The 72,089-nt window shown below is 36.0% G+C and overlaps 3 protein-coding genes across 4 annotated transcripts; all 3 read left to right on the top strand.

Moving 5' to 3' along the window:
* Positions 1 to 8,270: 8,270 nt before the first annotated feature.
* LOC105421333 (defensin Ec-AMP-D1) lies at positions 8,271 to 8,901 on the top strand. Its single transcript, XM_011628369.3, has 2 exons — positions 8,271 to 8,374; positions 8,534 to 8,901. Exons 1-2 carry the CDS (start codon positions 8,308 to 8,310, stop codon positions 8,692 to 8,694), a joined length of 228 nt encoding a protein of 75 aa, XP_011626671.1. The 5' UTR covers positions 8,271 to 8,307; the 3' UTR covers positions 8,695 to 8,901.
* A 6,672-nt stretch (positions 8,902 to 15,573) lies between these two features.
* On the top strand, positions 15,574 to 20,733 carry VIP5 (plus-3 domain-containing protein). Its single transcript, XM_006853505.4, has 2 exons — positions 15,574 to 16,321; positions 18,613 to 20,733. Exon 2 carries the CDS (start codon positions 18,649 to 18,651, stop codon positions 20,521 to 20,523), a length of 1,875 nt encoding a protein of 624 aa, XP_006853567.1. The 5' UTR covers positions 15,574 to 16,321; positions 18,613 to 18,648; the 3' UTR covers positions 20,524 to 20,733.
* Positions 20,734 to 38,412: 17,679 nt separating this feature from the next.
* On the top strand, positions 38,413 to 63,267 carry RAN1 (copper-exporting ATPase / responsive-to-antagonist 1 / copper-transporting ATPase (RAN1)). Of its 2 annotated transcripts, none has more exons than XM_006853504.4 (9): positions 38,413 to 39,148; positions 53,446 to 54,060; positions 54,255 to 54,684; positions 54,875 to 55,200; positions 59,804 to 59,862; positions 60,580 to 60,922; positions 61,273 to 61,470; positions 61,615 to 61,872; positions 62,542 to 63,267. In XM_006853504.4, the coding sequence occupies exons 1-9, from the start codon at positions 38,858 to 38,860 to the stop codon at positions 63,019 to 63,021; spliced, it is 3,000 nt and encodes a 999-aa protein (XP_006853566.1). In that variant the 5' UTR covers positions 38,413 to 38,857; the 3' UTR covers positions 63,022 to 63,267. The 2 variants fall into 2 exon arrangements, with proteins under 2 accessions (XP_006853566.1, XP_088714042.1); XM_088857916.1 differs by having other exon boundaries at positions 38,413 to 39,188.
* The last annotated feature ends 8,822 nt before the right edge of the window (positions 63,268 to 72,089 follow it).

Below are 72,089 nucleotides of genomic sequence, written 5' to 3'. Positions count from 1 at the left end.
GTTATTTTATTTTTCACGAATAATTTTTTTATATATTTTTATTAGGATCGCCTTGATGAAAAGAACACATACCTAAAATTTCAAGTGATTTGGATTTGTAGAAAAAAATTAAAATTCAAACACAAAATGAGGTCGTGATCGTCAAATCGATCTAGATTCAATCTGAGCCGTTGGGCTCATTTGTTCATATGAGCTAATGGGCTAATCCTATGTTTTTTTTATATATATGAGTTTGTCTAAAGTTAACAACATCTCAAAATACAAAGGTTCAAGTTAAAAGGTTATGACGGGTGTATTTATCAAAAAAATCATTATTTTTTTATTAAAAAATTATTTAAATAGGTAACTTTATTATTAAACAGGGGCAAAAGTACAATGACATTTTGAAAGTTAGTGTTCTGAAACTTTATTTGTAGAGTGCCCTTATCTTTTAGTTAAAATTTTAATTTTACTTTTTATGGAGATGACAAAAGTATCATTTGTCTTGTAGTAATATTTACAAAATTGCCCTACAAAGTAACTTTTTTAAAAAATAGACCACAAAATGAATAAATCCACCATTCACAGCTCTCTCTATCTTGAACCTTTGTAATTTGAAGGGTTGTGAAGTTTAGAATATATATATATATATATATATATATATATATATATATATATAATTTGAGTAGTTTTATCAAAGTATTTGGAAGGTACTAGACCTTCATTGATACAATTTAAGTCAGCACCTAAGTCTATTAAGGCTGAAGTTTCAAAACTATAATCTTTTGCAACTATAATTTTGACTTGGACAAACCATTTTTGAATTACTATTTTGTCTATTAAATTGACAGAGGGAATGGTTATGATATGTGGTTTGGCTTCTGAAGATTCTGGAATATCTGATGGTGGATCCGGTTCATATGTCATAAGTTGATCGAAGTCTATTTCATCAGTATCAGTATCTTGTTGAGATACTTGTTGTAATTCTAAAGATTTAATCTTATTTTTTAATTGGAGTACTTCATTTTTTATTTTTTTAATTTCTCTTTTGAGATCTGAAATTGTAGGCTCTTTTTGAGAAGTATGTTGTTCACTTACTCTTTTCATTATTGAAGCAAAATTATATTCATCAGGAAATCTATTGATGGGAGGTGTTTTTGCTTTATTTTTTGTTATAGAAATAAATTGAGTAATGACAGATCTTTTTTCATTTGGATCAGTAATTTTGTCAATAATATCCAAAATGAAATTATCTTCTTGGGTAAGTGTATGTACATTATGTGTAGGTATAGGACAACTACAATCATTTTCATTTTCTTTTATTGAACTAGATGATTCTGTATCAGAAGAATTGGAAGAATCAGAGGATTCTGTCCATATAAGATCATCATCCTGAATTTGATCTATATGAGAATCAGTAGAAGTAGAAGAAGTTGAATCATAATTGATGATATTATATAATTTTGATTTTATTGTTTCATCTAAATGTAATGAATCTATTTTCTTTTTTAATTTACATTGATGTTTATAATGTCCTACTTTACCACACTTATAACATACTGATAGTTTTCTCTTTCCTTTTGTATTGGAAGGAAATTTATTGAGTAGTTTCCTTTTAGACTTTTTATAATATTTTTTCTCATTTTTATTTTTATATCTGGATTTATATTTTTCCTTTTTATATTTTCTCTTTTTCTTATATAACTTGTCAGGCATATTTTTCTTATCTAGATAATATCCAAATTGTTCACAAAAGTCACCAAGCTCCTTTCGCTTAGTATTCTTTTGTTTATCTAATTGCCTTTTGAGTTTCATATCTGTGCATAAGGCCAATCCCTCAGCACATATTTCTGCGGAGAGTTCTCCGAGTGTATATGATGAATATATTATGATTCCATTATGTTTCTTTCTCAGTCTTTCTTTGACTTTTTCTGCGAATAAATATGGTAGACCAGCTATAAATTTTTCTTTCCAGTGGTCTAACTGGCAATCTTCTCTGATTAATAATCTGGAGAAAAATAAATCTTTATACCATTTGTAATGAGATAGTGTAGGACAGCGTAGATTTGAAAGCAGATCTTCCGATCTTGCTGCTAGCAGTGCTGTACTTCCTATGAAGTGTAAAGTAATGGTATATATTAAGGTATTTACTGCATCACTTTCAGTATTATATAATTTCTTGGTTTTGTTCATTTCTGGCGGTCCATTGTCTAGGGACAGTGGTGATTCGTCGTTTGTGTCAGTGTTGCCCCCCTTGCAAAAATTCACGAGTTAAAAAGTCAGGAAGGGAGTTGGAAGACCCGGGAAGGTGTTCGATGGTAAAATCAAAGGCAGAGAGAATAGCCTGCCATCGAGCAAAGATTTGTTTAGAAACCAAATTTTGAATATCTTTTTGCAAAATATCTTTGGCTGCTTTGCAGTCAGTTCGTATAAGAAATTGTTGATTAAGAATATCACTTTGAAATTTGGAAACACAATGAACTATGGCTAATAATTCTTTTTTAACCATGGAATAATTTGATTGTGTAGTATTCCAAGCTTTAGATGTATATCGGAGTAATTGTTCTTGATTATCTATTTTTTGTTTGAGAATACCTCCTAATCCTTTGTTAGAAGCATCACATTCTATAATTTTGAAAGCAGTATGATGTAGAAGGGAAACACAATCAAGAGTTTTTACCTTTCGCTTGATTACCTGTATTGCTTGAGTATGGATATTGGTCCATGGTGGAGGATTCTTTTTGAGTCTATCATATAGAGGCTTGGAATCGATAGCAAGGTTAGGATAAAAATCACTAACATAGTTTAAACATCCTAAGAACCTTTGGAGTTCTGTTTTATCAAGTATCTGATCAGGGAATTTATCAGCAAATTGTATTGATCTATCTATGGGAATAATTGTTCCATGATGAATTGCGACACATATCTAATAGGATAGTATTCATTTGTATTGGTCTAGCTTTTGTAGGTATTTGTTTTTCATCAAATCCTTATTCATATGATAGACTGATATTATGCTTTTTTCTTTCCCAAAAAGCATTGGGGTGTTCGCTACATATAGAAGTTTCTATATGGTGTTGTATTGATTGGATTATATATATATATATATATATATATATATATATATATATATATATATATATGGGACTCGATGTTTGGATCCCTTGATCCTCTTCTTGTATTTTCAGTATCCTCTGAGTCCAGCTAATCCATTGGTTATAAAACACACGGGATGTGACTTATTTTCAGTGTTCGAAAAGTTGGCCGAGTTGTTTCAACACAGCGAGAGTTATTTTGGCTCAGGCCCTTGCCGAGTCCAAGTTGTCCCTAGTTGTTGAAGGTCCAACTCTAAGATCTTAAATAATAATAATAATAATAAATATATAAAGAAATTCAAAAAATAATAAATATTATTGTAATATTTTTATTTATCATTTCTAACATTTTGGCAAAGATTGCAAAAGTAATTTGGCCATGAAGACTATATTTTCCATCTTTTTAAAAATATTAAAAAATACCCCCAGTCACACCTATTTTTTTATCATTTGTTAAAGGGTGTGGTTTCTATAATGTTGCAACCTTACACAATCCAATTAGGCGCACTTTCAAATTCTATCATAACATTTGATTTTGTTGTAAATCTATTTCACATCTAATTAGAAAATTTTAAACTCCAAAAATGGTTAAAGTCAAGGAGATATATAAACATATGAAAATCTTCAAAATAGACAGTCTAGATAATGTGTTGCTAGATACACCATATTTGAGACTCAAAAACTATTTTTTTTATATATTCATATATCTCAATATTGAGATGATCAAATTGAGGTTTTTTCAACATTAAAACGACCTTTCCGATAGATTTTTGAGTTGCACATATAATTCTACATTTTAAAGTTGCAACCTTATATAAACTTTTCCCTTTTTTAAAATGTACGTTTTCACTACTTTTTTAACTACAGTTGTGTTTTGTTAAAGTTTATGTTAATGGAAGAGTTTATATAGAGCCGAGGCTCTAAACAATCAAATTTGAGCCTACCTAAAAAATTACCCTATAAGAGGTTGTTTTCATGCTCAAATATCCTCAAATTCATCATCTCGACATCAAGATGAATGGATATGAGAAAAATATGGATTTCAAGTTTTAAAAATTGTGTATTTTGTAATATATTTTTGGTCCGTCAATTTTAAGATTTTCATAGATCTATTGATCTATACTATGTTTGAAGCTTTAAACTTTATAAATAAAGATGAAAATATATTTTAAAGCTATCACAAATATTTTCAATATTGAAACTACATTTGTCGACATTATTTGAAGGTAGGCTCTAATTTGATTGTTTAGAGCCTAAGCTCTATACAAACCACACCCTTATTTTAAATATATTTTCCTATTTTTTTAAAATTTTAATATTTATATTTTTGAATAATCTTCATCACTTTTGACCTAGTTTTACTGTTACCTACCAAAAAAAGCAAGGACTGCCAGCCTTTTATTTTGAAGTCCTTAGTGCATTGGGATAAGTCTGATATTCACGTGCACACTGTACTGACACCAATAACGTACAAATTAGAATACGACAACTTCAATACTATACACGTTACTCTGACATGGTCCCCCTGCACACCACCACCCCCATGAAATTTCCCATCGCGTTGCATAAAACTAAGGGTGCGGTTTGTAAAGAGCCTAGGCCCTAAACAATCACATTAGCGCCTGCCTTATGAGAAATATGGTTTCAATATTAGAATTCTTTGTGATAGCTTTGAAATATATTTTCATATTTATTTACAAAGTTTAAAGCTTCAAAAACAGTGTAAATCTATGAAAACTTGAAAATTTTGAAATTTGAAAGTACAAAAAGGCATTATATAATACCCTATTTCCAAAACTTGAAATCCATTTTTTTTTCTCATGTCTATGTATCTTAATGTCCAGATGATCAATTTGAAAATATTTGGGCATCAAAACAACCTTTTTTAGTTAAATATTTGAGGTAGGTTCAAACTTGATTGTTTAGAGCCTCAGCTCTATATAAAATTTTCCCTAAAACTAAAAGAACACGGTTTCTATAGTCCATGTAGAAATGAGTCGACTATTAAAAATCTATTTTTGAGATGGTTTTTGGGACTCAATTTTTAAGGACATATAATCTCTAATGTGGAGATCATGAATATAAAAAAAAAAAAAGAAATAAAAAGAACGATTTTATGAAGAAATTATTTGGACAGTTAGTTTGAATTGTTTTTAAATGGACCACCTATCTGCATTTATCTTTAATATTGACACTTCATACCTTGGGACTGCATATTGTAGAAATACAGTCTAACTCACATAAAACAATTTTCCAAACTAAATAACAAACAGGCTTTAGTTAACTACCCAAAAAAGTAATATATTGTTTTGCACCCAAAAAATTACTGTGCATTATGAGACCATTATCATAAGGGCATAATTATTCGTAGCTATTAGATGTCAAAGTAGATGGTTCAAGAATTTTTTTTAAACTTTAAATTTAGTATATGATACTCCTACAATCACCCGATTTAAAATTTGATCGACAGAAATGATTGTGACATCTTTATACCAAAAATAAATAATATCAATATGTACTTTTTCGGATTAAGTACGAATCTCCCATAATAAAGAACATAAAAAGTGAATGACTGAAAAAGTGGGACTGCAGACATGAAAAAGGTGCAAATATTGCCACTAAAGATGATGGTTTACAAAAATAGTTAGTAAATATTAAATTAAAATAATGCCATACTCTTGTTTGGAAGATTTTCTAGATACGAAATTTTGGAGTCTTATGAGTATTTTTGAATAAACGGATGAAAATTTTTAAGAATGGAAGATCACGTGCGTACGATTTTATTTTACCGTTGTAACAAAAAGACTAAAAAATATGGAGGATTTATGCATAGTGACTAACCCTTGAACTTTATATTTTATCCGAATTTATCATTGGTTTGATGTTTCAAATATCGGACCTCTCGTTAATTTTTATTTTTGTTATTTCTTTATATTCATAAGGTCATTTAATATAAAAAAAAATAGAACATGACAAGTAAGGCAGTTGGGTTAAGGCCTTTTTATTTCTCCATCTCTATCCTCAATTGTTTCCTCAGTCGTCTTTCCTTCATGCGTCGTAGTTTAAGCCCTAACACAAGCAGTCCAATAATTGAAACATTGGACCGCTGCCTATTCACATTTACTTATAACAATGCACATTCTGTTGTTTGAAACATCGGATCACTTGTGTTATGGGTACTTTTAAATTTCTAATGCAGTATGATATTTGAAACATCGAACCGTTCTACAAATTGTCTCATTCTATTTTTTTTTATATTAGATGGCCTTATGAATATAAAAAATTAACAAAAATAAAATTAATAGGTGATCCGATGTTTCAATGATCAAACCAGGGGAAAAGTTGGAAAAATAAAAAAATACGAGGGGGTTAGTACTTCTATATAATTACCGCATACTTTTGGGCCTTTTTGTTATGACAGTAAAATAAATGGTTCAAACGAAATTTTTCTTTTAAGAAATAAAAAAATAGATTTTGAGTTCTAAAACACTAGGGTATGACTTTTAAAAAATTGAACAATCTTTAGTCCATCTCAAGACAATATCCTTTTAGAAGCATATACTAGGTCGTATTAAATTATTTAAATTACAGCAGTTCGCTAGGTTGAGGAGGATACATCCTTTCATCTTTAAGAGATTAAAATTTTAATTTTTGTGTTCTTAAACACTTAAATTCGACTGTTTAAAAATTGGAAAATCTTGAGTCCGGTTCAATAATAGCACTTATTCTAGTAAGTTTTATAAGTCTTGCCAGCCTAAAAGCTTTTTAAGCTCAAGTGTTTACTTCTCTGTCTTAGAGACCAATATTTTGGGGCTAACCTACGATCCGCTAAAGGACCTACCGAGGTTATAGCTAACGAGGTCCTTTTTGTAGAACACATGCATTTAAAGGATGAAAAAAAAATCATCTACTGTGCATATATATATATATATATATACGGACATTAAAGGGTTTCTATGAGTTGGCGCCGACTCATATATACATTTGCCGCCCCCCCCCCCCCCCCCCCCCTCGCCACACACACACTAAAATTCATTTTAGATGTTGTTTTTTTTTTATAGATTCATCATCTAGGCCAAGATGATCATAAATATGAAAAGAATAATAAATTATTAGAAATAAAAATATCAGTTTTTTTGATATTTTTTATGCGCCATCTATATTTTATTGGACGCAGTTAGCATGCGGCTAAGCCCGCATATTTACAAATGCAGGCTTGGCAATAAATATATTTTTTAAGATTTAATTTGATCCTAATTTTTAGAAAATATATTATCTTTAACAAATATCATAAATATGGAAAAATAAATACATTTTAAAAATTTAAAATCATAATTATATTAAAAAAATATTTAAAACGATAGTTACAATTGTTTTTAGATGAACCACCTATTTGCATCCATCTTTAAGATGGATGGTTTATACCCCTCAACGCATGAAACAAGTGTTTTATCTTATTTATCGACGATATAACGTCCTTTGTATGTGGGTTATTGTGGCCGCGGCCTCATGAAACAATTTCCTTTAATATAACTTGTGCACTAAACACGGAGGCATGAAACACTAAAAATAAAAATAAAATAAAATAAAAATAATAAACTGAGGCATGAAATAAATGACACAGTTTCAAAGAGAAGGAAAAAGTTTATATAGAGCCGAGGCTCTAAACAATCAAATTAGAATCCACCTCAAAAATTTCATTAGAAGAGGTGGTTTTGATGCTCAAACATCTTTTAATTGATCATCTCAACATCAAGATGTATGGACATGAGAAAAAAATGGATTCCAAGTTTTTAAAATAGTACATCTTATAACGCATTTTTGGAAGGTCAATGTTCAAGATTTTCAAGGTTTCATATAATGCTCGTTCTACACTATTTTTGAAGATTTAAATTTTATAATTATTGATAAAAATATATTTAAAGGTTATCTTAAAATTTTCCAGCATTGGAATCATATTTCTAAGCACTATTTGACGGTAGACTTTACTTTGATTGTTTAGAGCCTCGGCTCTATACAAACAGCACCGGAGAGAGATAGGTTTTACAGACTTAAATATTTAAATATTCTGCAAGGGCAGATGCTGTCCATTGAATACTCTGCGTTCTGCTTTTAACAATGCTCACATGCTTATAAATGGAGATGCTCTCCTTCTCATTCTCCATGCCTTTCCCCCTCTCTCTCTCTCTCATAACAAGTCTCCCCCTCTCTCTCTACTCGTGAGTTTTCAGAGATGGAGGGCAAACGGAGTGTTCTCCCTGCTTCTTTGCTGGTCTTGCTGCTGCTGGTTGCGGCCTCTGGTAAACTCCCTTTCCTTCAAAACGCACTCCTGTCTCTCTCCTCTCTATCTCTATCTTTCTAAACACACTCCTCTTTCTCTCTAAATATATATCTTTCTCTCTCTAAGGTTTAGAAGTTTTAGAGAAAAGAGGTTTATGGTTACTTACTTGTTGGTGCAGCTGTGGTGGTTGATGCAAGGACCTGTCAGTCACTGAGCCACCATTTCAAAGGGCGTTGTGTGCTTCACAACAACTGTGGCTACGTTTGCAGGACTGAGGGCTTCATTGGAGGCAAATGCAGAGGCTTCCGTGGAAGATGCTTTTGTCTCAAGCCCTGTTAGATTTTCTCTTACAAATAAAAAGCCTCCACTCAAAACCCTTCTCTCTCTCTCTCTCTCGTTATCACTTGTGGGTTCTTTTTTATTTGTTTGGTTTCCTTTTCACCTGGTTTGTAGTTTTGAACTCTGTTTTGTTATGGGTTTTGGTCACAAGGAGTGGAGCTTCTTTGTTATCCTTAGATGAATGGAAGTGCTTATGATTCTCTGTTACGAGTGTTTAGAGGATGAGAGTTCAAGGTTTGCTGGTTGCTTGTGGCTGTAGGGGTGTGAATGGGTCGGGCTGAATGACTTGGACTCGAACCCGACTTGGATTCAAGTCATTTAAACCCGGACAGGAGGCTAAAAATAAAAATAAAAAAAATATTTTTCTTACCGTATAGTATGTTTTTTACATATTTTATATCGGATCTGGTAAACCCAAACCTGGACCCAACCAGACTTTAGGGGGGGTCCAAGCTAGACCCTAACCCAGACCCACCCTAGTCGAGTCCAAGTCATTTGGATTAGGACCTGACCCACTAGGTCCAAAACTTGAACCCGAATCCCTTCCTTCCTGGTTCCGGTCGACCCACCCGACCCAATTGCTACTCCTACTTGCGGGGTATTGAGAATGAACATCAAAGAGATTGAGAAGTTTTATACTATGAAAATGTTGATTCAAATATATATTTCTAACCTCATAAAAACCGGTCACGACGTCACAGTGGCAGCACCACTTGAGTCTCAATCATCCGTTTAGGCTCCTTTTCTCAAAAAGTAATAATTATTTCCAAAAAGAAAAAGTATATAATAAGATTGTTTACATTCCCAAAAACTACTAATTATTTCCAAAAAGAAAAAGTATATAATAAAATTGTTTACCTTGGTACTAGGTGGTCCCAACTAATCTTGACCATTGGATGTGAAATTGAGTATTGGATGTGAAATTGAATGGGTGCATTTATTATATTAACCAAGGTTAAAGTTTAAAAGAAATTTTCTTGAAGTTCATGACGCATCTAAGCTATCAGATTTCACATAAGAGAGTTATAATTAATTGTAATATCTTTATACCAACAATAGAAAGAGCTATCAGATTTTACATCTGGGGGTTATAAGTGATTGTGAGATCTTTATACCAAAGATGCCACTGAGCCACCCACGAAAAAAAAAAAACAAAATCCTGACTTACATGTCATTATGTTTGCTTGTTTCGGGTATTTTCCTTGCGGTGCTTGGAATGTCTGGATATCTCATGTTGATGCCAGCGTTTGCGGGACTTTTATGTTGCGGGTGTTCAAAAGAGAGATACATGCATTTACCGCAAAATTTTATAATTTTAATTATCTTCTCAAAAGTAAAGAAAGGCATATAACTAGATCATTTCCTTTATAAGGTCATAATCATAAATTTTATCATATTTATTGAGTAGTTGTGAGTGATTCATTGACTAGACTCAAACTTAAAAAAAAAAAAAAAAAAATTGAAATTTATAACACAACCCAACCCATCCAATTTGAATCTAACTAGGAATGATTGTGAAATCCTTCTACCTAGTACACAATTCCGAAAGAAAAAAATAAAAACTTGACTAATACATACTAGAAATATGCACTATCCCGGTCTCTTCCCCAAAGGAAAAGTACTTTATGTGCCGGGGACGCATTTGCATCCCCTAAGACATCACACATCAAAGATAAAAACTATTAGTTAAAGTTTTTTTCAAAAATTCATCATTTTTTGTTTTTAAAGTTTGTTTTTCACATATTAATGTTCTTCGTGATTGAGATGATATATAACTAAAAAATGATGTCCAAAATCCATCTAAAAAATGGACATTCAGAGGGGATGCATATCCACATGAGTCCTAGCACCCATAAAAATCGTGTCCATGTCAAGTGGACTATCAAATTGCTTGGACCATTGAACCTTTTTCTATCTTATAACTAACGAGGATCTTCTAATGAAGAGTCGCTTGCTTCTGCTCCCGAATCTTGTTCCAATTCTCCAAACCACAAGATCTTGATTTCGGGCGATTTCTTGAAATTAAGGATCTCGATCCGGGAAATTAGTGATCTATATCCTATGTTAATGGGACCTAGATCCCTATATAAAATATCATCATTTCATGAGTAAGCGGAACAACAATTCCACCAACATGGAACCAGGAATCCTATACTTTGAGTGCGACTTTCTAAAGCACATTTTTGGGTTCATAAGCAATGGAGGGTGGAATCTCCATTTCTTTATGACCTACAACTTTTCTTAATGCCATGATTTCATATATATTTTACGGTTCACAACTCGATACGCATTGTAAATTATGACTTGAGTCTAGTTTCAAAGAAGGGAAACAAGAAAGGGCAACGAGAGAGAAGAAGTGGGGATTAGATATAAAGAATAGTTAAGTTGCATTTCTATAGAAGAATGAGGTCACAATACGCTAAACTTCCTTAGGGCCAGTTCATTGGTTATGGTTGGTATCATACGAATTAAGGTAGTACATTACACCAAAGACAAGATGTGTATTGAATTCAGTAGTTGAAAAAGGTTTCTTTCAGTGGATGTACACGAGTGTTTGTGACCTCTTTGTACAAAAAGTAAACGGTCCCTTTGTATACATTTCCTATATTATATATATAACCTTTATATATTATATATAACCTTAATATATATATATATATATATATATATATATATATATATATATATATATATATATATATATATATATATATAAGGGTTGGGTAAAGCTATAAAAATAAGTGCTAAAAGAAGATAAAACAGTATATATACATTAGTATATTAGCATTTATAAATTTATATCTAATATATATTATATAAAGTTTTAAAATAACCAGGTCAGGTCAGGGCAGGTCCACCTGGACCCGGACCCCAACCCGATTTACTAATCGGGTCCAAGATTTGGACTCGAACTCTATCCATCAGGTCCATATTTTGGACCTAGACCCAGACCGGGTTGGGGAGTCTGGTCTCGGGTCAGGTTTGGGTAAATTCCTAGCCCTACCGGCTATTTTGCTTGATCCATGTCAGCATGAAACCACGAGTTTGGGCAGCCTCCAAAAATTCCGACCACTTTAGGGAACAAAGGTCTAAACAACTGCTGCAATAAAGGTTGCCCTGACGCTGGGGTAACCCAATGCAACCCAAACAAACATACTACAAAGTGCCATATCCAGCCTGGAATTCCTTGCCATGCAATCTAAAAATATAGGCCAATGATTTCATGCAATTGTTGTATAGTAATATAATGCAACAATCCTAAAAAACTATCTTATGGTCATTTGTTTAATCCAATTTTTGAAATATACATTCTTTTCATTCTAGTGAACAATTACAAAAAAATAAAAATATAGGGCAATGATTTCATGCAATTGTTGTATAGTAATATAATGCAACAATCCTAAAAAACCATCTTATGGTCATTTGTTTAATCCAATTTTTGAAATATACATTCTTTTCAGTCTAGTGAACAATTACAAAAAAATAAAAAATTAAAAACACAACTTAGAAATTACTTTTTTAGCCCAATTAACATAGGCCGTTTATTTTTGTAAGATGCTTAGATCTAGGCCTTAGAAGTATTTGTTCATTTCCAATTTTTTTGAAATGGTTTATTATCATTAGATGAGCAATGTTAAAAAACAAAAAAATGATTTTTTGTTTATAAAGGCTAAGATCTTGAAATTCACATAATGAATGGTCTAGATTCGTTTTTAGAGGAGACTCATTTTGACCATATCTAAGTTCAAATATAACTTTTTTTTTGTGGGGGGGATTGATTATTGAGATGAAGAGAGTGTATGTGCAAAATTTGGAGTCATACAAATATCACAAACATAATTTTCTAGGAGTGTCGTTGCATTATACTATGATTCAACCGTGTATTGGATCATTGCTAAAAAATATATGCTTATAAATGAGTCTTTGTTTACGCATCAAGCAAATATTAAGAATAACCATGCCTCTCCTCCCGAGACTATCCCCCTTTAATACTTTATTGACACCCAAGAGAAATCCCCCATGTTATTTGGCACTAAAATCTGTTAATCCACTTTCCTTTGATTAAAAATTTTTTTTTGCAGCTCTGCTAGACAGATGTAAAGGTAGTTCCAATCTGTCCGTCATTCTGAGGCATGGACTCCATGTAGTCTGATACACAAAACCAGGTCATGCTCTTTTGCATTAGGATCTGAAGCAAACACAAATTGCTTCTTGATAGATTGTTGTCCAAGCCAGGGGTCGAACCAAAAACCTGGACCTACCTGAATTCTATTGTTTTGCACGGTTCCTGCCCCTGTTAGTCATCATTTTCATGAACTACTCTTCATCACCTTTGCCATATTTTAATCTCCACCACGTGTGGCCATTGAATGGTTTTTTTGGGTACCCATCATCCACGACCATTTGGATTGTAATACGTTGTTTGTTTCTTTAATTCTATGAACTCCATGACCCTCTTTGCCCGTTGGTAGGCAAATTTTGTCCCAACTAACAAGGTGCGTCCTTCGTTTGTCTGATGATCCACTCCACTAGAACTATCGTACCATTTTCTTTATCTTGTTGAGACCAATGAATGAAAATTGGGCTGCCCCTAGGCGGTCGGTTTAGGTGGGCGGCAAGGCGGGCCTCCTTTCGAGAAAAAAAATAAAATAAAAAATTAAGAGTAATAATAATAATAATATGGAAGAAAGATGACTCTCTCTTGACCTCTCTATTGGGTACATATCCTCTCTCTACATATGAGAATAAGAAGAAGATGGACTCCAAGTATTTGATGTGCGGTCTCTCTCACACATACACACAAATATATACATGCACCCATATGCTCCCTCTCTCAATGGAAGAAAAAGAAAAAGAAGAATATGGCCCCCAAGTGTTAGATGTGAGGTCCCTCTCTCGTATAGACTCTCTCTCTCTCTCTTTCTTTCAGTCTCGACATATCCTTCAAGTATTCGAAACCTCTTTGTCACAAATACAAATCCAAAAGAAAGAAAAAAATGAGGTCGATCTTTAAGAATTTCATATGGGACCTCACACACATACATACGTGCGCATGCACACACACTTAACGCATACACACATTCACAAAACACAAACACAAAACATGTGGCTCCCACCTCAACCCCTTCCCTAGTAACACAAACCGCCCTCCCAGGTGCCTAGGTGGCCGCCTCCTCCTTTTTTAACCTTGTTTGTGACAAAGTTGTACTATGAATAATGACACGATAAATGGGCAGCTCTCTAAAAGCATAAATTTCCATGAACGATATTTTAATTTCCATGAAGCCAATTTCTTGTTAGACTTTTCTATAACTCCACCACAACTTGGCTTGGGCAAACCATGTCTATATCTAACATATAGTTAGCAAGTCGGGGACTATCAATAAATCGGCTCACCATAAAATCGGAAACAAATTGTTTTTATTTTAAAAAGTCTGATGAAAAAATAAGGTAAAAAATACAAATTGGCAAAAATACTTCATATAAAGATATCGCTAATATATCAAATTAGGGTAAACAAATCAGAGTAAAAAAATTGGATAAATTTATAGTATTAGAAATTTTGAAATTCTAAAAAATAAAAATTATGTCAAAGCCATCAATAAGTAATTCATCTATAAAAACTTTACTAGACTAATATAATAAGTCAATTAATCTAGATGTTTTGTGGCTCTCATCCAATCATCCAATATTAAATACATAATTAACTAGTATATACCAAAAAAAACTGTACCATATAAATCTACCCATTAAATACTTGGACAAGTTTTCTATACTTCCCCTACAACATAAAACTTATATACTTCCCTTTATCCAACCGTCCATTTTGAAAGGAGGGCTAAGATTGGCCCAATCAAAATATCACGTCTCTACACTATTTTATTTTTAATGTTTTTTCTATAAACTATTTTGACACCAAAATTCGTATGTCCAATCCTCTATTAAACTTGCACTAGAGAAAAATATTAAAAAAATATTTTCAATAAAGTAAAATAACCAAAATACCCCGACAAATTAAAAAGGTATTTTGGTCATTATATTTTATCAAAAAATTATTTTAATATATGTATAGGTGCCCCCCAATGAGAAGATGGCACTTACCAAATTTCATATTCATACAATTTGTATAAAAAATACTAAAAATAAAATATTTTGAGATGTCGGATCTAAGATTAATCAGTGAGTGGTTTTCTTGATCAAAATTGGACGGTTGGATGGTAGGGGAAGCATAGATCTTCTATCATTATAGGGAAAATATAGAAACATTTCCCTAAAGATGCACCTCAAAAATCTATTAGGGAAAAGATTTTTATATTTTCCCTACAGCATAGAAGATCCATGCTTCCCCTACCATCTAGCTGTTCAATTTTGATCAAGAGAGCCACTCACCATTTGATCTTAGATCCGACGTCTCAAAGTATTTTATTGTTAGTTTTTTTTATACAAATTTTATGAATATCAAATTTGGGATGTACCATCTTCTTATTGGGCACATTTATAAAAATATTAAAAATAATATTTCGATAAAATATAATGACCAAAATACCTCTTGAAACTTTCAAAAGTATTTTGGTCATTTTATTTTATTAGAAATATTTGTTTTATATTTTTCGCTAGTACGAGTTTAATGGAGGATTGGATGTCCAAAATTTGGTGTCAAAATAATTTATAAAAAATAAAAATAAAAATAAATAATGTAGAGACGTAACATTGTGATTAAAACAATCTTGACCCTAGATAATGGAAGATTGAATAAGGAGAAGTATATAAGTTTTATGCGTTAAGGGGACTATAGAAAGCTTTTTTTTTTCCGCATCTTTAATTCGACATTCTTAATGTCGCAACCTTATACAAACTTTTTCCTTTATAAATTTCTTTACTTGAAAAGAGGCTCGTAGAATCTGGGTTTCATATCTCTGTTGTGTTTAGGGTTTAGAGAGAAAGGAGGAAGAAGGAAGAGAAGAAACTAGGGCGAGAGAAGAAGAAGAAGGAAGAGAAGAAACTAGGGCGAGAGAAGAAGAAGAAGAAGAAGGAAAAGAAGAAACTAGGGCGAGAGAAGAAGAACAAGGAAGAGAAGAACATAAAGCTGGGCTCATAGCCATTACGTTTATAGAAGAAGGAAGAGGTCATCGGCTTCACAAATCTAATGGAAGAGGCCCTAACTGATTTTAAGAGAGAAAAGGAAGATGGGATGCTGACTTGGGATAATTTGAAGAAGATTTTTCTTTCTGATGTTGTTTGAGAGAAAGCCCTAACTATACTGATTTGTGAAGAGGCCCTAATTGATTTTCAGAGAGAGAAAAGGAAGAGGGTTTTTCATTTTCTTGTGGAAACTGCTTGCCCTAACTGATTTTCGGAGAGAGATAAGGAAGAGGGTTTTTCATTTTCTTGGGGAAACTGATTGCTCTAATTGATTTTTAGAGAGAGAAAAGGAAGATGGGACGCTGATTTGGAATACTTTGAAGAGGGTTTTTCTCTCTGATTTGGGATGTTGTTTGAGAGAAAGCCCTACGTATACTACTTTGTGAAGCCCTAACTGATTTTCAGAGATTTGTGAAGCCCTAACTGATTTTCAGAGACAGAAAAGCAGAGCTGAAGGATTAAGTTTGGGGAACTAATCCTATAGGTACAATTGTTTGCTTCTGTAAGTTTGCAGTTTACATTATATTGTTTGGCTTTGAAGAAAACAATGGGGATAAAAGTTTCCATTTTAGGTTTTTTTTTTGAAATAATATTTTTTTTTTCAAAAGCTTGAAAGTAGCAATGGTTGCAATGCACAAAACAGGAAAAAAAAAACGTATCTTTCAAAAAAAATTATAGGTAATAACCATTAGTTTGTGATAGCGATGCATCACAATACAGGAGTGTATCTTCTGCATACTGCAGATGGAAAACAAGCAGTCCATTTACAGAAGATGTAAATCTTGGCAGCCTGCCAGTAGCATAGACCCCATCAACCATGCTGCCAAAAGTCTCAGCTTTGTGAACAGAAATGGGGATAGTTAATCTCTGGGCTTGGTCTCTTGGAACTTTGAATATATCCTTAGGGTGAACTGTTGATAATACCATGAATTGTGCATTTGATAGAAACCCTCACAATCCAATTTTGTCATGTTCTCCCGAACCCCATAGTATTGTCAAGGTATGACTAATGTACCCTATTATGAACCACTAGTGCTCCATCAAGAATATATTGATTTATTAGAAAGGCTTCTTGTGGAGGTGATATAGGTTCACTCAAAACCTCCAAGATCCTTTCACTTTATCTTATAGGCACTGCATAACAAACTGATGCCCTCAGCTTCTTATTTCTCCCACACCATCTTTTTTTGGGCTAGAGCATTATGAATGAGGAATTCCTTGCACTTGCACTTTAATCCTCCCCTATCAAAAAAGGGGGAAAAAATCCCCATGTTTATTTTATTTGAAGGCCTGAATTTTCCTCCTCGATGGATCCTTCTCCATCTTATATTGTATGCAAGCCTTTATATGTGAAAATGGCTTGATTGATTGTTGAGAGTGCATGATAAAAGACAAAACGCTCAATTTTAATGAAATTGTCACATATTTCCTTTTTTCTCAAAGTAGTAGGCCTGTGGGAGGGGATAGAGTTGGAGAAGAAACTTATTGGTCCATGGAACCATCTTGGTTCTCAAGTATATGCCTTACGACTTGTGTCTTATTGCATTTTTTGGGGGCTCTTCTCGAGTGAATAAAAACTTCTTGACCAATTGTACTAGTGTCATCTGATTCTCTCTCATGTTATTCAATGCTAGGATGAGAAAACGTAAACGTTTGCAACCATAAGAGGGAATGTATCATTTGGAGACAAGCTTGATCGAGCTACTACTGTGGCAGTATTCATCAGAAAAAATGCAGTATTTTAGAAAAATAAGCAACTCCCTGTGTTATAGAAGGATGATTTTTCTCAAAGAAAGTGATGTTATGTGAAACATGATACTTTCTCCTAGTGGGCTCATTGCGCTTGTAACCCTTTCATGAAATTGAATAATGAAGAAGTAATAGACTTGATGGATCAAAGTGAGTGTCTCATCAGGAAATGGATTTAAGTTATGCGTGTTGGATTTCTTTGATGCTTATGGGCCGGCATTCCGTCTATGTAACAAATAAAATTTGGTTATTCGAAGGTTTCCTGGTCTCCTTTGTCTATTCTTTGGAATTTTACAAAATGGTTTCATCCTTGAAAGTCTAGCTATGCCCTTTGCCAGAATTATTTATTTGATTTTGAAATGCTAAAATGGGTTTGGCGGGATAATCGATTGTGACCTATATTATTCTGACTGGGGGATCTGGAAACTGTTTTTCTTTCTGTGGATTATGTTCTTTTTATGTTTCTTGTGTTTTTGTTAAGTCCAACAAGATTACAAAGGGCAAACATGACAAATGTTGTAATGGTACAAGAAAATAATTTTAAACTTGGGGTCTTATTGTACTTCTGGCTTTTGAATGCTCAACTGTGAATGAACCCTGGTGTGCTTCATCTTGTGTGGACTATATGTTTTTATGTTTCGTTTTTTTTTTTTAGAGAAACGGTTTACTCTATATGTTTCTGTGGTTGGTTTCTTGTTTTTCAATTTGAAGTTATACATCCATATTTATTGGAAAATATCTGTGACTAGATCGGTATGTTGCCTCATAAGTTGGTTCTCTTGTACTGCTTTCTGTTCGATATCGTTCTTTTTTGTTTGAAATTGAGGAAGATGTTTTTCTATTGCTGGTTCTGTTCTTACTGAGCAGATGATGCATTACATGGATGGCTTTGCTGAAATGATTCCTTCAATGCTGATTGGACTGTCATTTCTGCTTTATACTTGAAAATCATTGTTTGTTTCCTTTCTATTATCTGTTCTGTTACTTTACCCCATGTCTAATTACTTTTTGGTACTGTTTCAACAGTTTGGTTGAGATTGACAGCACCGGCATCAGTGAAGGATGTCTGCAGACGACCTTGAGCACCTACTTCTTGAGGCAGCAGGGAGGACATCCACATCCGGAAGGAAGAAGCCTTCACAAACTCAGCCGAAGAGGAGACATGAGGGTTCCTATTCTGATGACGGAAGCGACCCCAAATACGAAAGTGAGGATGATGACGATTCCGATGGCCCTGGTTACCCGAGCCGAAAGCCCTCAGGATCTCAAGTGCCTCTCAAAAAGAGATTTGAAACTGCTGACAAGGACGACATGAGGGGAAAAGGTGACCGTGATGGTGGCAGTGATGACTCTGACAGTGGGCTTTCGGTGGGCAGCGACCTCTACAAGGATGAGAATGATAGAGAAGAGCTCTCGAGGATGACGGAGCTCGAACGGGAGATGATATTGACTGACAGAGCCGATAGACGAGATAATTTAATGAGGATGAAGAAGGCAGAGCGACAGGGTGACAAGTCTCGGTCTACTGGGAAGGAATTGATGGCTCCCCCACAAGCTCGAGGGCGCTCCTCGGCGAAGTCAGACCGTATGGCAAACAAGGATGCTTTGACTGAACTGCTTGCTAAAATGCAACGGAAGTCAAGGAATAGGAGTGAGAGGCAAGATTTGATGGTTGTGAGGAACAAGGCGGCGGCAGCAGCAAGCCCTGTGAGCGACTCGCCACCGTCAAGTGGGGTGCGCAGCAGCAGTGATGGCCGCGAGGTCTCAGTGGAGCTCGGTGAGAGTGACGAGGACGAAGGACCCACCTCGGGCTCAGAGCACCCAACCTTTGAGGACATCAAGGGCATCACAATCCGAAGGTCTCGGCTTGCCAAGTGGTTCTTAGAGCCCTTCTTCGAGGAGGCGATCGTGGGGTGCTTTGTCCGTGTGGGCATTGGGACGTCGCGGTCAGGTCAGAGCATCTACCGGCTCTGCATGGTGCGAAATGTTGATGCCTCGGACCCTGACCGGCAGTACAAGTTCGAGAACCGCACCACTCACAAGTACCTCAACTGTGTATGGGGAAGTGAGGCCTCGGCGGCAAGGTGGCAGATGGCACGGATCTCTGATTCGGCACCTCTCGAGAAGGAGTTCTTGGAGTGGGTTCGCGAGGTTGAGAGGGGCGGGGGCCGCATGCCCACAAAGCAGGATGTAATTGATAAGGGCGAGGCAATACAAAGGCTAAGCAGCAGTTTCGTGTACTCGGCTGCCACTGTGAAGCAGATGCTGCAAGAGAAGAAATCAGCATCGACAAGGCCCTCAAACATCGCTGCCGAGAAGGACAGGCTGCGCAAAGAGATGGAGCTGGCGGAGAGCCGGCTCGACCATGCTGAAGCTGAGAGGGTCAGGGCAAGGCTCCAAGAGCTCGAGAACCTCTCTCAACAAAGCAAAAAGAAGGATGCGAAGGCAGTGATGCTTGCTGAGATGAATAGGAGGAACAGGGCTGAGAACTTCAAGAATGCGTCAGAGCTCAAGCCTGTTAACACATCTCTCAAGGCAGGGGAGGCAGGGTACGACCCATTTTCGAGGAGGTGGACCAGGTCTCGAAACTACTATGTTTCGAAGCCCGAGGGAGGGGGAGAGGTTGTAAAGGAGGAGGCCGAGACGGCAGCAACGAAGGCGGCATTAGAGGCAGCTGCAGATGCAGGGAAGTTGGTAGATACAAAGGCACCGGTGGATGAGGGGACCGAGTCCCATTCGCTGCATGATTTCGAGCTACCGATATCGCTGGCAGGATTGCAGAGGTTTGGGGGGCCGCAGGGAGCGCAGCTGGCGTTCATGGCGAGGAAGCAGCGCATAGAGGCAACTATTGGGGTGCGTGTTCCCGAGAATGATGGGCGAAGGCATTCGCTGACGCTAAGTGTGAGCGATTACAAGAGGCGTAGGGGCTTGGTGTAGTACAAGGAAGGCTGGGCACAGTGTGATGGGGTTTGTTGGTGATCGGTTTCTTCATATTGAATGTGTGCGAGAACGGGGTCGGTTTGCTTTGAGGGGAAGCGTGGCGCAGTTGTGTGATGATTGTAGTTTACTTATTTGATTTAGTATTTTCGTTTTTCTATGATATCTTGTTTATGCCTTCCATGAAATGGGTGAGTTTGAATTCTGTTATTGTTTTGCAGGATTTATTGCATGCGTATGAGTTGGGGGATATGTGAGAGTACTGAGAGAAAGAGAGATGCCCATCTCTTTTTTATTTTTTTACAACAAATAGAGCCTAGTAACCCCGCCCATAGGTCAGGCCGAGTCCGAGTAACTTGGACAGAGTTAGACAGGTCAAGGGCAAGCATTCTATGCTTTCCTTATTGCATAAACTTCCCTTTATACAACCTTCCTTTCGGAATGGTTTCAATGTAATGTTTATCCACTATTTTATTTTTAATTTTTTTTTTTATAAATTCTTTTGATACCAAATTTTGGGCATCCATCTTTCTATTAAATTCGCAGTAGTAAAAATATAAAAACAATATTTTCAATAAAATAAATGATTAAAATACCCTTGAAATTTTTAAGAGGTATTTTGGTTATAAATTATCGTTAACATACTTATATTTTAGTAAAATTAAAAAAAAAAAAAAAACCCTATTTTTCAAAACTTCATTTACATCATTTCTCACAATTTTCAGTTTTTTTTGGATCAAAATAACATTCACAGTAGTCTTTTTATCTTTAAAAATATTACGGTAATTTAAATATCGTAATAAGTTGAAGGAGTATTACAGTAATTAAAATACCGTAATACTTTAAAGTAGTATTACGGTAATTTAATTACCGTAACAACATTACGATAATTTAATTACTGTAAGTATTACAGTAATTAAAATACCTTAATACCTTAAAGTAGTATGACGGAAATTTAATTATAGTAATATTACTGTGAGTATTACAGTAATTAAAATACCTTAATACCTTAAAGTAGTATGACGGAAATTTAATTATAGTAATATTGCGCACGCCTCAGTAAAAGAACACAAGATTTTATACTCTCTCGGGAGTCTACTATTTATTTACTCCCTCGACGAAATCCATGCTAGCTGTATTTTTCAAATCTCAAATTTTTAAGATATAATCTTTACTACAATAATTTCAGCAAAAGAAATTTTCCAAGTAAATTCTTCTGTATATTAGAAAAACCTAACACTTCAAGATTGAATAGAAACTATCCAATTTTGAAAGAGTTAGATTTAAGTGACACAAAACTCACAATTCAATTCTTTCAAAAATAATTTAGTAATTTTTATGTAGTTCTCGAAATTTTAGAACAAAAACATTCTTAAATAGGTGTTTTTTGAGCGAGGGAGTAGATCTACATCGCGCTCTATGGGAATATGGAGTTTTTGAAAAATACAGCCCCGAAGAAGACTACCTCAAGGGAGGAGAGAGGTAGTCTTGATATTAACTTCGATTTGAAGCTTTTCAACCAATAGGGGTTTGGAATTGACTGGCAAAGTATTACGGTAATAAGAATACCGTAAAGACTTCCCCATACATTATGGTAATTAAATTACCGTAATAATAATTCAAACTATTACTGTAATACTCTTTGAATTTTTTACGGTGTTTTAATTACAGTAAAGCTTAAAATGTATTACGGTGAAAAGACTACTGTGAAGGTCATTTTAGTCTAAAAAAAGTTGAAATTTGTAAGAAATGGTGTTGGTGAGGTTTTGAAACGTTAGGGTTTGTTTTTTCGAATTTACTAAAATAAAGGTATATTAGCGATAATTTCCCTATATTTTATCAAAATTTTTGTTTAAATATATTTTTTTTGGTGCGCTCTGTTGAGATGATGTTACATTCCAAATTTCATATTCATATAATTTGTAGAAAAAACTAAAAATAAAATACTCTAAGACGTCATATCTTAAATCAAATGGTCAGTGGCTCACTTGATCTAAAATTAGACGGCTGGATGGGGGGAAGTTTATATATCTTCTCTCTACAAATATCCCTAATCACAAATTGATTTTTTCAAAATCTATTTTTTCACTGCTTTTATAACCCCATCTATATAGGTTTTGCTTAATGGGAAAGATTTCTAAATTTCCCCTATTGTAAAGATATTCTACACTTTCCCCAATCCACTCGTCCAATTTAGATCAAATAAATTATTGAGCTTTTTATTTTTAGTTTTTATTCTACAAATTATATGAATATACGATTTGGTATGCGCCACCATCTCAATAGGATGCACCTAAAATAAAATGACCAAAATATCCCTAAAAATTTCAGAAGTATTTTGGTCCCTTTTATTTTATCTAGAATATTTTTTTTATATTTTTTACAAGTGTGAGTTTAAGAGAGGAGTGGACATCCAAAATTTGGTGTAAAAATGTTTTGTAGAAAAAGACTTAAAAATAAAACAATGTAGAAACGTGACATTGTAATTGGATCGATCTCAACAGCTCATTCAGAGCATAGATAATGGGAAGTATATAACTTGAATATATTAGGGGAAGTATAGAAAGCTTCTTTTTGTAAGGGGGTATTTTGGTGAGATTGTTCCAGCTAGGGTAATATATTCATCTAGCTATCCCTTCAAATAATTTTTTTCAACGGCTGATGAGCTCTGTCGGGTTACTCCAACTCGGCCATTTTAGGAGATGAGTACCGGAGTACAATTTGGGCATATTAAAAAATTGAAAATATAAAAATTATATAAATTTGTGGGATCAATGCATAAAATTATACATGGTTTCTATGAGTCACAGACTCACATGTAGTAATTCGGGCCCCTTAATTATTTTTGAAATAGAATTTAGTCCTTATTTTTAAGGAATATATAATCTTTAACATGTAGATTATTAATCTGTAAAAATAAATGAATTTTAAAAACTAAAAATGATATTTTTTTGGAAGAAATATTTAAACCGTTGATTTTACTTTTTCTTTGGAGGACTATTATTTATGGAGTAGATCCACTTTCTTTGGTGGATGCAGTAGATCTCCGAGCCCGCATAGTAAAAGGTGTGGGCTTGGACGCACCAAACAATTCTCCTTTAGATATTGTTTACAATATGAGCATTTCTTGTTCTATTTTGTATTTTCTGTTTTTATTTTTATGAAATGGTTCTAAATCTGTATTTTATATATTTTTTGCTTATTTGGATAGTTTAGTTTTTTTTTTGCTTTTAAAAACTTTATTTTTATGTTTTAACAATATTTTTTATGTTTTAAGTTCTTGGGGCTCTTTGGGCTTGTGCATTACCTGGCTGAATCAAGCTTTGACTCAGCCAATCGAGTTGCTCGGCTCGGGCCAAGGCCAAGATCGAGGCCAGAACCAAGTTTAAAACATTGTTCCTAAATACAGAGGGGGCTATTTTTGGGCCAAGCCCCTTCCAATCTGACTTGGCATGGATAGGGAAAATGGGGATGTTAGACATAATTAAGCAAACCTATGAAAAATATGATTGTTAATGGGTAGCGGGGCTTTAGGATGACAAAAAAACTGCAAAATATGAAGGCCAAGATCATCTCTTGGAAAAAAGATACTCTGGTGAAATCCCAGAGCTTATAGTAGCATAATTTGCAAATAGATGATATCGATAAGTTAGAACAAGGAAATCTTTGTAATGATGAATCGGATATAACAAGGAAAATTAATCTAAGGTTCAGTTAGATGAGTGGTAAATAAAAGAAGAACTCTTTTGATTCAATAGATCGAGATCCAAGTGGGTCAGAGAGCTTGAGAGTAATACTAAATATTTTCATATGCTTACTAATTCTAGAAGAAGAAAAATAGCTTTCAAGGCATGCAGATTGCAAGGGTCTCAGAAATTAACTCCACAGAAGGACATAGTGTGCTATCATAGAAGAAATTAAGACATCGGCCATCTCTCTTTGAAAAGACAAGGCTCCTGGTCCATATGGTTTCAAACACTTGCCTTTTCCCACACCTATTAGAATACATTTGAAGAAGACATGCTCTTGATTGTTGAATACTTCTTTCGTAGAGGGACTATCAATAAAGCCATTGACTCTAGCCTTGGTTCATAAGAAACAGTCCATGCAATCACTGAACAATGTTAGACCAATTATCCTCCTAACCAGCCTTTCTAAAATCATTATGAAAGCTTTGGCTAATAGATGAGAGAGGTGCTGACAAGTCTTGTCTTAGATCCTCAGTTGGGGTTTGTGAAGGACTGACAAATCATGGGTATCTTGATTGCCCAAGGGGCCATCCACTCCAAATGTACATCAGGAGAGGTATTTTGAAAAGGCTTATAAAATGTACATCAGGAAAGGTATTTTGAAAAGGCTTATGACAGAGTTGAGTCGGAGTATTTACTGCAATATAAAAAATTGATAGGTTTTAAAGAAAGATGGAGAAAATGGATCTCGAGTTTCCTCTCCTCCACTCACTAGTTAATACTTTTTGAAGACAGATTTGTTGGCATTTTCAAAGGTGTGAGAGGAATAAGACGAGGAGACACTCTACCCCCCTTTTCTTTTCACCCTAGTAGCTGAATCTTTCAGCCTAATGATAGGTCTGTGAACTCTCATGGTCTCTCTAGAGGGTTCCCTACTTCGGCCAAAGGCCCAGTCATCTCACATCTTAATTATGATAATGATATTCTATTGTTTCTCAATGCCGAAATGGCCCAGGTGAAATGTCTTTAGCCTTTTTCTTCATAGTTATGAATTAATCTCAGGCCAAAAGATTAATGTGAGGTGGACCAAACTTATAGGGTAATTGGCTATCAGAAGGTGTCCATTCCTATGCAAACTATTTTGGCTATGATATCGACTCTCGGCATGCCAAATACTTGGGAATGCTGTTGTTGGAGGGTAGGTCGACTCGAGACATCTGGGACCCAGTTAATGAGAGATTCTAACATAAGTTGGACTCCTGGAAAGGATCGTACTCCTAAAGGCAACTTTATCTAATTTTCCTATGTACTATTTTCCTTTGCTAAGGCCCCCACTATTGTCATAAACAGATTTGAAAGGATGATGAAGAATTTTCTTGTTAGTAGTTCAAGGGATAAAAAAAAAAAAAAAATTGCTTCGTTTCCTGACACTCTGTGTGCATCCAAAAGAAGCTAGGGGGTTTGGGGATAAAGGATGAAACTTGAAACATATAAATGAAGCGTTTCTAACCAAGTGGTGGAGGTGGGTGGCTACTAAGTCAACGCTTTGGAAGTTAGTTTTGCTAAACAAGTATAGGCTGGACAAGAAAAGGATTCTCATTAAAAAACTTTAGCATATTGTGAATGGAGAAATACTAAATCTCACACACCCCTATTTCCTAGAAACAACAAAGTTTTGGATGGGGATGGGGCAAGGACCAAATTCTAGCTATCCAAATGGGTAGGTGATGTGCCTCTTAAAGTCCAATTCCCCAATTATATAGCAAGGTGGCTAGGCCTAGTGAGAAAAATATGGTGAATGTAAGAGGGTCAGTAACTACTTGGAACATAAGTCTTAGAGTTAGAAGAGTAGATGATACTATAGGGGATCAATGTGTATCATTTCTAAAGTTGATGAGAGGTTTCTTCTGCTACCCTTTCAGACTTGAGAATGTCATTTGCGAGTTAAGCCCTAATGGGATCTTCTCGGTACGATCGCTATATAATAAATTACAAGCAGATAGATACAACCAGCCCAAACACACAACAAATAAGGCATGGTCATTGCCGACACCCCATAGAACCAATGCTTTCGTCTGGCTCGCCACTCGAAACAGGGCATTGACCATTGATTAGTTAAGAAGAAGAGGGTTGATCCTAACCAACTGTTGTCCTCTATGTGAAGCTGATGAAGAGACTCATATTTGGGTCCTTGTGGGAATTGCACAACAAATGAGGTAGAATTTTAGGCTCTAAAATAGGGGGTACAATGCCTAAGACCAGATCAGATGAACTTCATATTGGACGGTGCTCAGTTAATGTCATTACTTGATGCACAAGCCCATAGGAAACTCCTAGGCAAATTTTTTGGCCAAAATTCTTCTCATTATGTCTACATATAGGTTCAGCTTGACCATATAAACAGAGAAATAAACCATATCGCCTACGCTTTGCCCAAACCGGGCATGCACAGGCTTGATCTTTTTGTATGCAACTTCGAGCCTGATGTTCCCTCCCTTTCCCTTTGAGTCGAGGATAGGAGGTCTCTTACCAAGGGAGTGAGTGGGGGTATCCCTTGGTAGTCCTCTTCCCTCTATCACTAGGCCCTCTTCTTTGGGTCCTTTCTTCTCTATAGTTGCCTCTTTTTTTTAAAAAACTTCTCTTCCCTTTTCTTCTGATTCTATGGTACTTGTTTCATTGTAAAACCCATTTAATAAAATTTCTCAGTTAACTTCACCAAAAAAAAAAAAAAAAAAAGATTATTTTCTTTCCTCAAATGAACAGCCAATGTTCACTCCATTTTCTCTTTTCTAAAAAAAAAAACTACTTCGCAGCTTCTTTTCAAAATTCTTTTTCGCAGGGTGTACCTAAGGATGCCGGAAAATTGTGGGGCAACACAAATATATCTATGGCCCTCAAAATGGGGGATGGCAGATGCTATACCAATCCGCCCTTGGGTGGAGCACATGTTTTCCCTTAAACAGCCATTCCAACACAAAGCTGCACTGTCCCAAACTCCCAATTTGAGAATGGCATTTGAGCATATAGACAAAGGAATTGGAACACAATCTGATTGTGCTTCTAAATATTATATTAGAAGTTGCAAGAGACTGATCTCATATGGATTCTTGTTATGCTTCTTACACATTTTATGACACTTTAATGGATGTGATGTAAAATCATCTTGCTGTTCATATAAATCAAGAATATATAATCATGAAAAATGGATCATCTTTCGAAAGTAGCTTTTATGTATGGAGTTGCATGACTAAACAGGCACTTAGGTAACTTAAGGGAGATGCAACTTCGAAAAAATGGAGCCCACCTTCCAACCTCCAAGAGTAGATTTCCGATTCAGAGAGAAAGAGCACTGAAAAAGAGAGAGAGTGTGTTTTCTTCATACTCGGATGGGACTGGCAATGGTCCCGGTGGCCTGGTCTGGCACTAAAAAAGTACAGCCTGGGCCCCAAACTGTGGCCCGAGGCCGGCTAGGGCCAGTAATGGCCTGGCTTCAGACTTGGCTCGGCCAGGCTAGAGAATTTAATATGAAGTTGTTTGTGGAAGGTGATTTAATGAACATAGTAAGATGGATTAAAAAGGAGATGGAGATTCTTTAGTGGACTGATGAGTGAGTTGTTAGATTGCTGTGCTGATATGGATTGCTCATTTGTTCATCTATACAAAAGAGAGAAATTCAGAAGCATATGCACTTGCAAATATTTTTAATCTACTGTTTTTGTTGGATTAACTACTCTGTACAATGGGTTTTTTTTTTTTTTTTTAATGGTGTATTGGCCAATTAGCATTTGTAATTGCTTTAATTTGACATTGAATCAATAAAATGTTACTTTCTATTAAAAAAAGAAAAGAGTGAGAGCGAGAGAGGAATATGCATTCTTAATTAAGAGAGAGATGTTTTCTTGCTTAAAGGTGGGGCATGGATCAAATCAAAGTATTATCATTGGTAGGGTTGGGTGGCAACAGTCTTCCCACTTATCCAATCAATAGACGTCATGGTGGCGTACCCAACAATAAAAAATGGCCAACTCGTCTCCAACTAAGTCCTTATGCATTTTTAATAATTCTTTCAAGTGCACGTCTCTACCAAACTACCCAACCCTCTAGTACAAAAGCAGATCTTGCTTTTACTACTCTCTCCACCAAATTATTTTTAATTTAATTATTCATTCCCAAAAAGAGAACACATCAAGAACATATATTCTATAATTAGGTGGTGATATCATGGGTTTGATGCAGTAAATAGGTGGTGATATCATGGGTTCGATATACTAAATATATATATATATATATATATATATATATATATATATATATATTAAGTATACAATAATTTATTTTCGGCTTCCCGATAGTTTCAATGCATATCATGAATTTTTACCATCTTGTCCATTAGTAAAAAAAAAAAAATTTGATAATTTAGTGGAAAATACGTGCCCTTACTCATTTTTTAAATGATTAGGTTTTCAAAGCTGCCAGTGGCATTGCAGAGCATGATGTGCGAATAAGGCATGAGGGTGTCCCCTAGTACTTCAAAGTATTCAATACAATAGATACCCTAAATAAAATGAAGAAAACTGATTTGATACAAATCTGGTTGTCTATACAATTACAAACTACCAATTCAATTCGGTCCAAGGTAGTGAGGAGCCTCATCGGGTAGTTTTTAACAATACAACGACCTTTATATCAAGTGTCTTATTATATAAACAATCACATTTATTGAAATGTAATTGCAGCATTGATCATTATCATTGATCGTTACATTAATGTTTTCTTCAATTTTGGTCCATGAAGGTACAGCTCAACAAGCCAGAAAGGCTTTTTTGATATTGGAAAACCGTCTAATTGATCATCTCGATTGTCTATTTTAAAGTCCCAAAAATAGTATATCTTGAACACATTAACTGGATTGTCTATTTTCAAAATTTTCATTCACTTATAAATTTGCTTGAGATGAGCCATTTTTTAAATTTAAAATTTTATATATATTGGTTTTGCATTGACTACCCGTAACCAAGTAGCTTATATTTTGGCAACAAACAAATTTATTTATTTATTTATTTTGAAGGAAAGTAGGTCCAACAAACAAACAGTCATTTGCATTGCTTTGCTTTGTCTCTGTCCCCACCCCACTCATGAAGTGCAACTTTTCGTTAGAGCCAAGTCCCAAAATCTTTTTCATAGTTGTCATTTTGATTGTAAAAATCTTTCTCCTTTTTCCTTATAAAATCTCTCTCTCTCTCTCTCTCTCTCTCTCAATTATAACAGAGGTCTCTCAGTACTCTCTCATGTGAAATATCTTTCCCCCTTTATTGCCGATCTCTCTCTCGACCTATTGATGACCTATTGAATTGATTTATAAACTGGCAAGAGGCAGGGAGATGTTTTTCTATTTTTATAATTACAATCTCAAGATAACAATGCACAATGTCTACTCATAAGTTCGAACAGAGATAAAGTATTTATTAAAGAGAATTTTTTTTTCAATTATATTTTGTTTTACATTTTTTAAATTAAATTAGCAATAAAAGTATTTATTGTAGAAAAGAGATAAAGATTCAATTGGATTAGGAGGTTTGAAAATGCATAGCAGATATTGGCATTGGACCAAGTTCTTCAACAAGATGTTGTGAACAAAAAAAAATGTCAAACGAATAGAAGAAAAATATTGTGGTACCTATTTACAAGGACAAAAGATACGTACATAATTGTGCAAACTATCGAGGGATCAAACTTATGAATTACCATGAAGTTGTAGGATAGAGTGGTTGAGCAACGACTAAATCATAAAACAAACATATCATAAAATGAATTCAGTTTCATGCCAGGTCAACAATTGAAGTTATTTTCCTACTTAGACAACTGATTAAGAAGTTTAGGGCGAAGGAAAATGATCTCCACACGGTATTTATTGATCTAGAGAAAGTTCATGATATAATATCTCAAAATTTAATTTGATGGGTATTGGAAAGAAATGAGTTTTCAGATATTATATTGACTTAGTGGGAGATATGTATAAGGGTTTGCTCAGAGAAAGGTGTGTGTTTTATGACAATAAGTCTATCTCAGGGGTCAGCATTGAGCTCATACCTCTTTGTCTTAGCTATTGATGTCGTAACTATGCACATTTAAGGTAAGGTACTGTGGTGTATGTTATTTGCAGACAATATAATTTTGATTGATGAGACCCAAATGACATCAATACAAAGTTAGAACTTGGAGGGCGTCTCTAGAATCTAAAGGTTTTTTAAATTTAGCCGGACTAAGATAGAGTATATGGAGTGCAAGTTTAATAATAATATGAGTACAGACAAGGAAGTCATTAAGAGTGACGACCAAGAAATACAAAAAAGAGCACACTTTCGATATCTTGGGTTGATTGTCCAAGAAAATAGCAAAATTAATGAAGATGTCACAGATGGAATTACAACTGGTAAGCGAGATGGAGATGTGCAACATGAGTTTTATGTAATAGTCGTATGGCAATAAAGCTAAATAAAAAGTTATATAGAACAGTTGTGAGACCAGCTTTGCTTTATGGGGAAAAATGTTAGGCGGTCAAGAAACAATATATTCATAGATGAGTGTACCAGAGATGAAGATGTTGAGATGGATGAATCACAAAACAAGGAAAAGATTTTAAATTGAATACATTTGGGAGAACTTAGGTGTAGCTCTAATTGGCAATAAGATAAGAGAAAGTAGACTTAAGTAGGCTAAGCATGTGCAGCGCAGATGAGTACAACACCTGTTAGGAGGTGCAAGTTGGTTAGAGTGGAAGGCTCAAAAACGCTACGAGGTAAGCCCAAAAGGACATCATTGGAATTAACGAAAAAATATATGGGGACTTATGGCCTCACTGAGTGTATGGCCTTTGATAAAGCAAAATAGATAATGATGATTCGTGTTGCTGATCGTGATGATGATAATGATACCCTGAACTCTCATTTTACAAAACCCCCTCAGTCAATACGTCACTTTAATTGAGTGCATGTGTCCTTTTATAGGGTTGCACATTAATTGAATCCCCATGTCTTTACTGTTAATTATGGCTTGATATATGGAAATGTATACAGTAAGATTATTTACTTTTGATATAAGGAAGTCACAATCATTATCGACAGTTAGGTATGAATTTGGGTTGCATGGTCTAAAACATAAATTTTCATACACTTTAAACTCTGCTATGGCCGGTTCCAAGCCAGTCATGTCAGTCTCAAACCTAGAGAAAGGAGGAGGGCTGTGTTAGATTAGCAATCAACATAAAACTTTTGCTACATCTATGTCATGAATCTTGAAGCAATGTTATATGCTTATGGTATGGTGTTTGGCCATTGATAACGCAGAATGGTAGAACAAGATTCATGTAGTTAACCTCAAATAGTTGGGATAAGGCTCAGATGAAGGTTATGATAATGATGATGATGACAATGATAATGTGATACACTTTAAGTTGTTTGATTTCACATTGATGGCTAAAGATAACTGTGACATCATTGTATCAAAAATGAATTCTTTTATAACATACGATCCCTTAACATATATAGAACAAAAGTCCGTTTTAATTTACAACTAGTATCTAGTACTCTATGAAACCACGTCATTTAAAGGTAGTGTTCTAAAACCTGGATCTTGTGTGGATCTTATGGCATGGATCAGGGCAGGATTACCATGTTTATTTTTAATGCCAATCAATTCATACAAAATTTCAATAAAATTTTAAAATAAAAAAAGAAAAAATAAAATAAGTTGGAACTAGGCAACTTAACTAATCTGGATTTTGCCCTATTCTTTAACAAACTCGCTTAGTTCTCTAACAAAACCATTGAGAACCTATAAATTGGATTGATGCCCTATTTCGTAAGGAAACCGGTTTGATCTTCACTAATTTTCAATCCAAATCAGTGATTCCCAATCCACATTAGAGTAACTAGTTCAGGATTGAATAGTCTCTATAATGGTTACTTGGACAAATTATTTCTCCCTAATGATCTCGTTGAAATTGTGCTGAACTCAAGCGCACTTGATGTACATGCTTGGCACTAAAAAACAGTTAACACTAGTTCTTCTTAGTTTTAGGTGGGCAAACTCTGTCGTTAAATAAATATCTAATGTTAAATGAAGCAAAGGTCAACAATCACTGGTTCCATATTAAGAAAGATCACTCATCATGTTCATGATTTAGCATATGCGAAGGCAGATTTCCATATATCGGAAAAGGCAATAATTGAAAACTTACAAATCCATTGGCACCAATGGAACACCAAAACCTCTATCACAGTTGCTTGGTCTTTCCCTTATACCCAACACTTCAAGCTCAATGTTGATGGGCCTTTTTTCCAAAACTCTGGTATGGCAAGTGGTGGTGGGGGGTCATCAGGGACAACAATGGTGCATTTGTTGTTGTTTTTGCTACCCCCTTGGCATGATATCTAATAATTATGCAGAGTTCTTTGTTTTGAATGTGGGCATTGACCTGGCCGTTGAACTTGATTGTTTCCACTCCAAATTGAAAGCGATTTGTCATTGCTTGTAAATGTTATTCAAGGGTGTTGTAGAGCTCCATGGGCACTCCACACGGTAGCAACCAATTGTTCGACACAAACTTTCAAATCATTGGTTGAACATTTATCACATTTATCTTGAAGCCAACATGGTAACATATACACTTGCCACGAAGGGAATATCTCTTTTTGACGTTACAATTTGGCGTTTTAAACTGCTAGATTTTATTTTTTATTTAATGATTTTACATAATTGCCCTACAATAGAGTTGTTAAAATATGATTTGCATTTTATCCATCTTTATTTAATAAAAAACAGGTAGGGAGCCTTCTCATCCACAGACTTACTTAGGAAAAAAAAAAAATCGTTAGTTCCTATCCAAACTTTTTGATATGAAAATGTGATAATTATCCTATGAGCATCTCAAAAGCTTGGATAGGAATCAATCAAATGTCGATCTTTCCTTGCATCAACGTCGGTGCGCATGCCATGGAAAGCACTTATAAAAGGCACTCAGTTGTCGATCTTTCATTGTATCAACATTGGCACGGTTACGGAAAGTGCTCATATAAGGCTTTAAGGTGTGATTAAAAGTAAAGCTTAACTTGGCCCCAAGATGCAGTTTTGATATTGAAAAATTCTCAAATGGATCATCTTTGTGAAATTGTGCGTATTTTCTTTTCTTTATTTTGTATAGAGTGATATTTCCAAGATCATATATGGTGTATTAGGATATTTTTTTCTTTTTTGTATATCACACAAGCTGTATGATGTAACTATCTCCGTATACATATATGAGATTTTCCCCCACAAGTTGAATACAGAAAAACACAAAGATTTCTCACAATCTCAACCTCAAAAATTGCGAGTTTAACAAAAAATAAATATCAAGTTTAAAAAATAATGTATTTCGAGTATTCATAGATCAATCAGATCTCCACGACTGCATTTCCAGTGAACAATTCACATTTGGCCCAGCCCTGGCCTTAATAGGGCACCTGCCATGAACAAAAGAGGTGTTTTTTACACCTCTATCGACCAATCAAAAGGTGAGAATGGACCAAAGCGTCCCCACAATTAATATTTTTTTAAAAAAAATCATTTTACTCAAAAGATTCGATGTTCTCGTGGAAGCATATTGTATGTTTACTCCCTTACAGTAATCTCATTAAGCAATGATTTTTAGGACCCCAAAATTTTGGAACACGTAATCTTTCACCCGGCCACCAACTTAAAAAATAAAAAAAGAAATTCAATTCCACTCTGTCTATATGTGAACTTCAAAAAATAACTCGAAAAAATAATGCCTAAAATTGATGTAGTTGTTCCATTTTTGGACAACCCAGATGCAAGCGTTTAGGAACTTACAATACAAATATTTTGTTTTTTTGGGAAAAAATAATTGGTGATTTTTAAGTAGAGGTCAAAGTTTCATATCCAAAGAATCCTCCTAGCTGGCTCTTTTAGCCTAGGGAGTAAAGATACAGTATGTATACTCCCACGAGAATATATAATAATTCCTTAAAAGAAAGTGGTTTGAGAGAGCTGGTGCCCACTATCAAAATAAGCCTCACCTCATGAGTCATCAGCGTTGGAAAAATTTCTCATCCATCATTTGAACATGGTCGTAAAAAAATATTAGGATTTTAAACTCTAAAAATATTATAACTTGTAATAAATTATCTCAACCGTCTATTTTGCTCTAAAAATAAGTGTTCCTCGATCCACAAGATCTGTAAAACTTTTTATTGTCGATGTTAAAATTTTATTTTAGAGATTTTTCTTGCCCAAAGTGATTTTCAAAGGAGGAATTGATGTGAGGATTTATTTTGTTTTCATATAACCTAGGCCTTATAGAAACTTCATCCGGAAAATGGTTCGAGAAAGTCTTATTGGACGCGATCAAATACGACCAGGTCACAAATGCTTCATCACAACGGCAGTTTGTCAAACGTTTGGTCAAAAGGTTTTTTTAATAAAAGAAAAGAAAAAAGATTACCCTTTTTATTCTTAATAATTACATGCGCGTCCACAATGAGGAAGCTCTTTAGAATTCACGATGGCAATTTTTTTTTTTTTTTAGGGGCGGGAGTTTGTGTTTTGGTGAGATGGTTTGCCCAATTTATTTTCCAATAAAAGAAGAGAAAATATAAACATTTGAAAAATATACAATTATTAAAAATGTAAATGTGAATATTTTCATTGGGGATTTATATTATGAGACTATTTATTTTTTATGTAAAGAGGTCATAACCATTTTTAACTATTAGATGTGAAATCAAATAGATAGAAATGTGTCGCAATGTGTAAAAAAATACATTTTACATTTTGTGCCCAAATAATAATATATCATCAACTACTTGATTTCAAATCTAATGCTATAATTGTGATTTTTTTGTATCAAAAATAAATAGTTTCATTAGGTAAAAAGACGGGCTTAATTGGTTAGTACTTGACAATTTGCAACGTTACGTCCAAGGCTCAATTTTTATCAAAGATAAGAGGCCTTTTCCCACTAACTCACGCAAAAATAAAAAAATAAAAATAAAAATCTCATTCTATACATTTCCTTCTAATTGTATGAAAATAAAAGGTATATTTGTTCATGGTCCAAAATACTAAATTCTAAAAGGGAAGGTCTCCCGTCCACATCATGTGGTTGGTGAAAGGGTGCACACCCTTCAAATAGTTCCGATTGAATAAAGCTATATCCATTGGCAAAATATAATTTAATTTTTAATTTAATTTAAGAATTATATTATTTAAAATTTAGGATGTAGATTTATTTTATAAGGGGTGCCGTTTGTATAGAGCCTCGGCTCTAAACAATCAAATTAGAGCCTACCTTTAAGTAGTATCGAGAAATGTGGTTTCCTAATTGAAAATATCTGTGATATCTTTAAAATATATTTTGATTTTTATTTATAAAGTTTAAAGCTTCAAAAATAGTGTAGATCGACATATCTATGAAAACTTGAAAATCTTGAAAATTGACTATAAAAAAATGTATTACAAAATAAATTATTTCCATAACTTCAAATCAATTTTTTTCTCATGTACATGTATCTTGATATCGAGATGATCAATTTGAGGATTTTTGGGCATCAAAACAATCTGGTCTAGTAAAATTTTTGAGGTAGGTTCAAATGTGATTATTTAGAACCTCGGTTTTATATAAACTTTTTTTTTTTTATAAGACACATCAAACAAAAATAATAAAACAAAAATTAACTACAATGCCTTTAAAAATTTGAAAGGTTCTAATGTCCATATCACGTGGATGCTATACCATTCCTTTAAAAATCTTGGCACGTGAACCTATGTTCCCATTTAAATTGTTAACTTACGTCCTCAGGGCTCGAGGAGTCCATTAGTTTCAAGGTCTCGTCTTCTACGATGGCCATCATCCCTTTAGAGGCAGCTCCCTCCATCGCGGCGAATGGTCGGATTTCGGTTTCGGCCAAATTTGGTGAACTGGTAGGCAAATTTTAAAAAATATAAAATTCTAAAAAATAAAAGATTTTGCTTGTAATGTATTTTTAATGTTTTCGTCAATTTGAGAAAGATTGAAAATTATTTTGACCTTTAATACTTATTATTATATTTTTTAATTTTTTGGAAAATTTGAAAAATATCCCTAGACACCAATCGATAATTTAAAATCTATTTTTCATTAATTTTTAACTTCATTTGAATGTACTTTATTTAAGCATGCTTTAAATATATTTTTTATATTTTATTAATTTTTTTTTTGTATTTTTAATATTATTTTATTCAACTTTTTCGTATTTTTTAATATTTTTTTACTAATTGATAGGTTAGGCCGGTCGAACCACCCGATTTACCAGTTAGGCTGGTTGAACTGCTTCCGGCCCTTTGTGCGATTAATAGTTTCAGTTGGATTTTTCCTAGATATTAGTGATACGACGTAAGGTTTGTTACTTTACCCGAAAAGCGGAGCTTCGGCATGTGTTATCTTTGTTGAAGCATGCTAAAAGAAATACAGTTTTGACATTGGAAAACTCCTATCATGGGCCGAAAATCTATTTTCACCCCTGGTTATAAATTTTGAAGCTTAAAAAATGGTGTAGATTTAGTCGATATATGGATACTTGAAAATAGACAATGTGGATAATCTAAAATCCTTTTTTTTCAAATTCATAATTGCAGAGGTTGAGATGATTAATTTGAAAAATTTTAGCACTAAAACCTTATTTTCTAATAGGATTTTGGGACGGGACTTTAGTTTTTATTGTGAAATCAAGGCCTTGTATAGTTTTTTTTCCTTTGTAAAATTCATAATAAAATAGATTTTTTTAGTGATGTAGGCATAATAGAACTTTAAGCGTCGATAGGGAGGCAATGGACTCGAACTTGACCCAGGACCCGAGGGCAGACCCGATCTCGGTCTAGTATGGATGCAAAAATTGTACTCGACAGGTCAGATCAGGGTCCAATTTTTGGATCTGAATACTATTCGAGTATGGGTCCAGTAATATTTTTCGAGTCTCAATATATAAAATACATTTAAAAATAGTTAACTATATAGATATTCTAATTTTTTAGGTGAGTCCAGTCCTAGGTATCACACTACATTTTCGTGTCTGGGTTCGGTGAATTCGGGTATGGTCAGATTTGGATCCCATATCATTTTTTTAGGTCCGGGTCCAAGCCCGGGTCTGGGTCCGCGTCAATACCGCTCCCCTACATGCCAATAATAAATGAAGTCACTTCCCCACATGGCAAAAGTTTATATAAGGATGCTACCTTATAATGTAGAATGAAGGATGCCTATCAAAAAATCCATCGGAAAAGGTAGTTTTAATATTGAAAAGCCCTTTGATTGATCATCTCGACATTGAGATGTATAACCATGAAAAATAAAAAGATTTTAAGTCCTAGAAATAGTGCATTTTACAACATATTATCTACACCGTCCATTTTCAAGATTTTCATATGTTTATAGATATACTTGATTTTAACCATTTTTAAAATTGAAAATTTTATAATTAGATATAAAAATAGATTTTGAGATAATCCTAATAACATTTTATATCAAAATTATACACCATGATAAAATTTGAAAGGCACTGTACCTCTACACCTACGGAGGAGTTTGTATGCCAACTCCACCTTCCCACATTCCTATATTAAACGACCCCATTTGAAGTTAACCACTCTTTTTTTTGGGTAAGCACTCTTATGTTTAGCTGACTTGTATTTCAAACTTTTTACCCAACAAGCTTCAACACTGGTTTAATTTTAACTAAAAAGTTAATCTAATGCACTAATACATCAACTTCATACGGTAAAAATAAGGCACACCTCAAACAAGTATCGATTCAACTGTATAAAGGAAAAAAAAGAAAAAGAAATGCTGAGCTCATTTATGGAGGCATTGTCATTATCAATAAAGATAGGGTAGGAAAGGCGTGGACGAGAAAAGGGTACTTTTGTACGAGATGGTAGTACAAAGGTTTGTTGTCAAACGTGTTAAATATTTGGTGTTAAGACGAAGAAACGTAAACTCTACTATACGCACCCATCTATTTTGCTCTGAACACCATATTATATAGCCAGAAAGTGCGAAAAAGACGATAGGGAAAGTGGATTCTACCAAATATTTGGGTGGGGATAGAGTCTGCGATAGAAACCCTCTCCCGTTTAAAACGCCTCGGGTATATACCCGATCCCTGTGGCGTGTTGAGAGAGAGAGAGGATTTTTTGAGAGAGAGAGAGAGTGAGAGAGAGACGTTTTTTAGAGAGAGAGAGGAAGAGGAGAGGGTGGGTTGAGAGAGGAGAGGGAGGAGAGAGTCGATTTTTACAGAGAGAGAGGAAGGAAGAGAGGAGGTGGAGAAGGGAGTGTAATTCGATCAGGCCGCCTGTTCCTTCTCCTTCTTCCCCTTAATTAGAGAGAGAAAGAGGGGGATAGAGAGAGAAGGAGCAGAGGAGAAAATTCTCTTCTGTGTAGGCCAGCCTAGACTTTCTTCTTCCTCCCCTTCTGTGGAGAGAGAGAGAGAGGGAAAAAAAATCTCAATTGAGCAAGCCTCATTGTAGAGAGAGAGAGAGGGATTCTCAATTGATCAGGCACACCTTTGTTCCTTCTCTCTCTTCCCTTGTTGGGACCTAAGCTTTCCGCGATGGCTCCAAGCATGAGAGACCTGCAACTCACTTCCCTGGGGCGCCTGAAAAGAAATTCAGGCGACATGGAAGAGGTCAGGCTCCTTGATGATGAAGACGAGCGGGAAATAGATGAAGAGCTAGGGATAAAACGGGAGAAAAATGTTCAGCTCAGAGTGATTGGTATGACCTGTGCTGCTTGCTCCAACTCTGTAGAATCTGCAATATCCAACCTTCCTGGTGTCTCTCGAGCTTCGGTTGCCCTTTTGCAAAACAAGGCTGATGTTATATTTGATCCCTCAAGGATCAAGGTTAGTAATTCATGTTATATTTGATCCTTCAAGGATCAAGGTTAGTAATTCTTCTCATTTTCACCTTAAAACCCAAACTTTGTTACCTTTTTGGGTTTTGTAGTGATATTTTTGTTGATAATAGATTATTTCATGGGTGATGATGGAAAGGTTTGTGATGCAAATTAGGGTTGATTCTTTACAAGTCAACACCTTAATTCACAGAGAGCTGTGACGAGCCTTAAAGAGAATAAGAGTAGAGAATGAAGGAAAAAATCACCAACGAAGAGGAATCACCTCCCAAAGTTTTATTCACCAAAAGTTCTTTGTAAAATAATAACAATTGAACTCCCTAAACCCTTGAATAACAATTAGTTAAATAACCCTACCTTGAAGAGCTCTTACAAAATCCTGGCCATCTATTCTATCTAGCCACCCATTTTTAACTTTATAAATAACTAAACTTGCCCCTAATGAAATAAAAATAACAATTAAAATAAAAATAAAACCCAAATAATTCTTTTTGCTACATTGTTGCCCCTCTCTTCAACCTTGGGTCATACGACCCTTTGCCTAGCCACAAACTATTGGTTGAGACATGGTTGCATCATTCTCCTCCCGTTGAAAGGAACTCGACTCTGGGGAGTTGGCTTCGAGATAGATGCGGTATTACTTTGGATCCACCCTTTTTGAACTCTTCGTTAGAAATCTACGTGCTATCAGAATGTGGCTTGCCCTTCCATTTCACTAGATATTGGCAATAATTTCGAGTTTGAAAGCTTCCAATCTCCAAAACTTGCTCAATTTCCTCTTTTTTCTTTATCGAAAATTGCTTCATCATATCAACAACTACTTCTTGGACTTCTAGAGGGTCTCTATGAAATTAAAATAAATCAGCAACATTAAATATCGGGGAGATAACCAATGCCTTTGGTAATTCCACCTCATATGCATTATTTCTATATTTCTTCAAAAAATGTGGCAAGGGCCACCTTCTTGGACTTGAGCTTATTATAGGTCTCTAATGGATACCCCTCATTTCGCAAGTACACCATTACTTAGTCATCCTCATTAAAAATCTTCTTTCTTCTATACGCATTTGAGAATTTTCGATACTTTATATTGTTTTACTCAATTTTCATCTAATCTGAGCTTGCAAATCCCAGATATGCTCAACAAAAGCATTGGCGTCATCACTTATCTTGCCTGGCATGGGTAATGGCACTAGGTCAAGAACATGATTAGGAGTCCGCCCATTAACAATCTCAAATGGTGATTTTCCTATAAACCAATTCGCTGGATTGTAAGCAAACTAAGCCTGGGACAAAGTGAGGTCCCATTGAGATATGTTATCATGAACAATACTCCTCAAGAGGTTACCATGTCTCCTATTCCCTACTTCAGTTTGCCTATCTATTTGATGATGATAAGCGCTAGAAAATTGAAGTTTGGTTCCCAGACTCTTCCACAAAGTGTGCCAAAAATGACTTAAGAACTTTGTATCCCGATCAAATGTAATAGATTTGGAATGCCATGTAGCCTCACAATATCTTTGAAAAAGAGATTGGCAATGTGTAGTATTCATAGTTTTCCTACAAGGGATAAAATGTGCCATTTTGGCAAATCGATCAACAACCACATAAATAACGTCCATATGTCGTGTGGTACATGGAAGTCCAAGTACAAAGTCTATGGATATCAACTCATGGGGCATCTAGAACAGGGAAGGGAGTATAAAGGCCTGTATTTGTATAACCTTTGGATACTCGGCAAGTTCTGCATCGGGCCACAAATTGAGCAACATCCCTTCGCATGGATGGCCAAAAATACTTTTCTTCAACCATAACCATATTTTTGTCCCTTCCAAAGTGCCCACTTTAGCCTCCACCACGAAGCTCTTCTCCCTTAGGGAGCAATCAGGTATACATAACCGCGCACTTTTAAATAAATAGCCATCATGCACGAGATACTTACCTATGGGGTCTCGAGCATCAACACATCTTTCAAGGACCTTGTAGAAATATCACTTCACCCTAACACTTCCATAAACAAAGTTCCAAGCAAGGCTACTCTTCTACTTAAAGCATCAATTGCCTTATTTTGGGTTCCAGCCTTGTGCTTTAATAGGAAGGTGTATTCTTGAAAGAAAGACATCAACTTAACATATGCATTCAACTTCTTTTGGGAATTCAACTACCTCAGTGCTTCATGATCCGAGTAAAAAATAAACTCCCTATGGATCAAGCGCTGCCTCCAATAGCGCAAGGCTTGCACGGCTGCATAAAACTCAAGATCATAGACGGAGTACTTTTATGTGTTTCATTCAGCTTCTCACTAAAGAAAGCTATTGGTCACCCCTCTTGATTTATAAATGCCCCTATGCTAATATTTGATGCATCCGTTTCAACCTCAGGCGACTTAGAAAAATCTGGTAATGCGAGTACTGATGCTTGCATCATCTTTTGTTTAATTAGAGTGAAACTCTTCTCAGCAATAGGACTCCATGAAAACTTTTTAACCCTCATACAATTGTTGCTATTAGAGTGTTGAAATTTTTGATAAAGCAGCATATAAGGTCGCTAGGCTATGAAAAGAACGCACCTCAGTGAGTGACTTTGGCACCGGCCACTCAGCTATGGCCTTCTCCTTTTCATGATCTACTTTAATTCCCTCAGATGAAACAACATACCCCAGAAAGACGGCATTGTTCGTCATAAATGTGCATTTTTTCAAATTCACAAAAAGTGATTCCTTAGCACATCAAAAACTTGTTCCAAGTGGTTAAGATGATCATGTGGGTTAACACTAAAAGCCAAGATATTATCAAAATAAGCCACAACAAAATTTACCATTAAAAGAACGAAGCACCTCAGTCATCAGGCGCATGAAGGTGCTTGTTGCATTAGAAAGCTGAATGGCATCACAAGTCACTCATAGAGTCCATCTTGATTTTTGAATGTGATCTTCCGTTCTTCCCCAGGACAAACGCAAATTTGATGGTACCCGCTCCTTAAATCAATCTTTGAGAAAACTTTGGCCCCATGAAGCATATCTAACATATCATCGAGCCTTGGTATGGGAAATCGGTACTTGATTGTAATTTTGTTAATCGCTCAATTGCTCACACATATCTCCATGACCCATCCTTTTTGGGAGTTATTAATGCAGGGACGACACATGGTGACATGCTTTCTCGAATCAATCCCTTATTAAGTAAATCAACAACTTGTCTGTGCAACTCCTCATGTTCTATGGGTCTCATTTTATAATGGGCCAAATTTGGTAGGCTAGAAATGGGAACCAAGTCAATTTAATGCTTGGATATTTCTCATTGGGAGAAGATCATCAGGCAATTATCCTGGTATCAAATCTTTATACTTCTCAAATAGAGGCTCAAGAGACTTAGAAATTGTAGTGGGTGCAAAATTTTCTTTTGCAATACAAGCAACACATAAATCACGTCTATATCCTTGCTGCCCCCCTTTAATTTTTTCACATTAAGCAACTTTGGACTCGCCTCTGTGGGTGTAGGAAGTTGCTTCAAAGAGTTGAGTGTAATATTAATGCCATCCTTGACAAAAAAATGAGTGTTTGGTCTAATTTTATGTACCATATCATGATCATAAAGCTATGGCCTACCATGTAATATGTGACATGCATCCATGAGTGCTACATCAGACCATATTTCTTCTTTCAAATTAGCACTAATAGAATAAGAGATTAAATATCGAGTAAGAACTAGTACCGTACATCCTTTCTTGAACCGTTGGATTTGATATGGACGTTGGTGCCTGTGCTCCTTCAATTGAAGTTTATCCACCCTCTCTCTTGACACAATATGTTGATTGCTCCCACCATTAATTAGTATTGTGTATAACTTGCCTCCTGTAGTGCAAGTTGTTCGAAAAATATTGTATCACACACTAGGTCTCATCTTCAAAATAGATTGGGAAAAGGCATAGGACCATGTGGATTCGTCAGTCCTGAACGAGACAATGACTAGAATGGGCTTTGGGGAGAGATGGAGGAAGTGGATGAGCGGTTGCTATTCAAACCCTCACTTCTCTATCCTCATCAATGGCAACCCTGTTGGCTACTTCCCCTCCTCGAGGGGTCTCAGACAAGGAGACCCACTTTCCCCCTTCCTCTTCGACATAGTGGCTGAAGTCTTCAGTCAATCATTATCTCGGGTCTACCAAGCAGGCCTCCTATCTGGATTCAAAACTAGTAGACAGGGGCCCATAATCTCCCACTTACAGTACACGGATGACACGTTGGTCTTCCTGGATGCCACCAGTACTGAAGCCAAAAACCTCAAAACTTTTGTCAGTTGCTTCCAATTTGCTACTGGGTTCAAGATTAATATGGATAAATCAAGTATGTTGGAGGTGGCTCTGTCACCTGGTGAAATTAAAGCTCTCATTCCAGATTGGGAATGTAAAGTCCAGAATCTCCCAATCACCAATCTTGGCCTCCCCTTGGGGGTTGGAAAGCCCAGAAAACAGCTCTGGTCCCCAGTCCTGGACAAGGTTGACCGACGCTTGCCAGGATGGAAGGGTAGATACCTGTCCTTGGCAAGAAGAAATAATTTGATAAAGGCTACCACAGCGAATTCCCCAATCTACCTCATGTCCCTCTTCCACATGCCTACTCAAGTGGCAAATCGATTGAACCAACTCATGAGGAACTTCCTATGGTCTGAGCAAGATGACAAGAAGAAATACCATCTTGTTGCCTGGGATAAGGTCTGCCAACCAAAAGAGAAGGGAGGCTTAGGGATAAAAAGGCCCTTCGCAGTCATAACGTGGCTCTGCTAGGGAAGTGGTGGCGGCGTTTAGCTACTCAGCCAGATGCCCTTTGGGTGCAGGTGGTAAAACACAAGTACAGAATCTCCATAGAAACCTGGTTGCCAGAAAGGGCTCCAGCCCATAATGTGTCAGGAGCCTGGAAGTCTATTTCAATAGTTTTGACCTCTTTCAAGAGACACATAAGATTCCACCCGAAAGAAGGCTTGAGAGTAAAATTTTGGCGAGACTTATGGTTAGGGCCCTCCCCTCTCCGCGAGGCCTTCCCAACCCTTTTCTCTCTTTCCCGTGATCAGGATTCCTCTATTGCCTAGGAACTCAGCCTCGTAGGAGGTCGTAGAGTTTGGAATCCATCATTTCGAAGGAACCATCATTTCGAAGGAACCTAACTGCTGATTTCCAGCATCTTTTGAACACACTTCATTCCCTTTTCTTCCTCTCTCATGGAAGAGATGAAATCATTTGGACCTTAACCCCCTCGGGCAAGTTCTCTGTGGCTTCATTCTACAAAAGCCTCTCTACCCTACCCTCCACCCACGATCCCTTCTCTAGAATTTGGTCCACTATTGTTCCATCAAAAGTACAAACCTTCAACTGGCTCGCCTTTTCACAAACGGTCCTCACAGTCGATCACCTCCAAAGAAGAGGGGTCCCCATCCCCAATAGGTGTGCCCTGTGCGAATGTGAGGAGGAAACAAACCATCACCTGTTCTTGCTCTGCGGCTTTTCATTTGACCTATGGGGCAGGGTGCTACAACTTTTTGGCATACAATGGGTTACCCCCCCCTCGGTTAAAGCCTTCCTAACCTACAATTGTGAATCAAGCTGGCCTAAGCCAGGAGGAATCCTGTGGGAGGCGACCTTAGCTGCCACCATTTGGATAGTGTGGCTGGATAGAAATTCCAGAATTTTTCGAGGTTCTAAGCTTCCAACTTCTGCTCTTTTACACAAGGTAACCACCCTGGTTACTTTTTGGGCATCCAACCTTAATTTCTTCGCTGGAATTCCAGGAACTTTCTTCCTCTCTCAAGTGAGGAATATGCTTCATCACCAACCAGCGGGGGTAAGAAGGCCATGCAACTGGCTACCACCAACCCAGGGCAGCATCAAGCTAAATTTCGACGGGTGCTCCTTGGGGAACCCTAGTTCAGCAAGGGCAGGAGGAGTCTTTCGAGACTTTGAAGGCAATATACTCCTCACCTTCTCCGAATACCTCGGCCTCAAGGATTCTCATCATGCGGATGCCTTAGCTCTCCTCCTAGCTTTAAAAAATTTCAACCCCTCCTGGGGCACAATTTTTTGACGAGGTTCAACACATTTGCAGGGCTATGGACGTCTCATAGCAGCATCCCTGGCGGACGTCCAACGATATCGCGGATTGGCTGGCAAAGGAGGGCGCTAGGCATGGACAGGCTGCTCTTACTGGGTCCACTTTCTTTTTTGCACTGGACCAGTGAACCTCTACCTATATTTTTGGGTCTCTCTATTTTCTTTTTGGCTTTGTACTTCTTGAGGCGGAGGGACATGTTTATAAGCCCTGTCCTTGCCTCGTCCTTGTAAATCTTTGTTAGGGAGGAATTCTTATAACCCATTTCTGTACTGGGTCTTCCGACCCATTTTGTACCGAGAGTCCCGTCTAGAGGGCACTCCCAGAGGAACACTATACTGTAATCTCTCTTTTACAGCAATACACATGTTAACATTTCTCAAAAAAAAAATATTGTGTCACAACCACTTCTCTTCATCACAAGGTCTTGAAGTTAATAGCATGGTTCGTTGGACAACTAAGGCTTCATCTCCATACAAATCCTCGATCTCACTTGTGAAAGGCTTAGTCCCTTCAAAAACTTTGCTCATTCCTATGTCACCGTGGCCCTCATAGCTTTGACCTTCATCAGCCTCTACTTCATAATTTTCTTTTGCCAAGTTAACTTTGACATGGAGTTGACGTGAAGGGCAACTGTACGCCCTATATCTAGGCTGTCGGCACTTGAAAAACGCACAATTTGAGTATCTTCATAAGGTATTTTTGGTGCTTCCACCCCTCTCCTGACACCACCTCCTCCCGTGTTAGGGTTTGGCCTAGTTGGGAAACGCTGAGTGTTTTGGTTCCCATGCCCATTGGTGGTTTTCTAAAGGTTAAAGTTTGTTGTCCTTGTGTCGAAGTAGAGGCTCTTGTGACTGAACTATTTCTCCCAAGGCCCAGACTGACTATTTCCTCTGCCTTGAGGGCCAAAGTGTAGGCATCAGACATCTTATAGACATCTTTGAAGGTCAATTCATTTTGAATGTCCTAATTTAGCCCATTCAAGTAACTATTTATTTTTTTATCCTCATATTCTTGTAAATTTGCCCTAGATGTCAAAATATAAAACTCCTTAGAATTTATGTGAATTAATGTGTTGATTCAAGAAGAATCAACCCTAATTTGTATCAAGTGGTATCAGAGCAGGTTAAGTTAACTTCAAAAGACGTACCCCACGAATAATTGAGCTTGTTGATTCAAGTAGTTCAAGCCCTAGTGGACAAGGTAGATAAAATCATATAGGAGGTCAAGCTTTGCCGTGAAAGGAATCTAGAGACCGGTGTTGGAGTTCAAGGCAATGATGGAGAAAGAGGTAAATTGCATCTTGTTTCTAACCAACCTCGGGTGGCCCTGGTTAATGATGAACTCAAAGTTCATTTCATAGTTCCTTCGCTGACTTCATGTGGCTGGTTTTCTTGATTGGCTGGGTAAAGTTAAGAAAGTATTTGAATGTAAAGATATAGTTGATCGCAAAAAGGTGAAATTAATAACAACAAAATTTCTGGCCCTACTTTGGTTGGTGGGATGATTTACAGCAACATCGTCTTCGACAAGGCCCATAGAATGAGTGTAGCGGAGATGAGGATGTTGAGATGGATGAGTGGTAAGACAAGAAATGATAGAATTCAAAATAAATACATTCGAGAAAATTTAGGTGTGGCACCAATAGGCAATAAGATGAGAGAGAGTAGACTTAGGGGCCGTCACTTTGTGTGACGGTAAAAGGCTCGGTAGCCAGCGCAGGAGCATAGGTTCGAGTCTTGAGAGCAGCCACTTTGTGCATAAAAAGCCAAAGGTTAGGACCGTCTACATCTTACCCCTCCCGGGATCCTGCGTAGGCAAGACCAGCACCGGGTTACGGCTCTTTATGAGAGAGAGTAGACTTCGGTGGGATGGCCATGTGTGGCGTATACCCAGGACAACACATGTTGGAGGTGCAGGTTAGTTCAAGTGGAATGCTAAAAAAAGGTAAGGGGCAGGCCCAAAAGGACATGGTTAGAAGTAGTGAGAAAAGATACATGAACATATGGCCTCATTGAAGGTATGACCCTTAATAGAGTAGAATGATAGACCAGGATACGTATAGTGGTAGAAGATGAAGATAAAGCTACGTCGGACGTTCCTACTAGTATGCTATGCCTTAACCTTGTATCAAAGGTGTTAAAATTTCAAGCAAGGAGAAAAATCGGTGAGTGAATATGCTGAGGTGTTTTATACTTTGACATCTAGGGCAACTTCACAAGAGTTTGAAGATCAAAAGATAAGTTGCTATTTGAATGGGCTAAATTAGGACACCCAGAGGAAATTGGCTTTCAAAGATGTCTATAAGATGTCTGATGCCTACATATTGGTCCTCAAGGTAAAGGAGCTTGTTAATCTGAGCCTTGTGAAGAAGGACTTGGTCATAAGAGTCTACTACGAAATTAGGGCAGCAAGCTTTGATTTTTATAGAACCACCTATGGGGCGTGGGAACCAAGCCACTCAACATTTTCTGACTAGGCCACACCCTACCTTGGGGGGAGGTAGTATTGGGACAGGTGTCGCAACATCTAAATTACCCCGTGAAGATACTTAAAGTGTGTGTTTCAGGTGCCAACAACCTAGGCATAGAGCGTACAATTTCCCCTCATGTCAACCTAATACCAAAGTTTGGTAGAAGAAAGTTATGGATTAGAAGCTGATCAAGAGTATGGTTATATTGGGATAAGCCAGTCATATTAAGTGATTGATCCTTTCATGGGTGTCAATGACAACTTGCATGGAGAAGGGGGGGAAACCTTAGTTGTCCAATGAATCATGCTATCAACTCCAAGACCATTTGATAAAGAGAAGTGGCTTTTACACAATATTTTTCATATCACTTGCACATCAGATGGCGAGTTATGCACAATACTAATTGATGGTGGGAGTAGTGAAAATATTGTTTAGGGTGATGGTGAATAAAATTAAATTGGAGTACAAACACCCACACCCATATCAAATGCAATGGTTCAAGAAAGGATGTGACGTATCAGTTCTTACTTGATGTTTAATCGCTTTTTCCATTGGTGCTAAGATAAAGGTAAAGTGTGGCATGATGTAGCACCCATGGATGCATGCCAAATCTTACTTAGGAGGTCATGGCTCTATGATCAGGATATGGTGCATAAGACCAGACCAAACACTTATTCCTCAATTAAGGATGGCATTAACATCATTCTCCACCCTCTGAAGCAATTCCTACATCCAAATCCACTAAAAAGGCTGGTCCAAAGTTACTTAATGTGCAAAGATTAAAAAGGAACAACAAGGATATGGGTGTGATTTATACGTTGCTTGTAAAAGAAAATTTGCACCTAGTTCAATTCCTATCTCTCTAGTGCCTCTACTTGCCAAGTATAAAGACTTGATGCCAGAAGAATTGCTAAGGGCCTTCACGTAATAAGAACTTTTCAGCATCACATTGATTCGGTGTCTAGTTCTAGCCTACCAAATTTGACTCATTATTGAATGAGGCCCATGGAATATGAGGGGTTATACACAATTTGTTTTTTTTTGGGGTAAATATACACAATTTGTTGATTTCCTTAAAAAGGGTTTGACTCGAGAAAGTACATCACCATGTGCAGTCCTTACTTTGATAACTTAAAGAGGATGGTTCCTGGAGGATGTGCATGGACAATTGAGTAATTAACAAAATTACAATCAAGTACAGATTTTCCATACCTAAGCTTGATGACAGGTTAGATATGCTTCATGGGGCAAAGTTTTCTCAAAGATCGATTTAAAGAGTGGTTACTCTCAAATTCGGATTTGTCTTGGAGATGAATGGAAGGCCACATTCAAAACTTAGGATGGACTCTATGCATGGTGGGTGGTGCCATTCGGGCTTTCTAATGCCTCTAGCACCTTCATGAAAGATTGAGGTAGTTAGTTCTTTTATTGATAAATTTGTTGTGGTTTTCTTTGATGATATCATAGTTTTTAATACTAACCCAAATTGTAACCACTTGGAACAAGTTTTTGATGTACTTAGGAATGAATCACCTTTTGTGAATTTAAAAAAATGCTCATTTATGACGGTCAATGTTATCTTTCGAGAGTGTGTTGTTTCATCAATTCATCTGTGGGTATCAAGTTAGACCAAGAAAAGGTGAAGTTCATAGCTGAGTGGCCAGTGCCAAAGCCACTCACTGAGGTGCGATCTTTTCATGGCATATCAACCTTTTATCGCCGCTTTATCAAAATTTCAGCGCTCTAATAGCAACAGTAACCGATTGTATGAGGGCCTGAAAGTTTTCATGGAGTTTCGTTGCTGAAAAGAGCTTCACTTTAGTTAAACAAAAGATGATGCTAGCACTGGGTACTTGCATTGCTAGATTTTTCAAAGTGTTTGAAGTTGAAACCGATGCATCAAATGTTGACATAGGGAACTCTTCTTCAAGAGCGATGACCAACAACTTTCTTTAGTGAGATGTTGAATGAAGCACATAAAAAGTATACGATCTATAACCTGGTGTTTTATGTAGTAGTGCAGGCGTTGCATTATTGGAGACACTACTTGATCCATAGGGAGTTTTATTCTATACTCCGATCATGAGGCACTTTGGTACTTGAATTCCCCAAGGAAGTTAAATGTGCGTCATGCTGAGTGGATGTCCTCCTTTCAAGAATATACCTTCGTATTAAAGCACAAGGTCGGAACCCAAAACAAGTTAGCTGATTCTTTAAGTAGAAGGTTGGTTTTGCTTGGAACTTTGTCTATGGAAGCGTTGCGGTTTGAAATGATAAAGATCAAATATAAGGATGACCCAATTTTCAGCAAGGTCCTAGAAAGATGTATCAATGGGTGACACCCATGGTTCAATATGTAATGTATGATATCTGTTTATTTAAATGTGTATGGTTATGTATACGTGAGCGTTCCCTAAGGGAGAAGATGATTATAGAGCTTCATGGTGGAAGCTTAGGTGGGCACTTGGAAAGGATAAAACCATGGCTATGGTAGAAGAAAAATATTTTTGCCAAGCATGCAAAGGATGTTGACATATTTGTGGCCAGACATCGAATTTGCCAAGTATTTAAATGTCTCACACAAAATATGGGGAATTAAGCTCCCCTCCCTATTCCAAATGTTTCACGGTTGATATCTCTAGGATCTATGTACTTGGACTCCCATGCACCGCACAAGGTATGGATTCTATTTTTGTTGTTGTTGATCGATTTTTCCAAAATAGCACATTTTATTCTCTGTAGAAAAATATGGATGCTACACACATTGCCAATATCTTCTTCAAAGATATCATGAGGCTACATGGTGTCCCCAAATCCATTACATCTGATTGGGATACAAAGTTCTTGAGTTATTTTGGCGCATTTTGTGGAAGCGCTTGGGAGCCTTAAATCTTTTAGCCCTTATCACCCACGAACAGATGGACAGATTGAAGTGCTAAAGAAGAGCCTTAGTAAAACCTCTTGAGGAGTATTGTTGGTCATAGCATATCTCAGTGGGACCTCGCTTTATCCCAGGCTGAATTTTCTTATGTTAGCCCAGTGAATTGGTCTATGGGAAAATTACCATTTGAGATTGTTAATGGGAGGACTACTAATCATGTGCTTGGCTTAGTGCCATTACCAGTGCAAGGCAAGTGATGACACCAATGCTTTTATTGACCATATCTGCGACTTGCAAGCTCAAATCCAGAAGAAAATTGAAGAAAGTAATGCAAAGTACCGAGAAGCTACAAAGGAGCATCGAAGAGAAAAGATTTTCAAGGAGGGTGACTCAGAAATGTTGACTTTAGAAAGGAGAGGTTTCCATTAAGGACCTACAATTAGCTCAAGTCCAAGAATGTGAGCCCTTGCCGAATTTTGAAGAAATATGGGAATAATGCATGTGAGGTGGAATTACTAAAGGCATTCGATATGTTCTCGATATTTAATGTCGCTGATTTATTTGAATTTCATGGAGACCCTTTGGAAGCCTAAGAAAGTAATTGTTGATGTAATAAAGCAATTATCGAGAAAGAAGGAAGAAGAAATCTAGCAAGTTTTGAAGTTTGAAACCTTTCAAACTCGAAGGGGTTCATATTGCCAATAGCTGGTCAAATGGAAGGGAAGGCCATATTCCAATTAGCACGTGGATTTATGAGTAAGAGTTCAAAAAAGTAGATCCAGATTTATACCACCTCTATATTGAAAATAACTTGCTAGAGTCGAGTTCCTTTTAATCTGTGGCATGACGCAACCGTGCTCGAAGCACAAATAGTTTGTGGCTAGGCAAAGAGGGGTAATAGGACCATAGGGGGTAAATGAGCAATATTGTAATTAGGGGTAGTTATTTTGGGTTTTTTATTTTTTTATTTTAATTGTATTTCTAATTCTATTAAGGGCAAGGTTAGTCATTTATTTTTATGTTAATAATGGATGGCTAGGATTAAATGGAATACATGGCTAGGATTTCAATAGAGCTTTTTTGGGTTTTTGACTTACTTAAGTACTTGTTATTGAAGGGTTTAGGGGAGATTAATTGTTATTTTCTGGAGAACTTTTGAGTTAATAAAATTTGGGAGGTGGGTTCGTCTTTGCTTTTGTGATTTTTTCTTCCTTCTCTACTCTTTCTTCCACTTAAGGCTTGTTGTTTATTAGATTTTTTCTGAATTAGGGTGCTGGTTTGAGAAGAATCAACCCTAATTTGCATCAATATCCTTCCTTTTTTGGCCTCTTTTCAAGTAAATATGAAAATCATAATCCTGTAAGTAAGCTATGAACATGAAAAGTGATGGAAAAGATCCAGCCCCTACCTCATTGTGTTCTATTTTCAAATTATACAAGGAGGCACAACTCGATTGGTATATATATATATATATATATATATATATATATATATATATATATATACTTTACTTCCCTATTACGTATTGTGGTTTTTCACGATGGCTTGATTGTGGGAGAATTGATAATATTTGGATCATTTGGGAAACTTTTTACTTGATGATAGGTGAAGATGAGGATTAAACCATTTTTAGGTTTCTTATTTTTAGCTGGCCTTAGATAATTGGATTAAGGCTTGCATGATGATGAGTTACTTTGATTAGATATTGATTGAATTCCTTTTGGTTGTCAAATGGGTAGAGATTGTGAGAATTGGGAAACAGTAAGGACTCTGTGAATGCAAAAATAGAACACCATTCACTAAATGGAGTTTTATTTTTGTTACTATTTTAATATGCTGGTGTCAATTGTCTTTCTATGCTGACTCGTTAGTGTGAAATACAAATTCTCTAGCCCTATTGACTACTAAACACCGTGTGTGTGTGTGTGGGGGGGGGGGGGGGGGGGGGGGGGGGGGGGGGGGGGGGAAATGGTCGTACATGTTTAAACTGTCACCTGTCACCTCTTGTCATATTATCTCTAGGTTGTGACAACTAGCTTCCCGCCCTAGGATTTTTTGCATTGTTTATTATATTTCTCTATCTTTCCTAATGGCATCTTTTGATTTTTTGAATTGCTCTTTTTTTAACTGGTTAAATTGATGGTTGGTAAATTGTGATGCCTACTTATGATTGTTTCTGTAATAGTAAGTCCTAGCTAGGTATCACTCCACACAACGTAATAATGCAAAGCCTGAAACTTCAATTATGCACGCTTATGTATTAGCTTTATTTGATAGGGGAATGCCCATAATTTTAGTTATGCGCGCTTATATATTATCTTGATCTGGTGGGCCTCGTCTAATCATAGAAAGCCTAAAACTTCAGTTATTTGCGCAATGTATTAACTTGATCTGGGTGAAAATGGATATGTTTTAAATGGCTCATTAGTGGTTGGAGTTTAGCTTGGGAAGAGATTTTTTAATCGTATTTTCATGTTGTGTTGTACTAGCATGCATCCAGGCCCCTGGGTAGGTTAGTCCTTTTTTGTCTACTTCTTTGATTTGTAAATGCGGTCAATTTCTTCTATTTCCTCAAGCAAATACTTTAAATTCCGCACTGAGAACTGAAAGGATTGACTGACCCAAAGTCTAATTTATTCTCCAGATTCAGAATATTACAGTTTCATATCCTTTCTCACTGTCTAGTACCTCTTTCATAATTATCTTCATCCTCCACAAATCACATACTATTGTATCACTAATTCAGCACCTGTTTAGCAGTTGTGTTATAAAGTGGTATGTCTTTCCTGTAAATGATTCAAAACCTCAACAACATCATTTTATATTGTCCAGGTTGAAGATATTAAGGTTGCTATTGAAGATGCTGGATTTGATGCAGAAGTTCTTCCTCCTGTTCATCTCAAAGTACCAAAATCTCAAGCCACTCTTGTAGGGCAGTTCAGAATTGGAGGTATGACTTGTGCAGCCTGTGTTAACTCAGTCGAAGGTATCTTGAGAAAACTTCCTGGTGTAAAACGAGCAGTTGTTGCCCTAGCCACCTCATCAGGGGAGGTTGAATATGATCCCAATGATATTACTAAGGATGAAATAGTTGAAGCCATCGAGGATGCTGGTTTTGATGCCTTATATATACAAAGCAATGAGGAAGATAAGGTTTCCTTTCGGGTTGCTGGGTTGTTTAGTGAGGTGGATGTACAGCACATAGATGGCATGCTTAAGAGCATAAAAGGAGTGAAACAATTTTTAGTCAACAGAAGCTTGGCAGAGCTGGAAATACTTTTTGATCCTCAAATCATACATTTGAGATCTATTGTAGATGCCCTTCAGAAAGGAAGCAATGGAAGATTCAAAGCTATTCTTCATAATCCTTACACAAGACTTGCTTCTAATGACATGGAAGAATCCATAAGTATGTTCCGGCTTTTCACATCCAGCCTGTTTCTCAGTGTGAGTATGGTGCCTCATGATATCTTCTTTCATTTGTTTTAAATACTCTTTGAGAATCCACAACCGAAGTGAACATTTCTGTTTTGTGCTTCTTGGTTGATATAGATATGGCTTTGGGTCATTTTTGCCGGAACAGCCTTTGTTCTCAAAACTTATGTTTTGTCATATTGATACTCTCAATTTGTGCTCAATAGGTGCCCGTGTTATTCATAGGGGTTATTTGCCCTCACATTCCTCTTATATATTCTCTACTAGTACGGCAATGTGGGCCCTTTCGGATAAGTGACTGGTTGAAGTGGGCATTGGTGACTCCTGTTCAGTTTATTATTGGAAAACGCTTTTATCTGGCTGCCTACCGAGCACTGCGAAACAGATCGACTAACATGGATGTATTGGTTGCACTTGGAACTTCAGCCTCTTACTTTTATTCAGTGTATGCACTTCTTTCTGGTGCACTCACCGGGTTCTGGTCCCCTACCTACTTCGAGACAAGCGCTATGCTGATAACATTCGTGTTGTTTGGAAAGTATTTGGAGGTTGTTGCAAAAGGAAAGACTTCAGATGCTATAAGGAAGCTCATGGAACTTGCTCCATCGACAGCTTTGCTGCTTGTCATTGATGCAGGTTGGCTTAATTTCGCAATAGAAATATTCTTATATATGTATCACATTTCAGTACCATGAACTTACTAGTAGCAGCAGTAAAACTGTTTTTGTGTTTTCGTGGTTCAATATGCTTCTCTTCTACTGTTGTCTCGAGAATCTTAAATATTATTGTTTATTTAAATTATGTAATTCCTTTGCTCTGATTTCAGAAGGAAAATGTGTTGAAGAACGAGAGATAGATGCATTGCTTATCCATCCAGGTGACATCCTGAAAGTTCTCCCAGGTTCCAAGGTTCCTGCTGATGGTGTTGTTGCATGGGGCTCTAGTCATGTCAATGAAAGTATGATTACTGGGGAATCTTCCCTTATTTTGAAAGAGGTGGACTCATCAGTTATTGGAGGAACTATGAACTTACATGGTGTCCTTCACATAAAAGCAACTAAAGTGGGATCTAATACCGTTTTGAATCAAATAATTTCCCTCGTTGAGACAGCCCAGTTATCAAAAGCTCCTATACAGAAGTTTGCTGATTTTGTGAGTTCTAGCATTTCATTAAGAAAACAAATTTAAGTTGCGTTCTGCCCAATGCTAAATATTGTGACATAAAATGAATGGTTCCTGCTACTAATTATTGAATACAACTTGGCAAATTATTGACTATGGGGATATGTGAGTTGCTGACTCTTAGAATGGATGCTAATAGAGAATGACTTTGATTTCTAGGACCAATTACAGTCTTTTTTTGACATAATAGGTATGACTATGAGATAACTAGGTAGAATATAATTCATTGTCCTTATGGAAATATGAAAGGGTTCTCCAACTGTTCAATGCCTGTTATAACCATTTCGTGTGTTGATGCTTCCTATTGCCTTATTTTAGTACTGTGCACTAATTTATTTATTTATTTTCCTTTTCCATTGAATACTTAGTAAAAACTTAGAATTTCAACACCTTAACATTGTATCAATTCTTTCTTAAAACAGGTGTGTTACAATTCACACCCACTATGCAAATGACACTATGTATTTAGCAGTCTTCTGCTCTCAACATCTCTGGTCAGTTATCCACATGATAGGCTTAGCCTTGCCATATTTTAGTCACAACCCAAGGCATGAGGAATATACATGATGCAAGTAAGATAAGAGCAAGAATATCATCTGACAAGATGGTCTACATACAGCTTCCTCCTACACAGAGTCTGCTACTCCTCACATAACTATTCTACTAAAAGAATCATGATTGATTACAGAAACTATATGTAACATTATGCAAAATGTGTGGCCCTATTCTACTTACCAATAAATAATCTGGTCCTAATTTAAGTATGCTGTTTGAATCTTTTTCTTTTCATCTGATATATAACCTGGGATATCAATCTTGGATGCTGTGTTGTGGTTCTTGTGCCTTAACTACCATGCCAAGAGGCTGAACCACAAGCATGCTGGTTCAATCTTTGTTTGAGTAGCCTTGTGAATCATATGCCCTAACAACCATGCCTAGAGGCTGAACCCATGGTATGCTTGTTTGGTATTGGTTCTCATATCCATGCCCCTATGGTGACATTCTTCTCAGAATTCACAATCCTCTTTCTTGAAGGACTGGTTGTCACTGTCTTGATCATGAGGGATCATGATTTGGGCCCTTATTTTCAAGATAGTAAAACTTTTAAATTCCAACTAAGGACTGTAATTCTCAACGAATGTAATTGAGATTGAGTATCTATTGGGTTTTGTCATCATCATCATCGTTCGAGCCTCATCCCAACCATTTAGAGTGAACTATCTATTGGGTTTTATCCATTATGGAAAATAATATTAATAATAATAATTTGATTGTTTTATTCGATTACTAGCAATTTACGCTAGTTATCTAAATAAAAGAAAGTTGGTCTTTTCACGAGAAAATAGTAGGTGCCATTTTAGGTTTTTTTTTATTTTAATAAGTGTCATTTTAGTATTTTGCGTAGTTCTTTTTTCTTTTTTATTTACTAGATTATTTTGCTTGTACCGTGGTGCATGTAGTTCATAGATGACATAGTTTTGATTGTTGAGACCCGAAACGGTGTAAACACATTAGAATTTTTGAGGGATGCTCTAGAAAAAGGTTCTAAAATTAGCCGGACAAGGTCGGAGTATATGGAATGCAAGTTTAGTAATAATAGGAGTAGAGATGATGAAGTAGTTAAAGATTGACGGTCAGGAAATACTAAATAGACTGCACTTTCGATATCTTGGGTTGATAATTCAGGAAAATAGAGAGATTGAGGAAGATATCGCACATAGAATTGGAGCTAGGTGAGTGAAGTGGAGATGTGCAACCAGAATTTTATGTGATCGCTCCATACCAATGAAGATGGCCAAGTTTTATAGGACAGCTGTGAGATTAGCTTTGCTTTATGGGGTGGAATGTTGGGTGGTCAAAAAACAATGTACCATAGAATGAGTGTAGCGGAGATGAAGATGTTGAGATGGATGAGTGGCAAGACAAGAAGGGATAGAATTCGAAATGAATCCATTTGGAAAAATTTATGTGTGGCATCAATAGGTGATAAGATATGAGAGAGTAGACTTAGGTGAGGCCACCATGTGTGGCACAGACCCAGTTCAACACCTGTTAGGAGGTGCAGTTAGTTCAAGTGGAAGGCTCAAAAAGGGCAAGGGGTAGGCCCAAAAGGACATGGTTGGAAGTAGTGAAAAAAGATATGGGGGCTATGGCCTCACTAAGGGTATGACCCTTAATAGAGCTGAATGGCGGACTAGGATTCGTTTCGTTGACCACAATTAATTGGGAAAAGGCTATGATGATGATGATGATGACTTGATCATTTTGTATAGTTTTCAACACAACTTAAGGAAAAAGTTGTGCTTTAATTTTAAAGTACGATGTTGCAGTATATCATTTTTAGTTTCCATAAATGCGATTCATTATTTATTTATTCAACTCGCACTATGGGATTGCCCATAATAGTCAAGAAGAAGAGTGCCTTGAGGTGGTTGTGACATGGTTTTGACAACCAGACCGGATCTACAAGTTCGACTGACGTGGACTTGGAATAACTAAATTATGCTTTTGTGAAGTCCTGGAGAAGATTAATCACCTAGTCTAGTTGATCCTAAACTCGGGAAATCTAAAGAATGGTCAGATCTGAGAACCAGGTTAAACTGGTTTGGCCTAGAACCAGCTTGAACCAGCCAATCATAGCATAATGTGGTCACTACCCCTCACTTCTCTCTTCGGTCTTGTTGAGCGGCATGCGTGGGAGTGAGTATATGAGTTGAGTCTTGAAGGATACCATAGGAAGAATAACATGAATAGTTAGATGAGTCCTTACGGCTTAGTTCCCTTGCGTCGATTCCTATCCCTAGTCTCCTAGGACCTTCCTTGCCATAGGCATCAATAGCAATCAGGTCTAACTCCTAATTACTAATAGTCAGGACAGGGATAGAGATTCAATACCACACCACTGGACTATTGATCCCTTGCGAGAGCTGAATCAAGACCTTCTAGATAGAGTCAAGCAGCTTTCTCAACTCCTAATTGGTGTCCCTTCTCATTGCTTCACCTTTGTGTTCGCCGTAGCTTGAGAGATGAACATAGCATAAAAGAAAGAACCAATCCAAGCTTGAACCGAAGTCAGCCAAGCCAAGCCAAGCCAAGTCATAAGTTAGGTCCGGTTCCGCTTCAATCAATGGAATCATGGCCTAGGTCCGACGACGGTAGCATGCACAAAAGCATCACTCGCCTCTGAGTTTGCCGACTATCGACCTAACGTGGCACCTAACTATCATGAGGTCTTTTCTTGTAGCCGGTACAGTCATATATTTTCTTTTCGCAATTCAATATTTCATTAATTGGTGAAAACGAAACGAAGTTCATCAAAATCCAAGATCTAATGAACCGAATAATTCGTCTTAAATACAAATTTTCAAATTAACGAGTCTTTGGCTCCCGAATATTCAACTGACCGATTTATTTATTATAACGTACTTTATTTTTCTTTGACAAATAAGCCAACATTTGTTGACGTTTCCCCATAATTTTACTCATACTTCTCTGGGATAAAAAGTCCTTTTTGTGCAGTTCCAAATGTGAAGGAAGTTTCTGTATCTTATCGATGAAACATAATACTTGAAATTCAACAGGCCCCTTTTTTTCTTCTTTTGAAAATAGATGATATAAACGAATTTATGACCATAAAATTCTTCTTTCTTTTTTTCCTTTTTTAAAGTTTTTGAATATTTTTTTTTGACTGGCACTGGAACAACCCTTCTTCTTTCTCGCAATCGGTTATCATGTCAAAATATTATTTAAAGTAGTGTTACTGATTTGTAAGTCAACAACACAAGTGATATGGTGCCATTAAGTCGTAGTTTAAACTTTGTATAATACTTTGTGTTTTGACCATAAAAAATTATCATGTGATTTTGGAACTTCCAAATGTTGGTTTGCTACTATTGTTTTCATATCCTATGATTTCTATGGTGTCTCCAATTCCTTAGTGAGCTTTATATCTTCTTAATGGGGGTCTTCACGGGGGCGGGTGTTTCTGTGCTTGTTATATGGGTCGGATCACAGTTGGAAATTGTGTGTTATCCCCCTTGCATTGCATGATGCTCGGTGTCCATGATGTTAAGAATAAGGATCTTGACTTTCAAAGAGTTTGAATGATCTAACATGAGGATAAAGAGATTTTTTTGTCTTATACCTTGGTTTGTTCCCCTTATACATTATTTGTATGGCTGTAAAGGTTAGTTTTCAATGAAAGAAGATCCTTTGGTTGTATTTTATTTATAGGCATGCTGCTAGTTTCATGTTAGTGTGATCTGGTGGTGCTGTTCTTGAGTATGTTTATACGGACTGATGTATAATTTCTGTTAATATCTTTGTCCTGAGAACATATGATGATGTATAAGTTTGAGGAACACAACAAATTTTACTCTTAGGAGGTCCATCATTAGGTCATGAATCATTTGTTGTCCTCTGATCTTTGTCACCTTGAAGTTTGATTTAGAGGGTGTGAACTTAACTTCAAAAAAGCAAACACCTACGTGGTGATTTTCCAGTATTTTTGCTTTATTTCTTGTTTGTAAAAATTATACGATCCTTTGTTTCTGAGTCCGCTTCATTATTGCAGGTGGCGAGCATTTTTGTTCCTACAATTGTCGCAATGGCATTGCTGACATTGCTGGGATGGTAAGCATTGTAGAAAAGATAGCAATTAAATTAGAATGTGAAGATATAAATGCTCCTTCTATTTTTTGCAATTTTCATCCAAGAAACATAACTTCTGGTCGATATCTCGGGCATGGTTGCTTCAAATTGCATTTTGAAGATCTCTCAATTGTCTAAGAAGGCTATTTCTAAGTTTTATTCAATCATTTTATTGTTCTAGGCCTCAAATCTTAGTTTAAAGTATAGGCTTGAAAATAGTAACAACATATGTGACTAATTATTATTTTTTAATTATTTAATTGTCAAGGGTAGATTTGTCATTTGCAGATTGTTATATTTCCTTTAAAGTTGGGATTCGTGTGGGAGTCTAGAATTGTGTATTTTGATGACAGTTGTACTTGAATTTCCTTGTGGCATTGGACTCTTTGTGAAGAAGTTTACAAGTTCATAATGGATGGCTAGGATTTCATAGGAACTTTAGGGTTTGAGGGTTCAAAGTTATTTAAGTAGTGGTGTTAGGGAATTGAGAAAAGACTTGAACTATTCTCTTGTGATTGATTCTTCTGAACTTGAAGCTTGTGATGCGTCATTTATGTTGGATTCCTTCTCTAGCTACTTTTGCAAAATTTGGTGTTTGTTGGTTTGGTTTCTTGCATATTTGTTGTAGTTTTAAGGAATAAAATGTCATGGCTTGCAGGTCATTATTGAGTACCGTTTATGTTCCTTGATCTTTTATAGGTATATTTGCGGTAAACTTGGAGTATATCCAGAGACTTGGCTACCCGAAAATAGCAACTACTTTGTATTTGCACTTATGTTCGCCATATCAGTTGTGGTGATTGCATGCCCCTGTGCACTTGGATTGGCTACCCCAACTGCTATCATGGTTGCAACAGGCGTAGGGGCTAATCATGGAGTTCTTATAAAGGGAGGAGATGCTTTGGAGAGGGCTCAGAAAGTTCAGTGTGTTGTCTTTGATAAGACAGGTACCCTCACGAAGGGGAAACCTGCAGTTACAAGTGTTAAAGTTTTCTCTGAATGGGACCTTGGAGAATTTCTCACTCTAGTTGCTTCTGCAGAGGTAATTTGAGATTCGAATAGTTTTTGGGATTTTAATATGACATCCTGTGTTTAGCATCGGAAAAATGTACCATATTCTACTGGAAGAAAACTATACTCTATTTTGGTCATCACCATCCAAAGAAATGAGAGAGAGAGGCGGGGGGGGGATCCACCAGAATGAGGACATGGCCTCTTTGGGCATGTCTCACTCACTCTCCATCACGCCATTCATTTTTGGATAGTGATGATCCCAAATGCCATTGTTCTCTACAGTCCATTGGATTGTTGTGTACCCCTTTTGATTCAGCATTCCCTGAACCTTATACTTGAATTGAATTTGTAATTTGCCCTCTTTCTTTGATGATTTAGGCTTGCAGTGAGCATCCATTGGCAAGGGCTATAGAGGATTATGCCTATCATTACCATTTTTTTGGCGAGGCTCCTACGAGTAAGAATGTCATACAGAGCAAGGGCTCGAAAGCCTCAGGATGGTTGCATGAAGTCGAAGGGTTTTCTGCCATGCCTGGGAGAGGCGTGCAGTGTTCAATACATGGTAAAATGGTTTTGGTGAGTTGTCAGGCTAAAGCATATTCATAGTTGTCATGCTTAATGTTTGGCTGTTGTATTGTTGATGCCAATAAAAAACAAATATTGTGTTCTTTATATATGTATTTCCTCAGTAGATGTTGATGAATGACACATCTTTTTCAGGTTGGTAACCGTAAACTGCTCTCTGAGGCTGGTATAACAATACCATTACAGGCTGAAACTTTCTTGGTGGAGATGGAAGAATGTGCAAGAACAGGCATTCTTGTTGCATATGATGGAATTCTGGTCGGTGTTCTGGTGGTATCAGATCCTCTTAAACGAGAGGCAGCTGTTGTCATAGAAGGTTTAAAAAAATTGGGTATTGAACCAGTCATGGTAACTGGCGATAATTGGAGGACGGCGAGAGCTGTTGCTAGAGAGGTATAGAACGTTATTTAATATTTTAGTGTCTCTTATTGATTTTTGGTTGATTGGGATGAACCCATAACTCTGATAAAAGAAATATACTGAATTTATTATGCATAACTTGATTGGGATGAACCCATAACTCCATCGCCGGACAAGGATTTGAGGTGAGGCTTTATTTTGTTTTCATAATAGCTAGGCCTTATAGAAACCTCATCCTTAATAAAAATTGCTATTTACAATGACAAAAGTGGGTTCACGGAAGCTAGAGTTTGTGTGACTCCTATTTTTATGTATGACTCCTATTTTTTTTGGGAGGTTAACGCATACATTTGGCCCCAGTTGCTATGGAGGTTTGGAGAAAGTGAGGACATTATGGGAGAACATTTCCATTTTTTTGGGAACTTTGGTTACTGAAGTTTCCTATTTTAATTGGAAAGCAATTAAGAAGACTTCTTTCCTGTTTTTACGTGAATATTAAAAAGTGGAATTTCAAGGATGAGAGATAACTTTTGATGGGATTTCTTAACAGAAGAATTAGATAGATGGGGATTTCACATTGCACAGGTTACATACTTGTCTACATATGCATGTTTTTGTACCCCGTGTGTGTGAGCCTCTGTATCTGTATAACTTGAACTGAACCCTAGGCTATAAGACAATGGCTGTGATGTGTTTGTGCAGGTGGGTATAACAGAGGTGAAAGCAGAGGTAATGCCTGGTGGCAAAGCCGAGCTCGTGCGCTCCCTCCAGAAAGGAGGCACCACTGTTGTCGCCATGGTCGGTGATGGAATCAATGACTCCCCCGCCCTCGCGGCTGCCGATGTCGGCATGGCCATAGGTGCTGGGACTGACATAGCCATAGAGGCGGCTGACTATGTCTTGATGAGGAGCAACCTCGAAGATGTAATCACAGCCGTTGATCTCTCAAGGAAGACCTTTGCTCGCATTCGATGGAATTATGTGTTTGCAATGGGATACAATGTTTTTGCGGTTCCTCTTGCAGCTGGGGTTTTATTCCCATATTTGAAGTTGAGGTTGCCTCCATGGGTTTCTGGGGCATGCATGGCTCTTTCATCTGTAAGTGTTGTTTGTTCTTCTTTGCTTCTGAGGAGGTACAGGAGACCTAGGCTCACCACCATTTTGGAAATTACTGTTGAATAGTAGTGAAATAGGTTCAAACCCATCAGCTCAGCTGTTGCAACCTTGAGGTAGGTTGGTGGTTTGAGCCGTAGTTACCATTCATAATGAAAAAACAGAGAATTTAGTATGTAGAAATTTGATTCGATAAGTGGGCTTTGTGCGATAGGTCACCTTGAAGGCAATTCTTGTTGCCACTTGTAATCTTGAGGTCATCGGTTTTGATTCCCATCAAAAGGAAAAGAAAAAAAGAAAATGATGTTTCTTGTCTATTCCTCCTCCTCGTGGTGGTTGCTCTCTTTTGTATGGGTGGGGTTTGTATAAGGCTCCAACCGAAAGTAATCGTATCCTCGAAACATGCTAAAAGATGCAGTTTTCTTGTCAGATATCTATGTGATGCCTGAAAATTTATTTTCAAGTCATAGAGTAAAATTTAAAGTTTTTTTTTTTTTTGATCAAGCAGATCTAGACATTCTTGAATCTTGAAAATAGATAATGTATTACAAGATGCACAGTTTTCAGGATTTGAAATCTTTTTTTGTTATCCATACATCTATAGGTTGAGATGATACATTGGAAGGGTTCTACCTTTGGAATGACCTTTTTCAGTGGGGTTTTAAGGTGCACATTACCTTATAGTATAAGGTGGAATCTTGTGTAATTTATTTATTTATTTTTTGTAGGGATTTTTTAGATACCAAATGAGTTATTATTTTAGAAAATTTATTTATTTTTGAAAAAAGTTTATATAAGGCATATGCGTGCATATCAAGTATCTACTAAAAATAGTTGTTTTAACAATGGAAAATTCTCTAATCGATCATCTCAGCCTCAAGATGTATAAAGAAAAAAAAAAGATTCAAGTCCTAAAAATTATGCATTTTGTAACGGTGTTTACACTGCTTATTTTCAACATTTTTTGGTGTGTTTATAGATTTGCTTGATTTGTATTATTTTTGGAGTTTTAAATTTCATAAATACATATGTAATAGATTTTAGGCTATATCTGGTACCAACATTGCATCTTACAAGAGGGTTTGGAGGTGCGCCTTTGATACAATCAAGGTCAATGCTTTGTATAAGCCCCACTTTTTTTTCTTTTTTTTTTTCCTTTTTCCTTTTCTTATATTGAGTTTTGTTCCTTGTTCAGTTTTTTTTTTTTTTTTTGCCATTATCTTTAAGGAGTAACTTTTATTTCTTATATAATAATATTTTGAGTGTACTTTTTGTCATTAGTGATGGTTAGTCTAGATATAATATCTTATTAATATTTGAAATGCAATTAAATGCTTGAGACATGGATGATCGTATTCTCCATGGTAGAGTTAATAAATATTTTGGTATCTACTTAAAACTTTTTACTTTTAACTTTGATAAAATTACCTACCCTATCATAAAATTTAATTTCAGATCAAAATTCCTCTTCTTATTTTTTTATTGTTAATTATATTAAAATAAGGAAAACTTCACTGAGAAAAAGAAACCCCTCCATAACAAAAATACCTTCTGGCTTGAAAGAGAAAAATCTCACCAAATACCCTTTCATACAACATAGGGAAGAAATCCGCCATATGATGCTCAGGTTCCAATGAAGTTTTAGTCTAAGCAAGTTCTGCAAGTCTCCCTTTGTATTTGGAATCTCACCCTTCACTCGATATCTGCGCACATGAGCTCTGCAAGTCCCTGATTTTAGCCTGAATCTTGCTGGATAACCGTTCCGATTCAAGTTATAGGACACTCGTGCTCAGTTGGCTGAGATATTCGAGTGTATAAGCACACAGATTGTTAGATCGCAATGACATTATTTCCAATGAAGAAAATTTGATCAGATTGATCAGAATCTCGCCGAAAAATCGATTTGTTCCTATAGAGAACCCTTCAAAGATCTCAATGAATATTCGAAACAAAGACTGATCAAACTGACAATCCCTTGTTAACGGGGGAGATATTTCCATGTTAATCTGGTCCTATCAAGAGAGATGGTATCCACAGTCAATCTGTGATGAATTTTGCACAGGAATGAATGCACGTTGTCAACTGTCTGCTTGACCATGAAAATGATTTTCCTTTATTTTTTTTGTTTATTGATTTCACTATATGAGAGAGAGAGACAGAGAGTTATAGGAGCTTAATTATTAAGCTTCTCAACACTCCTACTTTTCAACTTAACAACCATGTAATAGAAGTTAAAATGGGATGTCAAAGAAAAACCAAACACAAGAAAAACTAGGAAAAAAAAAAGGTTAGACAAAAAAATTAAGGGAAAATATCTTCATAAGCCATATTTTTAACCATATTTTTAAGTTTCATTTATCCATAGAGCTAAGGTTTTAAAATCTATCTCACCATCTATGTTTTAAACCCCTTCCCTCTTCACGGGTTTTTCTCTCTCCTCTCTCTACAGTTTTCACTTTCTCTCTCCCCTCTGTCTCTTTACAGGCTTCTCCTTCTCTCTCCCTAAATCTCCCAAACACCCCTCAGTAACTCTCTGTATTTAAAAAATGGAGGTTTGAGCTGTGTTTTTTACGTTTGGAGTTTTGAAAAAAAACCAGTGGTCCTAAAGCTTATGGGGCTGGAAATAGTTTATCTTTCTAAAACGTTTTAAGATACTTTTCTTTAAAATTTGATATAGTTTCATTTTTTAGAATTTAAAGATATTTTTTCTTCTAAATTGAAATTTTGAAATAGTTTCTCTTTAAAAAAAAATTGATATAATTTTTCTCTTTAAAAAATTTAAATTGTTTCCTGTAAAGAGAGAGGCGAGAGAGAAAAACGGGGAGATATAGAGAAAGAGACGACTGTAGGGGAGAGAGAGCAAGGGGAGATAGAGGGAAAAACCGTGAAGAGAGGGGGTTAAAAAGTGATGTTATTTTTAACTTGTTTGGACTAAAAATATGGAGTAAAAATAAGTGAAGTTAATCTAGGGAGTGATTGGATATACTTAATAGATTCTCTATATGGTGAGATAGGTTTGAAAACTTTAGGTCCATCCAGAAAGCTTAAAAATAGAGCTTATGGAGATATTTTTTCAAAAATTAATCATAGATAAATTATAAGGGCAATGGTAGCACAGCCTTGTCTTCTGCGTCTCTCCCTCAAGATCTATCTATTGATGGAGATTAAGGACCCTAAAACCATCTAAACCCTACAAATTAATTTGCATCCTAGAAAAATGGATTTGGAGCTCAAAAAATGGTAAAAATATGACTATTTTAGGTTCCGTTGAAATGGATGGTCCAGATAATAAGTTAAGGTGGTATCACGATGGAGGAATTTTTTTTAGGGTAACACCCTTTTTCTGGCTGAGACCATGATGAAGTCTAGGACTTTATTCTTATAAAAAAAGATAGGGCCAAATCCCCTGATTCACCCAAAAAAGAAAGAAAATATCAATCAATCTTTGCAACATGGAGAATGCAAAGTTTTAGTTATGGGCATAAGTGTGGAACTGAGGTAGATGACTTTTGTTAAGTTGTAGACACTCATATTTGAAGTCACATTGATTTGAACTTAATGTGATCTACACACATAGAAATGTGGGGTCCTAGATCTCTCTTTTTTATACTTAAATGTGATTTACACTTGAGGAATGTAGGGTCCTATATCTGCCTTTTTTGGTTGAACCACGACAATGCAAACCAAAATGTTGTTCAAAGACACAAGTATAATTGTGAAATAAAAGCACGTGAACATGCAGGTTCAAAATGTCTGGTGATAATGGTGCAGGAACCAAACCCCTTGGTGTTCTTGAAAGATTAAATCCCTTTTTGCTCAATAAGGGTTTATTTGGGAAAGGGGCTGGGTCGTAGTGGTAGCACCTCCCACACTTTAGTTACCACGTTTTGGTTTCTACTCCTATTGACACTACTCTATTGGCTTCCCCACTGAATTACCCAAAAAGACACTACTGTATTGGCTTCCCCACTGAATTACCAAAAAAAAAAAAAAAAAGTTATGTTTGGACGTTCTTTCATACTCATTTTTATTTCTGATTGCCTTTTAGTGTATAGGTTTTTTTTTCAATGGGTGCAGCACAAGGTCGAGGCTTTATATATAAAAGAAAAGTTTCACTTCAAACCCACCGCAATATGTAGTTATGGCATCAGAAACTCCTACAATGGCCTGAAAATTATTTCTACCCCTGATTATGAAATTTAAATCTTTAAAGATGATGCAAATCTTATAAATGTGTAAACACTTGAAAATAGATGCACAACTCTTAAAGCTTGAAATCTTATTTTTATTTTCAGATTATAATTGCCGTAATCAAAATGACCAATTAAGGGTTTTCTTACCCCGAAACTACAAATTCCTTAGGGTTTTAAGGGATTCATTTTTTATTGTAAAACCTAGGCATTATAGAAACTTTTCGCTTTCGGTAATTATTGATGAATAGTTAATTTTCTTCTTCTTTTGTTCTTTCTTTTATCACTAATGCCAAAAAGGGGCCTATTGAGACTATTAGTAGGGCTCCGTTTCTTGATTAGACCATGCTATTAGACCATGCTTGGTAAGACTAAGGAAATATTATCACTATTAAGAAAAGAACCCGGCTTAATTGGTCAGTGCTTGATGATTTGTAGTGCTACGTCTTAGGCTCAATTCCTACCCAGGATAGGGGCCCTCTCTCTCTCCCCACTGACTCACCCAAATTTATTATTATTATTATTATCACTATTGCTAAAACGGGGGCATGCAAATGAAACCTAAATGAATGAATCAAACAATTTTTTTCTTAGCCAATGGATCTTAAGATTGCCCCAAATTTCGTTAACTCTTCATCATATCCATGTGCCAAGGTACCATCTTGGAAGGATGCCCCTCATTGTCATGTTATTATAATGATGTCTTTGTTCTTTGTCTCATTGGAAGCTTTTTTAGGCTTATGCTTGGTGTCAAGAAGTTGCCTTTCTATAATTGTGCTTCATTCTACCCTAGGCATGGGGACTTTGTTTGGCTTGAAATTTTGCTGCTGCTGTAATGTTGGGTATCTTTAGGTATTTCTTGGTCATCAATTGCATTCGGTAGTCTCACCTCGAAATGACCATGGCCTCCACAATAATTGAATCTCCCATAACCACCCATGTAGGTTCCATCATTCTTACACCCATGAGAACTGTAAATTTTATCAGTATTGATGTTAAAACGATTCATGCACGCATGGAAAACATAAACAATATCCTATGATCCATAAAAAAATTCGGCTGCGAAAGCTTGCAATGAAATTGATTATGTCAATCGAGTTGCGCCACAAAATGTAGTTCTGACACCAAAAACCTATAAATGGCCTACAAAGTATTTCTGCACCATGTAAGGCTGTGACAAGTATATTGTAAGTGGTTTGCTTAAGGTTGCCACCTTAAACAGTCAAAGAAAGGGGTGCCTTCAAACTTAGTTTTGTGAAATTATTAGGATGGCTTAAGTTAAACTCTAAAAAGGTTCAAATCAAGCATATCTATAAACGAATTAAAATTTAAAAAATGGACGGTCTAGATACTGTATTGCAATACTATTTTTGGAACTTAATTTTTCTTTTTTTTCCATATCTATACATGTCAATGTCATGATGATCAATTAGATCTTTTTGCAAAATCAAAACAACCTTTTTGAATGCATTTTTGAGGTGCACCTTAATTCTACAATTTAAAACGTCAACCTTATATAAACTTTTTCCTAATTTACAACTAGGATTACTATGATCCAAACAACTACGGAAAACCATTGTCCAATAAGTCATTGTTGTTGATATTTCAATTGAGTGGAACTGGGCCAGTTATTGAGAAAACATTATAAATAAAACAAGAGCAATCTACACTTAAAAATAAAAGGAGAAATATCTTCTTGTTTATAAGTGCGTCTAGATGATGCAATCTCAAGATACCATTTGCCTCCTATTGTGATCAAATCTTGGTGCGCATGAAGATTTACTGGCAAATTTGTCCCTGAGAATCAACAAAACAGAAAAATAAAGATGATCTCAATTATTCTAATTCACATGAAAAACAAGAACCACAAAGCACTTGAAATTGCCTCTTTTTTTTTAGACTAAATAATGAAAGCAAAGACAAAAAGAAATAGTCAATTTTGAGATCCTTTTCTGATGCAAAAAGAGGTTTGAAATTTTCAAAATTTTTGTGTTATTATTTTTATTTTTATTTTTTTTAGGACTAGGAATGTGTTAGGATAAAGAGAAGATTTAGAGAGACAGATACAGGTAGAGATTTACGAAGGAGATAGAGAGAAAGAGATAAAAGAGTTTATTTTTTGTGGGTTGTTTCTTGCAGACTTAAAGAGAGGGAATTTTCTCTCAAACTTTTGTTTTATTTTTATTTTTTGGTTTATTATTATTTATCTTTGAATCAGTTCGTATCAGAGCCCAGAGATCCATATTGATTACAAGATCTAGTTATAGAGCCTTTAGATCAAATGTTTGAGAGATTCAATGAAGATCTAGTAGAGTGTATTAGCAAATTTATAAAACAAAAGCTTCATGATCTATTTCATAGCTGGCAATCTGAAGAAAAAGAATATGAAGACGTAGAACTCGACGCTGATAACCCAAATGTGTAAAAAAATTTGAAATCAATTATGAAGAAAAAGATATATGATGTAGTATTCGAAATCTTCGAGATAAACGAGAAGCATTTGATAAATCAATTTATGAATAAAATGAAAAAACAAGTACGGAAGGCCTTCTTGATCTTGCAGGTTTTGAAAATCAAAAGCTAATGCAGATGGGCCTCAAAACGTTTCTTTCTGGGGCCCTTGAAAGACTGCAAGGATTGTGCCGAGAAAAACAGATCTATGACGATGACTGATTTTAACACATCCACATCTTTTCGCCTATAGTGAAAAATTCTCAAGCCCAATGGAGAACTCATGCCACACATCAATCCCACGTACCAAGAATGGATGGCGAAGATTTGATCATGGAAATGAAATGAATGTTACACCCATGTACGAAACATTACAAATGCCTATTCCTTGGATTTTGCTTGAAATGGTCCATGTTCATCTTGGTGAAAATAAGAAAGAGGAGGAGCCACATGAAAAATAATCACTTTTTAAGGGGCTACGGCACTTGTATTTATTATTTCTCCAAAAACACTTTGGAAATTGGGCTGGTGAAAGCATAGTCAGCCAGAGCTTGTACTATACACTTACTACCTTGAGTGAAAGCCCAACTTAGGAATACTAAAATTCTGAGATTTAATTTATATAATAGATTAATACTAGATAAAGGAAAGCAAGATACTGAGTTTCAGGACACTTAGATCCCACTATCCAATTTGTATAAATAGGTCATAATTATTTTTGTCTGTCAAATTACATGTCGGGTGGTTCTAAGAGTGTCCTTGACACTCGAAATTAAAAAAATAAACAGAAAAAAAAATAAAAATAAAAAAGAAATAAAAGGAGATTTTCTAAAACTGAATGCCCCAAGTCATCGAATATAATATGTAATGATTAGGTGTACTTGTGCGCTTTCATACCACAAAAAAAATAATAATAATTAGTCTCATGGTATAAAGTCTCATAATCAAAACTACCCAAGACTAAATCTCTCATCTCTCTCTCATGTCAATGGTTGAAAACTTCGAATGGACCATGAATCTTGGTTTGATTCAAATTCATCCCAGTCAAATTCACCCCAGTCGGTCTCAAGCCACCGAGTCCGAGTCCGTCAATTCCAGCAGGAAGGATAGATTAGGCTCCGGCATTCATCAAGTTTTAAAGTACTACAAACTTTTTTGAAAACCATATTTCTCGACACTATTTGAAGGTAGGCTCTAATTTGATCGTTTAGAGCCTCGGCTCTGTACAAACCGCACCATAGAGAAAATCTTAAGAATATTTTACATCAAAATTATATGTTATGATAAATTTTGAAGGTGCACCTTAAATGGATTGTTAAGGTTGCAACCTTATGGAAACCACAACCTATTTAAATATAGTTAGAGGGGGTGGTTTGTATAGAGCCGAGGCTCTAAACAATCATAGTAAAACGCATCTTCAAATAGTGTTGAGAAATATGATTTTTAATATTGGAAATCTATGTGATAGCCTTAAAATATATTTTCATCTTTAATTATAAAATTTAAAGCTTAAAAAACAGTGTAGTTCGGACATATCGATAAAAATATTAAAAATTGATGGTCCAAAAATGTATTATAAGATGCACTCTTCCAAAACTTGAAATCCATTTTTTTTTTCATGTCCAAGCATCTTGATGTCGTGATGATCAATTTGAGGATATTTGGGCATCAAAACGACCTCTTATTGTGAAATTTTTTAGGTGGGCTCTAATTAGATTGTTTGGAGCTTCGGTTCTATGTAAACTTTTTCTATAGTTAAATATATAAATATTTTAATTTTGGGAAAATGTAAAATGAGACTATTTATCTTTGACACAAAATGGTCACATTAATATTGACCATTGGATGTGAAATTGAGTGATTGCAATTATTTCATTGTTCAATCTCAAACTTCAAAAAATATTTTTTCGAACTTTGTGAAACATTCAAGCTATCAAATTCCAGATCAAATGATTGTAAAGAATTATGACTATCTTGTATCAAAAATAAATTGCCTCATTATATATAATCCCTTTAATTTTTGGATTAGCTTTGATTGGGTATCGGTCCGATACTATATTTTCTAGTGCATGGCCAAATTCGAGGAAATTGGGTCTGCTTGGGCCCGGACTCATACCCGACCCGTGGCCAACCTAGCCGATTCGATAAGGGACAACTGGGAGAGTTTAAATGCTCAAGGCAAGGGTATGTCAGTCCTTCTGCATTATGCCATAGAAAAAATGATAATAAGGTTCTAATTGAGGGTCACATAAAATAATACTACATTACGTCCGTACACGTACTTGTGGGGCATTTTGGTCCGCTTAAAAACTCGAGTATCTCAGTCTTATCATGCCAAAAATTAACGATTTCTTTATGTTTCTCAATTGGTTGATTAATGAAATAATGTCTGATTTGCGACTTTTAATAGGGTACGACACAATCTTCTAAATATCCTTTCCTCAAACATATCAAACCCAATGTTATTTTAATCAATGACATGCTTTTACCCTGATT

The sequence above is a fragment of the Amborella trichopoda genome, chromosome 2 (genome assembly GCF_054954075.1).
Source record: "Amborella trichopoda isolate Santa Cruz 75 chromosome 2, AtrichopodaSantaCruz75HAP2 v2.0, whole genome shotgun sequence".
NCBI lineage: Eukaryota > Viridiplantae > Streptophyta > Magnoliopsida > Amborellales > Amborellaceae > Amborella > Amborella trichopoda.
This window is presented reverse-complemented; position numbering and strand designations above follow the sequence as displayed.

Bases quoted from the DNA above. Each gene is read 5' to 3' on its own strand.
- LOC105421333 (XM_011628369.3), top strand. From the start codon at position 8,308: ATGGAGGGCAAACGGAGTGTTCTCCCTGCTTCTTTGCTGGTCTTGCTG. The intron at 8,375-8,533 runs GTAAACTCCCTT...TTGTTGGTGCAG, and splicing joins GCTGCTGGTTGCGGCCTCTG to CTGTGGTGGTTGATGCAAGG.
- VIP5 (XM_006853505.4), top strand. From the start codon at position 18,649: ATGTCTGCAGACGACCTTGAGCACCTACTTCTTGAGGCAGCAGGGAGG.
- RAN1 (XM_006853504.4), top strand. From the start codon at position 38,858: ATGGCTCCAAGCATGAGAGACCTGCAACTCACTTCCCTGGGGCGCCTG. The intron at 39,149-53,445 runs GTTAGTAATTCA...TATATTGTCCAG, and splicing joins TTGATCCCTCAAGGATCAAG to GTTGAAGATATTAAGGTTGC. The intron at 55,201-59,803 runs GTGAGTTCTAGC...TCATTATTGCAG, and splicing joins TACAGAAGTTTGCTGATTTT to GTGGCGAGCATTTTTGTTCC.